This window comes from Streptopelia decaocto (genome assembly GCF_964273445.1).
Source record: "Streptopelia decaocto genome assembly, chromosome: 18".
NCBI classification, from domain to species: Eukaryota; Metazoa; Chordata; class Aves; order Columbiformes; family Columbidae; genus Streptopelia; species Streptopelia decaocto.
Genome location: NC_138673.1, coordinates 7,076,473 through 7,135,526, shown reverse-complemented (window position 1 = coordinate 7,135,526; position 59,054 = coordinate 7,076,473). Strand labels below are relative to the sequence as shown.

Genomic DNA, 59,054 nt, shown 5'->3' with positions numbered 1-59,054 from the left:
GTGAGTGCACGGCGTGAGAGTGTGTTTTCCAGTGTGTGTGTGTATGCTGAGTTGCAGGGTGATGCCCGGTGTGTGTGTGTTGCAGGGGTGTGTTGCTGTGTGCTTACCGGGGTGTGAGCACACCGTGTGTGTGTGTGTGTGTGTGTGTACACCAGCTGTTCTAAAGTGACTGTGCGTGTGTTCCTGTGTGTGTCGCGGGGTGTGTGTGTGCGTGCACACCCCACTTGCGTGCACACCCGAGACGGCGCGCTGCAGGGTGCACCCCAGCTGTGTGTGCCCCGGGGGTGTGTCACAGCCGGTGCACCGGTCCCGTGTGCGCACCCGCAGTGTGGATCTTGGGGGTGCGCTGCGGGCGGGGCCGCGGTGCGCACCGGGGCTGCTTATCGCAGAGCCCGAATGTTCCCGGCTGGGCCGGACGCCGCCGTTCCGTGCCGTTCCATTCCGTTCCGTTCCATACCGGGCCGATTAATGCCGTGCCAGCCCGCCCCGGGCCGTTCCGTGCCGAGCGGAGCCGCGCCCGGCGCGGCGGGCGGCGCGCGCAGAGCCGGCAGTTCCCGCCCCGGTGCGGAGCCGCCCCGCCCCGCGCCGCCGCCGGGGCCCGGCACCGCCAGCACCGGGCCCGCTCCGCCGCCGCTGGGTGAGTACCCGCCGCGCCGCCACCGGGACCGGCCCCGGGGCAGGGCCGCGGGCACGCAGCGCCCGGTGCGGGCCGGGCTGCGCCTGCATCGCCCCCCGGGGCGGGCCGGGCCGGGCCGTGTCCGTGCGTGTGCTCGTGCCCGCCCCGGCGTTGCACAACCGGTGCGTGTGTTTTCGCGTGTGCCCCCCCCGGTGCTGCTGCGGGCTGTGCGTGTGTGCGCAGGGCCCGCTGTTGTCTGGCAGCGCCTGTGCTTGTGCATCGCCCGGTGTCTTGCAGTGTCTGTGTGTGCGTGTGTATATGTGCATGTGTGTGTGCATGTGTGTGCCAGCCCCACTGTGTCACCTTCTGCTTGCCCCGTGTCGCGCTGTGGGGTCTGTTTGTGCGTGCCCCCCCCCCCCGCCCGTTGCATTGCAGCACCTGTGTGTTTACAACACACCGCGGGGTGCTGGAGGTGTCTGCACCCCCCAGGGGCAGCTGAGGGTTGTTGTGGGGGCAGCTGTGCCCACAGGGTGGGCATGCACCCTCCGTGGGGGACAGCCAGCCTGTCCCTGCAGGGTGCCCCATGTGGGGTGCCCCAGCACCCCCCGCAGTGCTCCTCAGGGCTGGTCCTGCTTCCAGGGAGAAACCACCGGCCTGAGCCTTTCCCGCACTGCTGGGGAATTGCATCTGAACCCATTAGCCCGGCTCACCGTTAACTGCATCGCCACCAGGGCTGGCAGCACTGGCACCTGGGTCCCTTTTTTGGGTGACACAATGGGGGTGGGTGGCCTTGCAGCAAGCTGGGCTGGGGGTGTCGGGGGCTCGTGGGGCCTGTGGCTGCCACGGCGCCTGCCTGCATGTTCATTTGCCCGGGGAGGAATATATAGAGCGTCGGGTGAGGGCTGGAACGCGCGTCCAGAAATAGTGTGGTTTCCAGCCGGCCTGTGAGATGCAAATCTTCTGGTCAACGAGTGCCGGAGCCAAACTTAGGGCAATTACAGAAAAGTCTGGGCCCACGGCGGCTGTACAAGGGTGTGCAACGGCCGGCATTGCTGTGCTCCAGGCTGGCCCTGGCACCCCGGCACTGAGGATCCCCCACCCAGCAGCGCCTACCCCCCGTTCTCTGTTGGGAGCCCAGCGTTCCTGCAGCGCCTGCGCCAGCCCTGAACTTTGCCCGCTGATGAGCCACAGCTCAAGCCGTCACCTTTGCTGTGGGCTGGGCCATGTGTGGCGTCAGGCTGCAAATTTGGGGCTAGAAACAGGCAGTGGGGGAGGGACATGTCCAATGGCGACAGGGCTGTGACCCACCTTTCCTCCCCATAAGCTGGTCACTAAATTGTCTCCCACTTTCGCTCCCACCCAGCAGAGCCTGGCAGCGGTTGCTGCCCTCCCACCTCTGTTTTGTAAGGAGACTCAGGCTGTTTTATTGTCTGGCTTTGGGGCGAGGTGGGTGCTTTCACCCCACGCATGCACCCTGTGCACTGTCCCAGCCTCCGTCGCCGGCTCGGGGTGACACTTTGAAGCCAGGCTGGATCCTTTGCTGCTTGACGTGGGGTTCCTGTGGCAGGAGGACTCAAAATCCTGCTTTGGAGGAAGCCCGGCGACATAGCCCGGCTGTGACTCGGGTAAACCCGGGGTTGTTTTTCTCCTGACGAAGCCCAGCGTTGTCCGTAAGGCCAGGCAGTGCAGAGGGGTTTGGAAAACCCCTACATTTCCTTGTTCTGCGGAAAACATGTGTCTGGCAAGGAGGCGAGGAGCCATCACGCAGGTCACCCCCTTCTGCCCTGTGTGAGAGCCGGGCTGGCTGCTGGGCATTGCTGCGGCGCTGCCCACTCCCTGGCATGGTCCGGGGACAGCCGGGGTGCCCCAACGCGGTGTGCACAAGGAGGCGGCAGCTGCCAGCTCCTGTGCCAGAGCGGTGAGTGAGCGCAGCCCTACCTCCGGCACCGCGGGGAGGGCAGACGACCGGGAAACTTGCGCTGCAGGTCCCTGCGCAGAAGCGTGTCGGACGAGATTGCGTCTCGGGGAGGGAAGGAGAGGCCCGGAGTTTCAGTGAACGCCTTCCTCCCTGCCTGGAGCTCCCGGCGCCCTGGCAGGGGGCACCAGGAGCGAGTTGCATCCCCCTCTCCCAGCTCCTGCTTGGGGGCTCCAGGAAGGCTTTGGGGTTTGGGTGCCTTGATTTGGGTCTTCCTTTCTGGCAACTGGCCCTTTCAAGGTGACATCTGTTGTCCCCTGCCAGCCCAGGTGTCACAGCAGTGTCCTTGCGTGTGTTGGCGGGCACAGCCGGTGCCTGCAGTCTCCTCTCCCTCCCCTGTCGTGGCTCATGCACGCCACTGCCCTGAACACGCCTGGCGCTGGGTAATCCCAGAGCGAGCCTGGGCTGAGTCCGGGAAGGCGCGTTGGGTCTGATTCAGGAGCAAGAGACGCTCAGCAGCCGCCTCCTGCTCGCGGCGTCGGGCTGCACCCATCCGGCATCCCCGGTGCGTGCCGTGGCGGGAGCCTCCTCAGGGAAAATGGAGGGAACCTGGGGATGCCGGTACAGGGGGGATGTTGGGGTGTTCACCCCAGCCCATGAGGCTCCTGTGCCCCTTGTTCTGCTCCTGCCAGCGGTAGCCTCGCGTGGGGCACATGTGGCCGGGCCGCTGGCTGCTGGCGCTGCCTGATTAACGATGCAGATGGTAATGCTTGTTCCCCCTTTTTGTTGAGCGTACAAAGGCTGGGAAGGAGCTTGTGTGCGGGGGAGAGAAACCACTGAGGACAAAGAGCGCGCCTGCTGCCCGCCTCCCAGCACCGCGGCTCTAACCGGCACCTGCCTGGTGAGCGGCTCTGCTCCCGAGGGTCCCCCCGACTCAGGAAGGGGTCCTGGCAGCCCCCTCCCTGCCTTGGGGTAAGCATGGGGTGCTCCGGGGGGTGCAGCCCTGTCTGCATCCCTCTGGCAGCACTGCTTCGGGGGTGCCCAGGCAGCTGGGGGTACCGGTGGCACATGTCATGGTGGGGGGATGGGATGGGTGTAGGTGGGTCCCTCCCTGCCGTTGTCTGTGCCGAGGCCCCAGCACCACCATGGAGTAGCCGGTGGAGAGCAGCCCCCACCGTGGAGCGGCCGTGGGGCCCTTTGCCAGCAGCACCTGCTGTAGGTCAGGGGGGGGAGGCTCAGGTCAGCAGGTCGCCTGCAGCCAGCATTTCTGGGAGAAAGGGGCTGGCTCGTTTTCATGCGTTTCGGGGTTCTAAAGCCCAGGTCCTGGCTGTGGGTCTGGGCAAAGCCCTGGGTGCTGCAGGGGAAGGCAGAACAGGCAGAGCCGCGGGGCTGAGCGGTGCGGGCAGAGCCTTGGCTGCCTCCCGGCCAAGGGCAGGAGGCTCAGAGCTGGTGAATGTGGCTGCCCGGCCATGCTGTGTGCCTGACCCTGTCCCTCGGACAGATTCCCTCGCTGCCTCGGCTGTGTCACACACCTGTGCCGTGGCTCGCAGAGCCCTGTCCTTGCCTGCTGTGCGCCTGGGTGTCTTCTGGGCACACGTGCTCCTGCCTTGGCCCTGAGGGCTGTCAGGGTTCGGGCAGTCCCTGCTGTCCCCTGAACCCCTGTGGCTTTGCCAAGGGGAGGTCGGGTTCCCCATGTCCCAGCGGGTGCACTCAGGGGCAGCGGGGACCACGTGCCTTTGCAGGGAGGTGGCTCAGGCAGCGGTGCTGCAGCACTGGTGCTGCGGTGGAGCCGAGGTGCAGCTTGGCACGGCACGGCATGGCATCCATGCACCCCAGGGTGCCTGCAGGGCCCGTGCTTCTAGCGTGGGCAGCTCTGCCCGTCCCTATGGGTGACCCAAACCTCATCCCCGCGCCCATCGGAGAGCTCTAAAGCAGATGCTTTGAACGCAGGGAGTTTTCCTGTTGTCCTTTGTGTCGAGGTTAAGTTCCTGCGCGGCTTCCTGCCCCGTTATATATAGCTGTCAGCCCGTCCCCGCGGTGCTGCCAGCCGCCTGCTCCGGTTTGGAATTGTTTATTGGCAGCCTGAGTGCTTGATGGAGGTCGGGGGGGCCTGGTGGGCAGTGGTTTCCCTGGGGGCAGACGAGTCCCATAGCAGCCCCATGTGGGCCGAGGCTGTGGGTGCCCCCGGGCGCTGGGTGCACGCAGGCTTTTCGGAGAGGCCAGGGTTTCTGCCAGGCCGCAGTTTTGCCACCGTCTCGGTGCTCCTCCCCCGGCACGGGATGCCCGAATGAAAGAACGACTGTTCCTGGAGGTTGCCGGCGGCATCACGAGTTTCTGTGTCGCCCTGGCTAAAAATAGACACTTATCAGTGTTTGGGAGGGATGTGATTTTACAGGTTCCTGTTTATTAGGACAGCCTTCGCTTAGGGACGTGTTTCCAGCTCCCTCCCCGGTGGGGACAGTGCCCGCGGCTGTCCCGCACAGCTTCGCGGCGGCTGGGGCTGGGACAAGCAGCAGAGAGGCCTCTGCGTCTTTGACAAGGGGTTTTTCAACCAGCTTGATGTCTCCCCCGGGACGGGCAGTTTTGCCTGGGGAGCATCCCTGCCAGCGGTAACCATGGCAAACACAGCCGGGATGCTGTCCTCCCCACCACCCCTGCTGCTCCGAAACAGCTCCTCAGCTCCCGGAGGTCCTGGGGGTGTTGCCTATCATCAGCCCTGGTGCTGGTGTGGGTTCTCAGGGGTGCCAGGCTGCTGGGTTTCTTTTGGGGCACCGCGGGGCCACCCTTGCTGTACCCCTGGGACTTGATGCCCAGCCAGGGCAATGACACGATGACCGGGGCAGCCCAGAGCCCTGCGGTGCTGCTGTCCCCAGGGAGCGTGGGGGCACGGGGACAGGGCTGGCGGTGAATGCGTTGGGTGGGGTGGGTGTTGGCAGTGCCGCTGTCTGATGGTGCTTTTGCCCGTGTGTCCTGCAGGCAGACGGCCGTGCCGTGACCAGCGCCCCAACCCAGCGCCCTGCTGCCGGGGCTAGCGGCCCTGAGCCCCCTCCACCATGTTCAACCTGATGAAGAAGGACAAAGAGAAGGATGGGGCCCGAAAGGAGAAGAAGGAAAAGAAGGAGAAGAAGGAGCGGATGTCGGCGGCTGAGCTCAAGAGCCTAGAGGAGATGAGCATGCGCCGTGGCTTCTTCAACCTCAACCGTGCCTCCAAACGGGACTCCAAGACCCGCCTGGAGATCTCCAACCCCATTCCCATCAAGGTGGCCAGCGGCTCTGACCTGCACCTCACGGACATCGACTCTGACAGCAACCGGGGCAGCGTCATCTTGGACTCGGGGCACCTGAGCACGGCCAGCTCCAGTGATGACCTCAAGGTGGATGATGCCAACTTCAAGGGCTCAGTACTGCAGCGGGCAGCCAAGTTTGGCTCGTTGGCCAAGCAGAACTCCCAGATGATCGTCAAACGCTTCTCCTTTTCCCAGAAGAGCCGGGATGAGAGCACTTCGGAGACCTCCACCCCTTCCGAGCACTCGGCGGCCCCCTCCCCACAGGTGGAGGTGCGCACGCTGGAGACACAGCTCACCAAGCAAGGGGCTCCCCCAGGACACCCGCACACACCTCTTGCCGCCTCCCCGCGTGCCAGGGTGCCGGAGCTCGTCGGCAAGAAGTTCCCTGCTGACCTGCGGCTGCCCACTGTGGTGCCCCCACAGCCCCCCCCTCCGCGGCAGCTGGAGCTGCAGAGGCGCAACACCGGCGATTTCGGTTTCTCCCTACGCCGCACCACCATGCTGGACCGGGCGCCCGACGGGCAGGTGTACCGGCGCGTCGTGCACTTCGCCGAACCCGGAGCCGGCACCAAAGACTTGGCGCTGGGGTTGGTGCCGGGTGACCGATTGGTGGAGATCAATGGGCGGAATGTGGAGAACAAATCCCGGGACGAGATCGTGGAGATGATCCGGCAGTCGGGGGAGACGGTGCAGCTGAAGGTGCAGCCCATCCTGGAGCTGAGCGAGCTGAGCCGCTGCTGGCTGCGGGGCGGCCACGGGACACGCCGCGCTGCCTGGGATGTGAGTAACACCGTCCTCGCCGTGGAGCCGGTGCCCTGGCTTTCTGCCGGCTGCCAGCATCCTCGCGGCGGGTGTTTGGGTTGGCAGCACCCCTGGGAACTGATGGGTGCCACGGCTACTCTAACCGGGAGCAATGAGCAGGGAGGAGCGGGAGGCTGCGGCTGGGATGCAGGGGTGATGCCTGCCCATGCCCAGAGCAGCAGAGTGGCTGCAAGGGTGGGTTTGCGAACTAGCATTGGTGGGTTTTGCCCCCAAAATGCTCAGTGTGCTGCTGGGTTTAGTCTTACTCCTGCCTGGGGGGCTCCGGGAGAGCCCAGCTCTGCGTCTCATCAGGAAGTCTGTCCCCATCCCTTTGCTGAGGGAGCACAGTCCAGCAGGGAAAGGAGCTTTGCTCCTCACTGCCGGGAAATCTCTGGTGCTGCTTTGCAGGAGCAGCACTGCCTGTCCCACTGCCTGCATCAGCCAACCCCGCTGGGATCCCTGCCCAGGGACCCAGGCGGGCAGCACGGTGTGCTGGGGGACGGGAGCTGCCGGCGGCGTGCGCGGCCCTGCGCAGCCCTGCCCGTGCGGCTGCTGCTGTATAAATAGAAACTTAATGGCTGGGTGACCCACATCTCCCGCCTGAGCCGCCAGCTCTGCTGACCCTGCCGCAGGCTCCCCAGTGTCCCCGTGGAGGATCCCAAATGCTGGCAGCCTGCAGGGCTGGACCCCCTCCGCGGTGGCAGGGGGTGCAGCAGCACGGTGTTGGTTTGGTTTGTAACTGGGCTTGTTTAGTGTATTTTTAAGACTTCTTTAGGGAGAGGACGGTGCCTGTGCCCGCCGAGCAGATCACCTGCACCAGGGAGGCTCCGTCCCTGTGGGGTGGTGGCCAGGATGGAGCGAGGGTGGCCGCGATGAGGCCGGGGTGGTGGCTCTGGGGTGCCATGTGCTTCCCAAGGAAGCACCGGTGCTGCGGTGTGGGATCTGTGCCGAGCGGGAGCGCCAGCTTTCTGGCAGCTCCTCCCCAGAGCGTGGCAGGCGTCACCGAGCAGTGCCGCTGTGCCGGTGGGATAACACCTGGGCAGAAAGCCCCGTGGGGCTGGGGGATGACTGTCACCCCTGCGCGCTGCCCTGGAGGCAGGTGTGTGTTCAGTGCCAGTGCGCGGGGGCTGTGCCCAGCGTGGTGCTGCGGCTGAGAGGGGACGAGGAGGCACCAGCGCCCTTGGGGCTGTGGGGGAGATGCTGCCATGTGTGGCCTCGCGCCGGGTCGTGGCGCATTTTGATGGCATCAGCCAGAGAGGTGGCAGTGACCGTGTTGTGGCATCTTGGGGTGTCACTGCAGCGCGGGCTCCTCCTGTTGCAGGGTGCCGTCCCCCTTCTGCGCGGTGCAGGGGTGCACCGGGGGACATGCCACGGCTTTGCCGGTGCTGGGGGGCTGAAGCTGCGGTGCAGGGTGTGGTTGGGGTCCCTCACCTGGCAGGACGGTGCAAGGTGCTGGCACACAGGGAGGCCCAGCTCTCCCCCAGGCCCCACTAAGCTCCCTGGAATGTTTCTGGTCCTAATTTAAATAAAAATGATCCTTTTTGAAACAGGAAATTATAGACATATTTTGGGCTGTTGTTCTGGAAGCTCCTTCCCGGCTGGAGCGGGGTTGTTGCCGGGCTCCCTCCATACCCCAGGGGGCTCAGCCCCCTCGGCGGGGGCAGCACCAAGCTGTCCCTGTCCCCACAGACCCACGCTGCAGCCGGGCAGGGGCAGCACCCACTGTGTCTGGGGGGGCTCTTGGCACCCCCCCTGGTGCCTTGGGGTGCACGGCAGGCTGGCCGGTGGCACGGCGTGCCTGGGCATTGGGGACCGGGTGACACCACCCCGCCGTGTCCCAGCCCTGCTCCCGGACGGGGCAGCCAGGCTGGCTCGACTCTGTGCTTGTATTTATTTATTTACTGGCGAAATTCCTCTGACAGGGCCCAGGCGTGCGCCGGCCGGGCAGAAATATTCCAGAAACGCCTCCGACTGCTCCAGCGCGTTGGTGGGACCACAGGCATCCGGCGGCCGCGCCGGCAGACCCCGTGTGCCATGCTCACCCGCCAGCCACGGGCGCCCTGGTGGTCGCTGTCCCCCGGGTGCAAGGCCACCGGGCCATGGTGTGGCTGAGTGCCAGATCTTTGCTGTGTCCCACTGGGATGTGGGGTGGTAGGGGGACATGGGGTGGGGTCCGTGGGACTCCCGTCGCGCCAGAGGCACTTTCTCCTTTTGTCCGTGTTTCATCCATGGGACGCTTGGTTTGGCTGTTCCTCTCTCAGTGTGGGGACAGCACTGCTTGTCCCTGGTGTGGGGGTCCCAAGGGACCCTGGGGACAAGTGGTTTTTGTCTCAGGGCACGTCTTCATCCCCAGGGTCAGGCAGAGACCTGCTCAGGCACCGCCTGCAGTGCCCATCGTGCCCAGGTGGTCACCGCGTCCCCTCCGTGCCGCCGGCGTCCCTGGCTCCCTGCCAGCGGCCTCCTCCCGGCAGGCCCCGCGCGGGGAGGCCCCCGGCCCCTCGCCCCGCTCCCGCTGTTTCCAGGGAGACCTCAGCCCTCCCCAGGCAGCTTTGCCACAAAAGCGGCGTTACCGTGGGGCTATCACGCTGTGCCGGGGGGCTGCCAGGCCAGCACACATCTGCGGTGCCAGCCCTCACCTTGGGGCAGGAGGCTGGCTGTCCCCAGGAGCATTTTGGGGAGGCTGTTGTGTTCATGGCAAAGCCAAGAGAGGAGCAAGCGGTGTCAGGGCGGCACCGTCCGATACGACACTGCGCACCCTGGGTGCAGGAGCCCGCAGCCCCATCCCTCGCAGCACAGCACCTCCTGGGCTCGCCCCATCTTTCCCCGCTCCCCGGGGGCAGCGGTGGGACGGAGGCCAGGCAGTTCCCCCCCGCGGGCCTGGGCTGCCGCCAGCCCACATCACTTCCTCCGGCAGCGGCCATGGCGGTGGCGGCGAGGCCCCGCTGCCCGCGTGTCCCCCCCGGCGCACCCGCGGCTGCTGCGCGCGCCGGTGGGGCCCTCGCATTCCTCGGCTATTTTTAGGGTGGCCCTATCAGCCCAGCTGTCCCTGCGCCGCTGGCTGCTGCCCCACCAGTGCCTCTCCCACCGCGCTGCGCCGGCAGAAGCCCCGCTCCCCGCTCGCCCCGACCCTGCGGTAAGGTGGGGACCCCCAGAGTGACCAGCATGGCGTGAGGGGGGCACGTGGGGGCCAGTCCCAACATCAAGGTTGGGGGCCACGAGGCTGCACCCGCCCCTGGGGTATTTTGGCAGCCAGGGGCAGTTTCTTGCAACCCCCTGGGGACCCTGCCCCTCTGCCCCGACACCGGTGCTCTGCAGGGACCTCTGGGGTGGTGCTGGGCTCTGAGGAGTTGGCAGCACCATAGGTTGAGGGTTTGGGGGCTCTGACCCATGGGCAAGTTCATCTCAGGACCCTTGTGCCCAGCCCATGCTCCAGGCACTGTCATTTCATGCTCGGGTGACAGGGAGGGGACAGGGGACCCCTCCATGATGGGGTGACGTGCCCCTGACAGGTGGGTTGGTTCAATGGCCAGGTGCTCCTCTGTGCTGTGCATGGCCTGGGACGGGTATTTCTCCCCAACAGCCCTGGGTGTGATCCCCTTTGGGTTTCAGAGCGTGGCACCAACCGGGACGGCAGGTCCCCACCGGGGCTGGCACAGGGTCAGGCTCAGAATAAACCGTGGCTGTCAGGGTGAGCAGGCTGCCCGGGGCAGAAAATATCCCTTTCCTCACCCTGGCATGTGCTTACCACAGCGGGCTGGCCTGGGGGGACAGTGGGGCACGGTCCTGCGGCCTGACTAACGGGGCTTTTTTTGCACAATGAGTTTTGTTGTGTCTCAGCCTGGCCGCCTGTCTGTCCCCAGAGCCCTTCCTGTAGGCGCTGCCTGTTCGAACGCTGAGCAAGGCCAGGTGGGACCCCATTCCCGAGGGCACTGTGCCCCCAGGGGCAGCAGGAAGGGCAAGTGTTCATACACTCTGCCGTGGTTTGGTGTCCTGCATGCCGGCCCCGGCCTGTCTCACCTCTCGGTCTCTCCCCAGCCAGGGCTGCGGCTCCATGAGACATCGCCATGGCGTTTTCATCCCGGTTTGCGTTCTGGGAGCAGAAGGGAAGTCTTTCGCGCGTTTGCCTGCACCCCACATTCGGGTCATGCTGCCCCACGCTGCTGACCAGCTCCCCCAGTTTGCCCAGTGCCAGCACCACGTTTGGAGCTGCGCTCCCATCCTCTCACCGCACCGGGAGCCACGCTGAGTAAACGGGGAGCTGCCCTGTGCCCCACCATGGCATGGCTATGGTCACCAACACAGCCGTGCATGCTGTTACTAACACCATCACTAATGAGGTTTGCGAGTGGCTGGTGCAGCCTCTAACATGGCATGAGCCACCTCGGCCGTGTGTGCCGGTGCCACCGGCCAGCCCCGAGCTGTGCAATGGCGAGTTGGGGTGCAATGACGAGTTGGGGTGCGCTGCCCGTGGGGTGCACCACATGATGCCGTGGCCAAGCCCTGGTGCTCACAGACGTGGCCCAGGGCACTGGAGGATTTGTCCACCCATCCCAAAGAGACCCCCAGTTTGGCAGGGAGATTGCATGTCCCACGGCACGGCTGCCGCGGAGATTAGCTGGTGACACTTAAAACGTGCTGTGACGCCTGACGGGGTGACGTGCAGAAGGGCAGAGCCCCCGCAGGGTGCAGCGGTGGGGCTCTGTACCAGCTCACCCGCTGCATGCAAGGAGAGGGCCTGGGCTGGGGGGCAGAGTGCTTTCCCCTCCCACCTTTGCAGTTTTTGGCTGCTGGGAAGCCTGGCGGGACATGTGTCCTTGTCCCTGGGGCTGCACTGGGGCCATGGGCTCACAACGGGCTGCAGATCGGGGCTGTTTCATGGAGCAGCCTCTTGCCCTCCTGGCATGTAGTGATAGTCCCGGTGGCTTTTCCTGGACCATGGGGCTTTTCCAGCAGCGAGGCCCCACGGTGGGGTGAAATGTGCTCCTCTTGTTTGTCTGACCCTCAGGTCAAGGACGAGGACAAGTCTTTAGCTGTGAAAAGACCCGGGAAGGAGGACGGGGCTGTAAGTGTTGCAGGGCACGGGCAGGGTGGAGCCGTGTTGGGGATGGGACACGTCCTCAGTGGGGACAGACCCTGTGCCAGGATTTGGGGACAGCACAGAGGGTCATGAGCTCAGCATCTCCCCCTGGTCCCTTAGGAGCACCAGTGGCTGCTCCAGGGCAGCACATGGAGGGTGGTGGGTGTTTTTGGGGGGATGCCGGGCTGTCAGTTCACAGATCACCCCCTAGTGCTTCTTCCTGTGTGTGGGGACAGGGACGTCACCATCACTCCCAGCTCTGGTGCCCAGTGGGATCTGTAGGGTGTCTGGGGAAGGGGACTGGGTGCTGCAACCCTTGGTGCCAGGGTCTGGCCGGGAGCACTGCTCTAGTGTCCCCTGGGCACCACTGTGTCCCAAGCAGTGTGTGCTTGCGGTGGCAGGCACCGCACCCCCGGACCCCCCCGCTCACACCATTGTCATTGTGGCTGCAGTCAGAGAGCTCGAAGGATGCGGCGTCTGCACCCCCAAATCCTGAGCCTCCAAATCCTGAGCCTCCAAATCCTGAGCTCCCGAAGAGCCCCGAGCTGCCCCCCGGGCGAGGGAAGAGCCCAGAGCCGGTGCTGAACGGGGCGGCCGTGAACGGGCTGGAGGCCCCGGCCACCGAGGCGCAAGGGGACGATGGCCAGGGGCTGTCACGCCGCAGGGTGGTCCGTGTGGTGCGCAAGGTGGTTCGCAAAGTCCTGCCGGGGGAGGACACTGGCAGCGCCAAGGAGCCGGGGCGAGACACCAAGTCTCCCGAGCCAGTGCCACCCCCCAGGAAGGAGGAATCCAGCCGTCCCGCCGTCCCGGCACCCCCTGCACCGCCTCCTCCCCCCACTGTGCCAGCAGCCCCCGCCAAGCCAGAGCCCAAGGATGAGATCTCAGCAGGGCTCAAAACCCTCATGGCAAAGGGCAAAACCAAAGAGCACCGGCCACGGCTCCGGCCGGGGGACAGGAGGGAGGAGAAGTCCCCCGAGCCGGCTGAAGGGGACGCGAAGCCGTCCCTGTCCCCGGGTGCTGAAGGCAAGCCGGAGCCACTGGTGCAGCCTTCGGGAGGGAAAACGGAGCCAGCAAAGGCTCCGAAACCCACCGCCCTGGAGAGGCACAAGGTACCGGTGTGTACACAGCGGGGGATACTCTAACACAGTGGCACGGTTGTGCCGCCCGGCGCGGCATGGTGTGAGCTCACCCGCATGGTTTGCAGTGGTTTTGGGGTGTGTGGTGCTGGGCGGGGGGACACTTTTTGGGTCAGTTGTGTGTGCTGTGACTGCTCCATCACGCTGCCCCTTGTCTCCCCCCTGGCTCACGTGGAGAAGAAGCTGCATGCCGGCGAGAAGCGTCCGACCCCTGTGAAAACTGCCCCGGCACCTCCGCAGCAGGTGTGTGGGAGTGGGGATCTGGATCCCTGGGCACTGTGGGTACCTGCTGGTACCCCGGCTGTGCCAGCATCAGTGGGTCTGCACCAGCCTTTGCGCCGGTACCCGCCCCAAGCACTAGCCAGGAAAGCCTTTGCGGTAGCCCCTCTGGCACCTGCGTGCCGCGAGTGCCAGGGCTGCGGGGGCTGCAGGGGCTGTGGGGCGGCCGGCCCGGGGCTGACAGTGCTGTGTCTCCAGGCTGCCCCCGGCCCCGCGTCCCGGCTGAGCCCGTCGGAGGAGGCGCAGCGCCGGCTGGAGAGGATCTTCAACACTTCTGTAATTCCAGGGGCGTTGGCGCTTCTGTGCCACCCACCTGGGGACAGGGAGGTGATCGTGCCCTTGTGCTTGGCTACCAGCCCTGTGGTCCCTCTCTCTGGATGGCACCGACAGCAGGGGATGGATGGATGACTGGGGCTGCTGGTGGTTTTGGGGATCACTGCCCAGACCAGTGTGCCCAGCCGTGGGGAGCTGCAATGTCCAGCTGTCCCCACTGGTGACATCCCTGTGGCAGCTGGGCACGGCTGCTGGTAGCTGGGATGATGCCCAGGTGGTGCTGTGGGGACTGTGGCCATGCCGGGGCCTCGCGGCGTGTCGCGGTGCTGCTGCTGCTTCTGCTCTCTGCCTCTCACCTCCTCTCTTCTCCTTTCTCTTCTTCCTCGCTGCCGTTAGCTGGACCCCACTGCCTCCGCCTCGGCCCCCAGCCAGGTACCGTACTCCCGTCCTCAGGAGCCCTCTGCCTCCACCAGCGACCCCCCGCCATCCTCTGTCTGCCGCTGGGCTGGCGTCTGCGCCCGCGCCTCGTGCTGGAGCGTAAGGCTTTCCCGCGGAGCCGCAGGGTGCCGGGGTGGCTGGGCCCCGGTGTCCCTCCCCAGCGAGGCCGTGCCAACAATCTGGGGGTCCCAAGAGAGTGCTCTTTGTGGCAGTAGCACAGCTGGGGCAGGATGGGGCACAGGGCAGGATGGGAAGGGGCAGAGCACCCGGCACAGGAAGGACAAGCGGCTCGTGCTGGAGCAGCCGCGGTGCACGGTGCTGGTGGAGCTCACAGCAGGTTGGCACAATGTCCCCCAGCCCTGGGGGCTGTAGCGGTGGGACGTCATGGCCGATGTCCTTCCTGGCTCTGTGCATCCCCAGTGCTGCGCTGGACCTGCTGCTCAGCTGGCCACAGCGGTGGCCCTCACAGGGAGTGCTCATGGGGTTTGGCACGATGGCACTTTGCCCCTGCTCGCTTCCCCCCTCGCCGCTTTCTGTGCCATCTGCGGGGCGGAGATCAACCCTTCTTGCCCTCACCCTGTCTCTTGGCCTCACCAGGGTCACGCAGACGATGCACTGGCAGTCCCCAGTGGCCCCGTCCTTGCTGCAGCTCAGGTTTGGCTTTGGGGTTCACCCTGCTCCTGGGTGACAGGGATGTCCCTGCTCTGCCGGCCGTACCAGCCCAGCGTTTCCCATGCCGCAGTACTGTGCCGTCACTGTGCCACGTCCTGCGTCCCTCCGTTATGTTCTTTTAGCGTGTCCTGTGTCCTTGCAGTGTGTCCCTGCAGCGTGTCCCCCAGCATGCCCGGTGTCCCTGCATCCCAGCACATGCCTGGCAGGGGTGCCTGCTCTCTGGGCTGCAGTTTGGGAGCTCAGCCCCTCCTGGCTTGCCCTCGGTGACTGTAGTGAACGCGCTTATGGGCTAACGTGGCTTTGCGTTTGCCCCGAGCTGTGACAGGGCCCTGGGGGGTCTCTGCAGCCCCGAGCACACGGGGGTCCTTGGGGACAGCAGACAAGGCGGGGACGTGTGCTGGGAGGGCTGGGGGTGAGATGAGGGTGTGCAGATGACCACGACCACCCCACATCCTGCCATCCCACAGGCCAAGACAGAGGAGCAGATCGCGGCTGAGGAGGCCTGGTATGAGACCGAGAAGGTGTGGCTGGTGCACAGGGATGGCTTCTCCTTGGGTGAGTCGGGAGTCAGCCCTCTGCTGCCCCGTCCTTCCTGCGGCACAGCGAGTCCCCCGGCCCGGCTGCGGTGTCCCCGGTCCCCACTGAGCACCCCGTGCCCCTCGCAGGTAACCAGCTGCGACTGGAGGAGGGCAGCCCCCTGCCCGAGGGCAAGGTGAAGGTGAAGCTAGACCACGATGGCACCGTCCTGGAGGTGGAGGAGGACGACGTGGAGAAGGTAGGGCCACAGGGCGGGGGATGGCAGGGTGGACCCCCATTCCCCGCCTGATGCCCCCACCACTTCGCTGCCAGGCGAACCCCCCGTCCTGTGACCGCGTGGAGGACCTCGCCAGCCTCCTCTACCTCAATGAGTCCAGCGTCCTGCACACGCTGCGGCAGCGCTACGGCAGCAACCTCCTGCACACCTACGCTGGCCCCACCATGGTCATCATCAACCCGCTGAGCTCCCCCTCCATGTACTCTGAGAAGGTGACCACACGGCCGGGGGGGACTGGAGGGGACAGGCATCTGGGAGCCATGCCACCGCACAGAGGGTTGGCCAGGGAGGTGGTGGATGCCCCATCCCTGGAGACATCCCAGGCCAGGCTGGACGGGGCTCTAAGCAACCTGAGCTGGTGAAGATGTCCCTGCTCATGGCAGGGGTGGCACTGGGGGAGATGGGAAGGTCCCTTCCAACCCAGACTGTTCTATGATTTACCTGCTTCTCCCTCTCCCCAGGTCATGCACATGTTCAAAGGCTGCCGTAGGGAGGACATGTCCCCACACATCTACGCGGTAGCCCAGGCTGCCTACCGTAGCATGCTGATGAGCCGCCAGGACCAGGCGGTCGTGCTGCTGGGTGCCAGCGGCAGCGGCAAGACCACCAACTGCCAGCACCTCGTCCAGTACCTCGCCACCATCGCCGGCAGCACCGGCAAAGTCTTCTCCGGTGAGTCCCTGGTGGGGAGTGCGGTCCCCGTGCTGCCTGCGCACAACCCTTGCTTTGCGGTCACAGCCCCCAGCGGTGGCCGGACACACGCCACGGCACACGGTGCGCTTTCACCGTCTCACGCCGCGCTCTTGAGGGCTGCCGCGGCACGGAGCATGGCACAGGAGCAGCAGCGTTTGCCCAACCGTTGGTGCCGGCTCTGGCCGCCCCCCACACAGCCCCTGCACCCCACCGCCCCACTTCTCTTCCTGCAGCGGAGAAGTGGCAGGCTCTCTACACCGTCCTGGAGGCTTTTGGCAATAGCAGCACTGGCATGAACGGCAATGCCACCCGCTTCTCCCAGATCATCTCTCTGGACTTCGACCAGGCTGGGCAGGTGGCATCCGCCTCTGTACAGGTGAGGGGGCCGGGGTGGCCCCCCTCGGCACGGGAGCTGGTCCATCCTCACCGGGGTGGCACCCTTGGCACAGGAGCTGGTCCATCCTCACCAGGGCGTTTCTCCCGCTGTGTGCCAGCCCCCGAGCTCTGCTGCAGACCCCCACCGTGCTTGCAGCGCTTAGCATCCCCTTCTCATCTTTGTTCATACCCAGACATGCGCAGATCAGATCAATTCAGTGCTTGAATTAGCCCCCATATCAGGGTGTCCATCTCTCTGTGGTAACAGCAGAGCCCTTAGAAGTCAACAGAGCTGCTTCATGTCCTGTAGTAGCAGACACCCCAGGAGAGGGGATGCTCATGGGTCACTTGGACAATGTTTACATTCGTAAAATGCCCTGCAGTGGGTGCAAGACCCCCACGTCTCTGTGGGGACCCTGGGTTGGCAATAGGGGTGAGGCTGGGGTGGGCCAGGGGGGGTCTCGGTGGGAGCACGGCCCTTGGGGACAGTTCCCAACCTTCCCACCTCTGCTAGACGCTGCTGCTGGAGAAGCTGCGTGTCGCCAGGCGTCCTGCCAACGAGTCCACCTTCAACGTCTTCTACTACCTGCTGGCCTGCTCTGACAGTGCCCTGCGGTGAGCTGGGCGGGCAGGACACGGCCCCCAGCCTGGGGGATCTCTGGGGTCTCCCTCATGGGGCTGATGTTGGTGTTTATCCTCACAGGACCGAGCTTCACTTCAACCACCTGGCAGAGAACAATGTCTTTGGCATTGTTCCCCTCTCTAAGGTGACTGTTACGGGGCTGGGGGCTGGGGGAGGGTGGTCCTTGCCCCATTGGAATGCAGGGGGAGGCAGAGCCAGGCTCCCACACCGATGGCTCCTGTCGCTCTCCACAGCCAGAGGAAAAGCAGAAGGCGATGCAGCAGTTCAACAAGCTCCAGGCTGCCATGAAGGTGATGGGCATCTCTGGCGAGGAGCAGAAAGCCTTCTGGCTCATCCTGGGGGCCATTTATCATCTGGGGGCTGCTGGGGCCACCAAAGGTAACGAGCTGCTCAGGGCTGGGAGCATTAATGAGCCGATGGCTGCATGGGGTCCCAGAGTGATCACCAGCACCTTGGAACCTTGTAAACAGACCCCCAGCTCGGCCAAGCTCTGGAGGGGTGTTTTGGGGCTGTGTTTTTGGACAGTGCCCTGTACCCCAGGTACTCTGGAGCACCTGGTTTTGCCCCCTCAGTTGGGATGGTCCCACCAGCCAGCGGGAATCGAGCAGCCCCAGACCCTGGGCTGGTGTCTGCCACACTGGGGGCCAGGGGCCTGGATGGGGCCGAGGGAGCTGGGGGGTTGTGTCCCCCCCATCCCTGGTGTAACACCTCTCCCCCTCCTCCTCCCCACAGAGCTGCTGGCAGACGGAGCCGGTAATCAGAGCCGGGGCGGGGGGGGGATCTGCTCCTGGTGGTGCCACGCGGTGCTGGTTTTGGGGTTGAAATGTGGGTTTGGGATGCTGCTGGAGTGCCAGGACACAGTGGGGTGCAGCGCTGGCCCTGGGGTGCTGCAGAGCACTAGAGGGCAGCAGGGACCCGCTGCAGCCACCGCGCCGGGATGCTCCGGAGGCTCCGAAGCCTTTTTGTGGGGGCCTGCTGAGGGAGGGAACCCCAAATCTTGGTCGGGGGAGCATCCCTGCATCCTGCTTGGAGTGAGCATCCCAGCCCCAGCTCTGTGCTGCTCCTGGAGCTCCCCACATCTCATGGGCACTGGGGATACTCAGAGCCTTCTGAGCTGCTCCAGTCCCCATTTCCTTGGCCCCTTGCTGCTCGTGCCGCTGGATCTGCCAGCGGCTCCCGTGTTCCAGGGCAGAGCTGAGCTGCTCCCCACCGGTGCCCACGGTGTGGCTGGGGATCCCAGGGGAAGGGCCCCCACACCGGGTCACTCTGTCTCACTGCGCCGTTACCTGGGGGGGGCCAGGCTCGACACGCGTGTGGCATGGCAGTGCCTGCGCCTGGCGTGTTTCGGCAGGACGGCATCCCTGTGCCGCGTGTCCGCACTGCCATGTCCTGTTGTTTCTAACCCCTGTCTCTGTTTGCATGTGCATGCTGCCCTTTTGCAATGCAGACGCCGACGAAGGTAAAGTCTTGTTCTCCGTGCGCCTATCTCTGTCCTTCCCATCCCACGTGCCTTCCCTTGTCCTGTCCCTGCATGTCACCATTAACCTGCTCCCACCTCCCCTGCCCTCCCCGTGTTGTTGTGTCTGGCAGCCACGGTCTGTCCTGCCACATCGCGGTGGGGCTGTTGGCTGCATGTGGCCGAGCAGGGATGTGTCCCCATGCTGGGGCAGCTCAGTGCCCCACACCATCACAGGGCTTGGGGGTCCCCAGGCAGCAGTGACCCCCTCTCCCTAACCCACGGCAAGGCTCTGGGCTCAGCCCTGCAGAGACACAAAGCCATTCACTCCCATCTCCTCTAATCAGACCCCAAAACACACAGTGCTTAAAAGGGACCTATAAGAAAGATGGGGACAGACTTTGGGCCTGTTGCTATAGGACAAGGGGACAGTTTCAAACTAAAGGAGGGGAGATTCAGGACAGACATGAGGAAGAATATTTTAAACTGAGGGTGGTGAGAGCTTGGCCCAAGTTGCACAGAGAGGTGGTGGATGAACCATCCCTGGAGACATCCCAGGCCAGGCTGGACGGGGCTCTGAGCAACCTGAGCTGGTGAAGATGTCCCTGCTCATGGCAGGGGGGGCACTGGGGGAGCTGGGAAGGTCCCTTCCAACACAAACTGTTCCATGATTCCTGGCTCACCGATGCTGGCCACATGCTCCTGCTCTGCACAGCATCCCCACCTGAGACTGTCCCAGCTCTGGCTGGAGACCCCCCTGATTTTGGGGGATGCCCTGGCTGGCACTGAGCCCCCTTACCCACCCTGCAGGTGGAAGGAAGCAGTTTGCCCGGCACGAGTGGGCTCAGAAAGCCGCGTACCTCCTGGGCTGCAGCCTGGAGGAACTTTCCTCTGCCACCTTCAAGCACCAGCCCAAGGGCACCCTGCAGCGATCCACCTCCTTCCGACAGGGCCCTGACGACCCCCCGCTGGGTGAGGGAGGCACAGGTAGGGTGAGGGATGGGGGGGACAGCGGGTGGTCCCAGGGGATATGGGGCTGGGGATGCTCAGGGTTGCCTCGGGCAGGTCCCAAGCTGACAGCGCTGGAGTGCCTGGAGGGCATGGCGGCCGGCTTGTACTCCGAGCTCTTCACCCTCCTCATCTCCCTTCTCAACAGGTATGTGCTTAAGGGGGGTGGGGGGAGAACTGGGAGGGGTCCCAGCAGCATCCGCTCACCCCACTGTGTCCCCTTGTCCCCCGCAGGGCGCTGAAGTCGAGCCAGCACTCTGTGTGCTCCGTGACAGTGGTGGACACCCCTGGGGCGCAAAACCCTGAGCTGGCGGGGCAGAGCCGGGGGGGCACCTTTGAGGAGCTCTGCCACAACTACGCCCAGGAGCGCCTGCAGCTCCTCTTCCACCAGCGCACCTTCGCCCACGAGCTGGAGCGATACAAAGAGGTATTGGGGACACCAGGGGCTGCCATCACCTCCTCCCCTCCCGCCCTCCTCTCCTCTCTCTGCACCAACATCTCCTACCAGCAGGGGAGGTTCAGGCTGGATATGAGGAAAAATTTCTTCCCAGAAAGAGTTGTTGGGCATTGGAACAGGCTGCCCAGGGCAGTGGTGGAGTCACCATCCCTGGAGGCATTGAGCAGACACGGAGATGAGGTTCTTAGGGATGCAGTTTAGCGACAGTGTTGGGTTAATGGTTGGACTTGGTGATCTTGAGGGTCTCTTCCAACCAAAATGATTCTGTGATTCCAGCCCCAGCTGGGCAGCTCTGCCTGAAAACGTGCCAGGGTGGGAGGTGGTGGGGTGGCTGCAGGTGCTGGTGGTGGGGAGAACTGACCAGTGCTAATCCCTGTCCCTGCTCCCCGGCTGCGCGGGCACTGACTGTCCCTCTGTCCCCCTCCCCAGGAGAACATAGAGCTCGCCCTGGCCGACGCCGAGCCCAGCTTCTCCGGCTCCGTAGCTGCTGTAGACCAGCCCTCACACCAGGCACTGGTAAGAACCTGCTGCGCTTCGCTGTGGCCATGTTACGGCAGTTTGTAGCATTGGGCAGCGGCCGGGCAGCTTTCCTGGCCTTTGGGACACAGAGGTGCTGTCCCAAATGCCGAGCAATGAGCGTGTGGATGCAGCCGCATCCCTGGTGCATCCCCCAGCCCTTTGCTGGGGTTCAGCCTGTGGGTGCCTGAGTCCCCCAGAGAGTGTCTCACTGCCCAGAGTAGGACATACGGACTCTTTCCCTGCGGGGTATCCATTAAGCAGAGCCTCTCGCGTGGTGCTGCTCTGCCTTGCTGCTGACAGTGGCCAAGATTACATGTTCTCTGGGTCGCCCGGATCCCCTGTTTCCCCGTGCCTGCCCCAGGGGACACTGGGGTGCCAGACCAGGTACGAGCGCAGTGTCACCCGCAGGTCCGGTCGCTGGCCCGCACGGACGAGGCACGGGGGCTGCTGTGGCTGCTGGAGGAGGAGGCGCTGCAGCCGGGTGGCAACGAAGACACCTTGCTGGAGCGGCTCTTCTCCTACTACGGCCCCCAGGAAGGGAGCAAGAAAGGTCAGAGAGGGACTGGAACCACAGGGCCATGCATCTGCAAAGCACCGGTCCTCAGCAATGCCGTGTCTCCCCACAGGGCACAACCCGCTGCTCCCCAGTGACAAGCCCCGGCACTTCCTCCTGGGCCACAGCTCAGGGACCAACTGGGTCGAGTACGATGCCACAGGCTGGCTCAACCACGTCAAGCACAACCCAGCCTCCCAAAACGCCTCCGTCCTGCTGCAGGAGTCGCAGAAGTATGTGGGATCCCAGGGTGGGAAGGGGGCATGGCGGGGGGGAAGAGGTGATTTTGGGGGGTGACGTCCCCTCCGTGCCCTGCAGGAAGGTGATCAGCAGCCTGTTTGCCGGCCGCGGCGGGTCGGCACTGGTGCTGTCAGGCTCAGTGGCGGGGCTGGAGGGGGGGTCGCAGCTGGCCCTGCGCCGGGCCACCAGCATGCGCAAGACCTTCACCACCGGTGTGGCCGCCGTCAAGAAGAAGTCCCTCTGCATCCAGATCAAGCTGCAAGTGGTGAGTAACGGGGTGCCAAGGAGGGGTTCCCTAGGTCTGGCTGGGGCACCGCTGCGTGTCACCGCTCACCCTACTCTCCTGTGCCCACAGGATGCCCTCATCGACAGCATCAAGAAGTCCAAGCTGCACTTTGTGCACTGCTTCCTACCCAAGGCGGCGGGGGGTGGCGGGGACCCCCGGGCTCTGCCGTGCCGGCGGGTGAGCGGCAGCGAGCTGGAGCTGCCGGCGGAGCACTGCGAGGCCGGGCTCATGCAGCTGGACGTGCCCCTCCTGCGCGCCCAGCTCCGCGGCTCCCGCCTGCTCGATGCCCTCCGCATGTACCGCCAAGGTGAGCCGCACTGCCAGCACCCGGCCAGGGGGACGCGGGGGCTGCAGTGCACATCCCGCTGCCGGGATGGATGCCGTGGGGGCCCCGGCTGTGCCTTCTCCCTGGGAAGCCAAACTCCCCCCCAGGAACCCATTTGGCACATGCCTTTACTCTGAGCCCCGTGGCTGCCAGCTGTGCCCCCCCAGTGATCCTGGCCCCATCCCCGTCTCCACGGAGCTGTTATCTACGCTGGGGACAGGCATGGCCTTAATTGGGTGTCTCCGCTGGTGCCGCTGGCTCCTGGCAGCTCTCTTGCTGGCAGCCGTCCCCTGTCCCACCAGGTCGTGCTCAGCTTTTATCGATAAGTGCAGCCCAGCCAAGGGTTTATTGCCTGGGGGCTGGGCCATTCCTGCCGCCATCGGGAACTGACGCTGCCCGCGCACCTCCCGGATCGATGGCCGCGGCCAGCTGGCTGTGGCGGGGTCAGCATCCCCATCAATACCCCTTTGTTAATTAAGATGTGGAGGCTCAGTGCTGCGAGCCTGATGCAGAAGTTGGCTGTGGCTCAGAGCGGAGCCGGAGGAGCCTGTTTGCTTGCACAGGCGACACGTGTCCCTGCGCTCCCCCCGAGGCAGGAGCTGGCTGCTGTTGCCCCAGATCCTGGCCAAAATTGCTGGAAGACACAGCCAAGGAAAACCTCCCGGGGAGGGTCAGGGCGCTCTGGCTGTGCCCAACCCCAAGGGAAACTTGCGCCCTGTGCTGTGACCCCATCCGCTCCCCCAAAACATGACAGTCAGGGCATGCAGGGCTGTGCCCAGCAATCCCCGGGTGTCCCGGCTGCCCCCGCAGCCCCTCTCTCCCTTGCTGCCCCCCAGGGTACCCCGACCACATGGTGTTTGCCGAGTTCAGGCGGCGCTTTGATGTCCTGGCCCCACACCTGACCAAGAAGCACGGGCGCAACTACATCGTGGTGGACGAGAAGCGGGTACGTGCCCTGCGCTGGGGTGGGTGCTGCGGTCTGGGGTCCCCTGCACCCTGGGGGTCCCTTGCACCTTTGGGGTGCTGCCAGCCCAGCCCTGACACCTCTCCATCCCCGCAGGCGGTAGAGGAGCTCCTGGAGTCACTGGACCTCGAGAAGAGCAGCTACCACATGGGCTTGAGCCGGGTATGGTGCCAGATGGTGTCTGCGGGTGCTGGTGGTGGCACAGGGCAGGGGTGGGTGGCACAGGGCAGGGATACATGGCATGGCTCAGCATGGTTCAGCGCAGCATGGCATGGTGCGCAGCGCAAGGGCAGCGCTGTTTGCTCCCACCTACAGCATTCCTGATGCCTGGGGAATAAAACCCCCACAATGGGACAGGACCAGTGGCTGCAGAGGGGACAGATGTGTCCCCGCCAGCCAGTGTGGCAGGAGGGTGGCACAGTGTGGCCAGAGGGATGCCGGCACCCATCGGCATCTCACCCCGCTCCCCTCCCGCAGGTGTTTTTCCGAGCCGGGTCTCTGGCCAGGCTGGAGGAGCAGCGGGACACACAGACCAGCAAGAACATCACCCTGTTCCAGGCGGCGTGCAGGGGCTTCCTGGCGCGGCAGCACTTCAAGAAGAGGAAGGTTCGTCCCAGCGACTCTCCCCTCCCCACTCTGCTGCACAATTTCGCCTAAAATGGGCAGTGCAGCTTTTCTGCCGCTGCCTGGGCCAGCACCTCCTCCTCCCGCCTCCAGCCGTGGGGAGCCGTGGGGGGCCGAGGCGGGGGCCGGGGGGCCAAGGGGAACCGGCGGGAAGGGCGCTGGGCATCGCCACGGTGGGATGAAGCAACGTTTTGCCTCCCACTTCTACTATTAAAGAAGATGTAAAATAGGCATCTCGGCAGCGCCTCGCTTGCCGCAAGATCAGCGTTTGGAGGGGCTGGAGGGAATCAAACAGCAGATAAGCTGGGTGCAATTAGCCCAAATGCTAATGAAGGGGAGCATGCCGGGGTGCCGGCAGGGGTGCTGAGCACCCACCCCCCTGCTTTGCCCCGCTGGCGGCACCCCGTGCTGACACCATCCCCTGCGCAGATCCAGGATTTGGCCATTCGGTGCGTGCAGAAGAACATCAAGAAGAACAAGGGGGTGAAGGACTGGCCGTGGTGGAAGCTCTTCACCACCGTGCGGCCCCTCATCGAGGTGCAGCTCACCGAGGAGCAGATCCGCGGCAAAGACGTGGGTATCTCTGTGCCGAGGTGGAAGGGCTGGATGGGGCGGGGGGGCTTGGGGGAGTCTTGGTCCTGGGCAGGGCCCTGAGGCAGTGTGGGGTGCAGGAGCTCTCGGTGGGATGCAGGAGCTCTCGGTGGGATGCAGGAGCTCTCGGTGGGATGCAGGAGCTCACGGGGGGATGCAGGAGCTCACGGGGGGATGCAGGACCGTGGCTGCCCTGTGCCCCGCCAGCGCCAGGCTCGAATTGCTCCCTAATTTGCGACTCAGCATGTCATTAGCATCCCGGGAGCCGGCTGGTGCGTGAGCCCAATTACGAGGCGCGGAGAATGGAAATGAAACCCTGTGCCGAGAGGCAGATGCGGGGGCTCTGCGCCGCGCTGGCAACCAGACACTCGTGCCCCAACCCGGCACAAAGCTGCTGCCTGGCTCAGCTTTCAGCTCAACCCGCCAAGGACAGGTGCCCAGAGTGGGGGCACCTGGGCCCCCTCCTACCCCCCCCAGCCTGTGCTGGCACCAGAGGAGGGGTCAGAAAGATGTGCTTGAAGCGTGCAGCCTGGCACACTGCCCCAGTGATCCCCGGGCATCCCGGTGGGTCCCCAGCCCTTTGGTGAGCCGCAGTGGGTGGGTTTGCTCCCACCCAGTCTGCCAGGGGGGTGTGAGGACCCCTCTGCGGCTTCACCAGAGCCGCCTGGCGTTCCAACGCCATTTATGGGGTTGGAGTCGACACAGCGGTGGAGCGGGTTGGGGAAAGTCCCTGCCCAGCCCTTGGCAGGGGAGACCGGCCCCTGCCTCCAGGAGCCCCCACCCAGTGCTGGGGGGGAACTGGGGAGTGCGGAGACCTGCCAGGCTCCTGCCTTCCAACCTCTCCCTCTTGCGCCTGCCCCCTCCCTCACCGCCCGCTCTGTTGCAGGAAGAGATCCAGCAGCTGAAGAGCAAACTCGAGAAGGTGGAGAAGGAGCGGAACGAGCTCCGGCTCAACAGCGACCGCCTGGAGAGCAGGGTAGGTCCTCGCTGGCTCCGGGAGGGGCTGCGGTGCCGTACCATCCCACCCCGGCGCCTGCCCCGGCCCACGGTCCCGCTCCCCCCGCTCCACCCCAGATCACAGAGCTGACGTCGGAGCTGACGGACGAGCGAAACACTGGCGAGTCGGCTTCCCAGCTGCTGGACGCCGAGACAGCCGAGAGGCTGCGGGCTGAGAAGGAGATGAAGGACCTGCAGGTATACGCGCTGCTCCCCAGCCTTGCAGTTTCTCTTGGCCCCCCCCGTGCTCACCATGGCTGTGTCCCCTCCCAGGCCAAGTATGATGCTCTGAAGAAGCAGATGGAGTCGATGGAGATGGAGGTGATGGAGGCTCGGCTCATCCGGGCAGCTGAGCTCAACGGGGAGCTTGACGATGACGATTCAGGTACTGTCCTGCCTCTGGTGCTCATTGCCAGCACACCCTGGGGTGCCCCATGGTCATGTCACCCCGCTCTCCATGGTGGCAACACCTACCCCTGGGGCCCCACACCACCCCTTGCAGCCCCTGGGTGACCCCATTTCCCCACGCAGGTGGCGAATGGCGGTTGAAATACGAGCGAGCGGTGCGGGAGATCGACTTCACCAAGAAGCGGCTGCAGCAGGAGCTGGAGGACAAGCTGGAGGTGGAGCAGCAGGGCAAGAGGCAGCTGGAGCGCAGGGTGAGTGGGGGGCTCCGGGGACCCCCGGGTGGGGTGGCCGGGGGGTGGGCAGTCGTTGCCTGCTTGGAGCTACACATAGGGAGCATGTGGCCACGGCGGTGGGGACGTAGTGGCTTCCCCGAGCCCTGACCGCCCTGCCCGCGCCTGCCCGCAGCTGACAGACCTGCAGGCAGACAGCGAGGAGAGCCAGCGGGCGCTGCAGCAGCTGAAGAAGAAGTGCCAGCGCTTGGCCGCCGAGCTGCAGGACACCAAACTGCACCTCGAGGGACAGCAAGGGCGCAACCACGACCTGGAGAAGAAGCAGCGGAGGTTGGGGACCGCGCACTGGTGGTGACATGCCGGGGGGGTGACATTCTCGCCGCACACTGAGCCTCTTGCAAAGCGGCATTACCATTTTAGCAGGGATTTGGGCACTTCACCAGCTCCTGCTTGGCCGAGGCATCTCTGGCGGGATGGGGCTGCCTGGATCAGATGTGTTCATTGTGGGGGGGACTCCAATGGCCTTTTGGGGGTTCCAGAGCCGAGTGATCCCCCTGTGTGGGACCATGTCCCACACTGGAGGCTGTTCATGCTCTGCTCAGTGCTTGGTCTTGTCCCATCCCCTTTCCCAGCCCCAAAGTTTAACGTTATTAAGCAGCAGGGACGCTTTCATCTCATTATGGTAATGATCACACACACAAATACAGCGAGAGAATCCAATCTAATTAATTTCAATTTCCGTGGATTGGAGTCTGTGCTAATGCAGCTGTTTATTACCCAGCGCGAGTAAAAATGGGGATTAGCTGCCAAGGTGTTTAACGCAGGTCACAAACTCAAGCGCGGGGTTGTTTTCCAAGCCCCAAAGGCAGCGATTTTGGAGCAAACCCAGCTGATCCTATCCCAGGGGCACTGGGAGAGGCTGTGGCACTGCTGCCCAGCTCCAGGCTGTGCTGAGCCCCCTCCTGCTGCGGCCTATGTCCCCTCCGGGGATGGGACCGGTGCCATCCCATGCGGGACCATTGCACCAGCCTGTGGCTGGGGGAGCTGAGCTGCTGCAAGAGCCTGTCTTTGCTGGAGACCCACCCTGGGCCTTGCAGCCCCTCCATGTCCTGTAGCCCCTCTGTGTCCTGCTTGGAGGGTGCAGTGTCCCCTGCTGCCACCACATAGCCAAACCCCCACGGTTAGTAGCCACAGCCCTGCTGGCATCTTTGAAGTCTGCACAGCAGGCACCATGTTCTCCATCAGCTGCTGAGCAAAGGTGTTGGGAGGAGTTTCTCCAAGTTGCTCCACACCACCGTGCCGCCAATTAAAGGCTTATCAGCAGCATGTTTCAAACGAGCACTCAGTGCCTGCTGCCGTGGGATGGGGACGTTCGGCGCGGTGCAGGTGGCACGGTGCTGGTGACCAGTTCCTGGTGCCGTGTCTTGGTGCTGAGCCCCGCTGTCCCCACACAGGTTTGACAGCGAGCTCTCGCAGGCACACGACGAGGCCCAGCGGGAGAGGCTGCAGCGGGAGAAGCTGAGCCGCGAGAAGGACGTGCTGGTGGCCGAGGTCTTTGGGCTCAAGCAGCTGCTGGAGGTGAGTGTCCCCCCATCCCCTCCCCAGCCCCATGGCCAGCAGACACCTCCAGCTCACGGTGACCCCCCCCTTATTGCCAGGACAAGGACTCAGAGATCACGGGGCTGACACAGAAGGCAGAGGCGCTGGAGGCGGAGCTGCAGGACATCTCCTCCCAGGAGTCGAAGGATGAGGCGTCTCTGGCCAAGGTGAAGAAGCAGCTGCGGGACCTGGAGGCGAAGGTCAAAGACCAGGAGGAGGAACTGGACGAGCAGGCTGGGACCATCCAGATGCTGGAGCAGGTACGGCGGGGAGGGGCGAGGTTTCTGGGTGGGGTAGTTTCGGGCAGGGCTGTTATTACCTGGGCCGGGCTTGCCTGGGAAGCGGAGGCGTTCGCCCTCAGCCCGGCGTTGGGCCAGGCACCGCTGCGGCTCACGGCCCTCCGTGCCATGGCCCGGCACATTGCCGTGGGGCGGGTGGCCCAGTCAGACTCGGACTGGGGTTTTTTCCGGGTGAGCGGCGCCCAGAGGGTGGTGTGTGGGGTCCCCATGTCCCCTTAGCTCTGACCATGTCCCCCCCGTTTTCAGGCCAAGCTGCGGCTGGAGATGGAGATGGAGCGGCTGCGGCAGACCCACGCCAAGGAGGTGGAGAGCCGCGATGAGGAGGTGGAGGAGATTCGGCAGTCGTGCCAGAAGAAGGTAGGGCTCGGCTGCAGCCCCTCTGTGTGAGGAGCGTCCAGGATGGGTCCCCGTGCCTCAGGCGGGTGCTGGGAGCTGCCAGCTGGGCACCGTCACGCAGCACCCGGCACTCAACGCTCCCACACGGCCACGGCCCAGCTCTGCTGGCCTGGCAGGTCCAACCGGTCCCTCTGCTGCCCGGGCCAGCGCACGCCGGGCTCTGCACCGCTGGTTGCACAAACACCCGGCCGGTGGGGTCATCCCATGTTCCCAATATGTGGGGACATGCAAAGGGGACGTCCTGGCCCCTTTTGGCCATCCTGACTGGGCCGTGCTCACTGTCCCCCAGCTGAAGCAGATGGAGGTGCAGCTGGAAGAGGAATATGAGGACAAGCAGAAGGTGCTGAGAGAGAAGCGGGAGCTGGAGAGCAAGTTATCTGCCTTCAGCGAGCAGGTAGGGTGCAGGGCAGCCAGGCAAGTGTTTCGCTTCGGGGACCCTGAGGTGGCCGTGGTGGGGTGGGTGCCCTGGCACAGTGTCCCCTCCACCACAGGCCAACCAGCGGGACTTTGAGACGGAGAAGCGCCTGCGCCGGGACCTGAAGAGGACAAAGGCGCTGCTGGCCGACGCACAGATCATGCTGGACCACCTGAAGAACAACGCGCCCAGCAAGAGGGAGATCACCCAGCTCAAGAACCAGGTGTGCATCTAGACCCCCCCAAAACTGCAGCCCTTGAGGGACTTGGGGTGTTCCCATCCCTTGTCTGGGTGCTGAGCTGTGTCCCTGCAGCTGGAGGAGTCGGAGTTCACCTGCGCGGCCGCTGTCAAGGCCCGCAAGTCCATGGAGGTGGAGATTGAGGACCTTCACCTGCAGATCGATGACCTCGCCAAGGCCAAGGCAGCAGTAAGTGGTTTTGGGGTGCCATGCACCGTGGTGGGGCCATGTCCCACCTGCACCCAATGGGAGACCCCCAGCAGCACGGCAGGGTGACCCTACGCCATTCGGGATGGTTTTGGGGGGTGGGTGCCCCTCTCCCCGGGGTGCAGCGGGAGACGCAGGTGTCTCCCTGCAGCTGGAGGAGCAGCTGAGCCGGCTGCAGCGGGAGAAGAACGAGGTGCAGAGTCGGCTGGAGGAGGACCAGGAGGACATGAACGAGCTGATGAAGAAGCACAAGGCGGCCGTGGCCCAGGTGAGGGGGGAACAGCAGCTGTGGCACCACCGCCCCCCCATAAACACCCTTCTGGGAGCTGGCACAGTGGGGTCCCCGCTGACACTCTGGTGTGTCCCACAGGCGTCCCGAGACCTGGCGCAGATGAACGACCTGCAGGCACAGCTGGAGGAGGTCAGCAAGGAGAAGCAGGAGCTGCAGGAGAAGGTGGGGAGCACCGATATCGGGCATGCACCCCAAGTGAAGGTGGCAGTGGCACCCAGAGACCCGCTGCCCACACTTTGGAGGGCCTCACACCCTGGGGGGCGCAGAGCTCCATGGGGAGCTCTCTGTTGGGTTGAGGACAGTGTGGCCAGCAGCTCTGCCCCAGGGCAACATGGCGAGAGACTTTGGGGGTGGTGGTCAATGCTGAGGCTGTGCCCCCCCTGCAGCTGCAAGGCCTGCAGAGCCAGCTGGAGTTCCTGGAGCAATCCATGGTGGACAAGTCACTGGTGAGCCGGCAAGAGGCCAAGATCCGGGAGCTGGAGACCAGGCTGGAGTTCGAGCGGACGCAAGTCAAGCGCCTGGAAGTGGGTCCTGGGACTGGGATGCAGCGGGATCATGATGCAAAGCTGCCCAGGGGCTCCCTGCGCGCATCCCCAATATCTCCTCCCCACAACCACCCACGCCGCTGCCCTCCCCTGCCAGCAGCCTGTCCTCGTCCCTGCAGGGAACGCTCCCGGCAAGCGCCGATAACAATAATCCACCGCCCAGCCCGGCAAAGTGCTGCTATTTCCCTGCATTGACTTAGGGAAATTATAGACTCTCCCAGCCCCGCTAAATGCTGCCTGCTTTATATTCTGCCTTTGCAGCTCTGCCGGGGGAGCGGAGCAGCTTAGCTCTCCTCTTAATGTTTTCCTGGCTGTTATTTCCCTTCCCCGCTCTCTCTGCCGGGGCCATAAATATGCAGCGGCTGGCTCAGCGGCTGAGAGAGAACGAGAGCTATTTTTTCCCTACGTTACACGCTGTAATTACTTCACACACAGTTAAATCTATTTTTCCAATTCGGCAAAGCACCCGCGGGTTGTTCTGCCCCTTCCCTGGCCCTGGGTGGGAGGATGTTTCTCCTCCATCTCCTTGTGAACATCCATAGGGTTGAGATCTGTCCTTGTGTGAGCCCTTGGGGGGATCCATGGGGGATCTGGGGTGACCCCATTGCTCTGCAGAGCCTGGCCACGCGGCTGAAGGAGAACATGGAGAAGCTGACGGAGGAGCGGGACCAGCGTGCGGCCGCCGAGAACCGGGAGAAGGAGCAGAACAAGCGGCTGCAGCGGCAGCTCCGCGATGTCAAGGAGGAGATGGGCGAGCTGGCCAAGAAGGAGGCAGAAGCCAGCCGCAAGAAGCACGAGCTGGTGAGGCACCCGTGACGAGGACAGGCATGGGGACGCAGGGGTTTCCTGGGGGTACCGGGCTCACCCCATTCCCTCCCTGCAGGAGATGGACCTGGAGAGCCTGGAAGCCGCCAACCAGAGCCTGCAGGCAGACCTGAAACTGGCCTTCAAGCGCATCGGGGACCTGCAGGCAGCCATCGAGGATGAGATGGAGAGTGACAGCAACGAGGACCTCATCAACAGGTGAGAGCACCTGGCTCCCACGCAGGGCACGTCACCGGGGCTCACCGCTTCTCCTTCCACTTCTGAAGTGCCACAGGGACCCCTGGGCTCTGCCTGGCCCTGGCAGGTCTGTCCATTTGTCTATCCATGCATTGTGCACACGTGCATCTGGCCGTGCACCCGTGCATCCCTCCATCCATGCATTGTGCACCCATGCACACGTGCATCAGTCCGTGCATCCGTGCGTCCGTCCCTCTCTCCACCTGCAGCCCCCGTGCAGCTTCACCCACTTGTAGAGGTGCCCAAAATACAGCCAGGGCTGTGCCAGCTGGAAACAGCCTGGGGACCCCCAGGAGCCAGAGCAGCACAGGCTGGCAGGAGCTCTGGGGTGCTGGGATCCAGCCTGGCCCCGGATACTGGGATCCAGCCCAGCTCGGGATGCTGGAATCCAGCCCAGCCCAGGATACTGGGATCCAGCCTGACCTGGGATAGTAGGATCCAGTCCAAGATGCTGGAATCCGGCCAAGTGCAGCCCCATGTCAGGGGTGCAGGGCAGCCACATTTCCCTTAGCCCTTCCCCACCATTTAATTTGTCCCTCCCCACCCCATTATTTCCTCACCCACTTGCTCTTTTTTTCTTTTTTTTTAATTTCCTTTCATTTGATTTCTTTCTGTTGTGTTTCTCCCCCCTCCCCCCGCCTCCCAACCCCTCCCAGTTTGCAGGACATGGTGGCAAAGTATCAGAAAAGAAAGAGTAAACTGTGAGGAGCTCCTCTTTCCTTCCCCCCCTCCCCTAACCCCCACCTCACCCCCGCGGGCCGGGGTCCCGCATGCTGCTGGCCCAGCTCCGCATGCCCTAACCACACCTGCGGCACGTAACCGCATCCACGGCACGTAACCGCATCCACGGCACGTAACCGCATCCACGGCACGTAACCGCATCCACAGCATGGAACCGCATCCACGGCATGGAACCGCATCCACACAGGGGACAGGGGACAAGGGACAAGCCCCTGGGCCAGGGCGGGGGGTGATGCTCCAGCATGATTAATGACAGCGTGTCGGCGTGGAGCTGTGACGGAGCCCCACTGCCGCCACAATTAATATTCCCTGTCATGGTCACTGCCCCGTGACCCACGTCTTGCTAAACTAACAGCACGCTCGCCCAGACTTAAATTGCATTTGATGTGGAGTTTAATTCCACCAGTTATGAAACCTCATATGCTCCCCGAGTTTGTTTACGGGGCATGTTGTTGTTTTTTGGTTTGTTGTCGTTCTGTGTTTTCTGTTGTTGATGGTTTTTTTTTGGTTTTTGGGGTATTTTTTCCAAGCTGAGCGTTGCCTGGATGTATTGCAAGGGATGGAGACGCACGTGATGGAGTGCGGCTTATTGCTTTGAATTTGTCAAGCATATTCAGGGTCTATCCCAGCCCGTCCCCCGTGCCGTCTGCCGCTGTCCCCAGGCAGGGAATAAGCCCAAAGCCAGGCAGATAAAACGGCCGTTTAAGATGATATGATATATTCCTGGCCCAGCAGCCGCTCGCTCGGAGCCCTCGCGTCATTCCAGCCGGCAGCGGCGTGGGGAGAGAGGGGGACGAGCCGCTTCGATTTCCTTATAGATCCCGCCGGCCCTGCCGTAACCCTAATGAAAGCAGTCAGCAGTTGGGTATTCAGGGAGATTTATACAGGGATGCTTTTAACGTGGAGGAATGGATTTTGCAATGCATACGGCACCTTCTTTCTAAAGGCAATCAATATGGTTACGAACGGCTGTTATAAATTAGATGGTTTAAGCCAGATAGGGCTTTTTTTTTATGCTGGCATGTAAATCAGGGGTTCTCCAGCATGGCAGGGCCGTAAATCTGTTCCCTGCGCTCCTGCGCCCGCCTTGCCGGAGTCGTTCCTGTTCTGCCTGCTAAACTCCTGTTTACCCAGGGCCATCAACATCGCTCTTCCTCGCTGTAATTTTGCACTCGATGGTGGGCTATAAAACGAACCCACTTATTTCCTTCCCAGCCCCGGAGCTGGAAATCTCCCAGATTTCTGGAGCCGTGCCCAGCCTGCTGCCCCAACACCGGCCCCGCTGTCTTATCTCTCCAGCCCCGCAGCCGTGCAGGGGGATGTTGAGCTGAGCGTGCAGGAGCCTCTTTGCTGGGCAGGGGGAGATTTGGGGGTACAGGGGCATGGCTGTGCCCCTAGCAGGCAGGTTGAACCGTATGCACACAGGTTGTGCGTTGGGAGATGGAGCAGGACCGCAGGATGGGGTGCTGGGGAGGTTTGGCACCTGTCAGCTGAATTTCACCTCCCCAGTGCCCAAACTCTCCCTGCCCCCCACTCACCTCTCGCTTTTCTCCCACCCCGACCTGCGCCTCCGGCAGCGACGGTGACTCGGACGTGGACTCGGAGCTGGAGGAGCGCGTGGACGGGGTGAAGTCCTGGCTCTCCAAGAACAAAGGCTCCTCCAAAACTCTCTCGGATGACGGCAGCCTGAAGGGCAGCAGGTGGGTGCAGGGCTGGGAAAGGATGGGATGGGCTGGGGGACAACCAGGGAGGGGTTAATGCCGGTGAGTGGCTCGGTCTCCATGGGGGACGCTTGTCCCCAATCTCAAGGTCCCCATCCCCAGCATCCCACCCACAGCACCGCAGCCACTGCAGCACAGGGACCCACCCCAGAGGTACACGGGCATCTGCAGCCCCAACCCCATCTGCCTCCCCCGGGGGGTGCGGTATCAGACTCCAGCCCTGGGCATCATCCCCCAGCTCTGGGGCTGCATCTCCCTGCATCCTCCTGTCCTCTGCGGCTCCACCACATCCGTCAGCAAACACTGGCTGCCCCCACAGCCCCCGGCAGATGTGGGGGACATGCCCAGGTGCCCCCCCTGCAGCGTGGGGCTGGGGCACGCAGCCCCGCTCGCCTGCGGAGCGCAGATTGCTTTTATCCAAACCCAATTTCCTAGCAGGGCTCCGGGAGTCCCAGGGGGCTCCCCCTTCTCTGCCGAGCAAGGGAGAAAGATCTGAGCCGGTTTTTCTTAATTGGTTTAATTTATTCAGTGGTGCAGATGTAAAACATTTTGTTACTGGAGATAATTCCACCTTTTCTGAAGTCGAGAATCAAACACAGTGGCTCCAGGTAGCCGACAATGAATTAAATTGAACGCAACACTTTAAAGAGGAATCAAAGTGCCGGGCTAGAACAATTCCCCCATTTACATGACATTTTTCCAACGATGCTATTTCCCGCTGACGCAAATTACCGAGGCTGCCTCGCCGCCTGTCCTGGCCGCTTATCTCCATGTCTCTCTTGTCTCCCCCGTGCGTGCTGGGGCCGCGGTGCTGCCGGTGCAGGTCGGTCCCGCCGGAGGGTCCCGAGGCCGAGGAGCGGCCGGTGTCGGTGTTGAGCTGCCTCAGCTATAGGAAGCGGCCGAGCCTCAAGGACTCCATAGGTGGCCGCGGGGATGAGCAGACGCTCTTCAGCGCGCTCAGCGAGCGACCGGCGTCCCCCGAGCGCGCTGCCCGCAGGGCGGCCCGGGCCGGCGAGCCCGAAGACCGGGCGGCCGTCATCGCCCGCGCCTTCGCCGACGCCAGCAGCCGCGCTCGGCAAGGGCTGGGCAAGCGTTGGTCCCTCTCGGCGGCTGACGGTGACAAAGCCTCTGTCGCCTCTGCCCCGGTGAGCCGGGCCTCCTCCGCCTCCTGGCGCGGGCTGGAGGATGGGGACGAGGGGGACGAGGGGGGCTCGGTGCTGAGCTTCGCCCTGTCCAGCCCCGGGAGCTTGCGGAGCCGGCGCGGGGGGCCGGAGGGTCGCCCCGAATCGCGGCTCTCCCTGGCCCGCAGCCGTCTGGAGGAGACAGACGAGGGGTCCCGCGGGCAGCCCCCCCTGGGGCGCAGCTTCTCTGTGCCCCCCCGGCCCCGCAGTGCTGCCTCCGAGGAGGGGGGTCCTGGGGACGCCCGCCCCGTGGGGCACCGCTCCTACCTCGACCCCGACCTGGAAGCCGCCATCCAGGAGGTGCTGAGCTACCGCCCGGCGCGGGCCGGGGGCTGCTCCAGCCCCGAGGCCGACTCGGGGGATGACAGACGGAGCGTGAGGAGCGTGCGGAGCGCGGCCCCCCTGGGCGCCGCCGACCGCCCCCCCGGCAGCCTCCGCCGCTCCGCATCCGCCCTCGACTTTTCCCGGCGCTCCGGCCGGCGCCGCAGCAGCTCGGGCTCCTCCGAGGAAGAGGAGGAGCGGAAGAAGAAGAGCGCCAAGAAGCACGCTAAGAAGTCCAAGAAGAAATCCAAGAAGAAGAAGAAGAAGCAGCAGTCATCATCCGACTCGGCTTCCTCCTCCGATTCCTCCTCCGATTCCTCCTCCGGCTCCACCGGCTCCTACCGCAGCACCTCCAGTGTCAAGAAGGGCCCCCGGGCAGCGGGGGGCGAGGAGCCGGGACGCCCCACCCGGGGCAAAAAGGAGGAGAAGCAGCGGAAGAAGCAGGTGGACAGCCTGATGATGAAGTACCTGTACCGGCCCGAGAGCGACTGAGGCAGGAGGTGGGAGCAGTGTGTGCCGTGCAGCATGAACCTCCCCGTGTGCCACTAACCGCTCCTTCTAACCCTCGCCCTGCTCCGGGCAAGGAGCCCACTCCGCCGGGCACCCCGGGATGGGGCACCCCACTGTGCCCACAGCCAGCCCGGCTTTTGGGGGCTGCAGGGCATCCCTGATGCGTCTCCAGCTGCGTGGAGCATCCCCGGTGTGGCCACGGCAGGACCGGCAGCTCCCCGTGCTGCCAGGACGTGCTGTGTTCGGGATTAGCGGCTGCGGGACAGCGGGAAGCACTAATCCCTTCCCGGCTCCCCAGCACCAGCCAGGATGCAGCTGAATTGATTCCTTCAGGAATTGCCAGGGTTTTCGGGGTGGTGTGGCATCCCCGCTCGCCCTGGGGGATTCGCTGCGCCCCAGGGATTGTGGCGGGTCCCGAAGGCGGCAGGAGGAGCGGGACGGGCACTAACACGCACCCGCTGCAGCGTGCGAGCGTGGGGTGGTTGGGGCTCAGGCGTGATTCTCGGTGCAGCCGCATCCCCCTGCCCTGTGCCGTGCGGGGTGTCTGTGACAGGGAATCGGGGTGCAGACCGCCTTGCTCTGTGGGGTTTGGGGACTCTGCACCCTGGTTGGTGGTGGAGAAGAGAGCGTGCGTGCAGCCTGGGGTGCACCTGGGCTCACCAGCAATGATTTTGAAGTGGGTTCAATCTTTTCTGATGGCTCCAATGGGAGAAGTGCTGGAGGAAGGGTAAAAAGCCTTTTGGAAACGTGTTTGCAGTCAGGCTGCCCGTCCTGGTGCCGGTGAAGTATCGTGGGATCTGGGGGGCGCAAAACACCACCAGCACCAGGCTCTGGTGTGACCGGGACCCTCGCACGGTGACTCCTGCAATCAGCAGCCACACAGCCACGAGCTGTTTTCTGAGCCCGCGGGGGTTGGCAGCCCCGGGCGGGTCGGGGTCAGTCGCAGTGGAGCGTGCTCCTGGTTTCTCAGAAATCATAAACAAGGTGGTGATGGAGGCTCTATCCAGCTGTCCGCCGTCGTGCCGGCTCCTCGCAGCTCCCGGTGCAACTTGGGGGGGATATGTCCCACAGCAGAGCCCTGCTGTGCCACTGCAGCCCCCCCCGACCCCGCTAACCCCGCTTTCTCCCACGCAGCCCCCCAGGTTCCCGGCACTCCTTCGCCTACGACCGCTGGGACGAGGAGCAGGACGCCGGGGAAGGGACACGCCGCTCCTCCCGCAGCTCCCCCAGCGAGGCAGAGAGCCGGGCCGCCGAGACCCCCGCCTAGCCCCCACAGCCCGGCCCGTCACCCCAGGAACACTCAGCTCCACGGGGCCGCCCCAGGCAGCCGGTATTTCTTCTGCACTGGGATGGGGGGAGACATGCAGCCACCCCCCTCAGTCCTGGGGGTGCAGCCTGGGGGCTCGCTGGCTGCAGCCCCCACCCTCCCACCCCCGTCTGTCCCAGGTGGCAGAGCCGGCAGCTCCGGCACCCGGGTTTATTCCTCAGTGCCTGCTGGCTCCTTATTTTATAACTTAAACTCCCCCACCTCGGGCACCCCTCTTCCCTGTTAAACCCTTTTTAGTTGAGCCAAAGACGTTTCTCGCTGGCCGGGCCCTGGGGAGCAGCCGCCCCACAGCCGGGATGGGGACGTGGGGACAGGGTCCTGTGCACCCCCAGCTTGTCATCACCCCCCACCCCGCCTGGTTGTTTTGCACTAGCCCAGCTGTGCGTCCCCTCCACCCCCTTTACTTTCAGTATGAAAATAAACGTCATTTCTGGCTGACTCTGGCTGCTGCCTGCTCCACGTGCCGGGGGTGTCACCCCATTTCGGAGGGGTATTTGCGTGGTGGCGGGGTCTGGCGGGACAGGTCCAGCTCTGGTGAACATCCAGGGCTGCATGGAGAGGCCAAGCCTGGCACCGTCCCCGAGCCTGCTGCACCCACGGGTGCTGGGGATGGGAGGGGGAGATGGCCCTCGTGGGTGCCGGCACTGAATCATTTATCAGTCTTCATAAATATGCAGATGAGCAGCAGCGATGGGAGCCCTCTGCCTGCTGGTGTTAATTATTTAACATGGAGGAGATGATGTGCATCGCCGGCCGCGGCTTGGCCTCGGCTCCAGCACCCACCGGCCTTGGCTGGGTGCTGCCCCCCTCCCGCCCCCAGGGACACCCTGGGGCTCCCCCCCACTCCTGGGACCCCAACAAACCAGGTCATTTGATCCCTTTCCACACCATCTCTTGGAAACAAATGGTCTGAGCTTGGCACTCGCTGCCATAAAGCCACACTGTGCTAATGCGCTTTCATTAAGTGGGAGCGATCTAATGATAATAAAATGGCACATTTAACATTAAAACATTTAACTTGACTCCTAAGCGAGTGTGTCTCTCTGCGCTGTTCCAGCTCCATCTTCATGAGGCTGACAAAGCGCCTTAATTTGTTTCCAGGGAGCGGGCACTTGGCAGAGATGGCTTGGCACTGTGCAGCATACGGGATGTTGGGATGCGGGGAGATGGGGATGCTGGGATGTGGAGAGGCAGGGTACCAGGATGCTGGGATACAGGGACGTGGAGAGGCAGGGTACCGGGATGCTGGAATACAGGGATGGAGAGATTCAGGGTACCGGGATGCTGGGATACAGGGATGTGGAGAGGCTGGGTACCTGGATGCTGGGATACAGGGATGTGGAGAGGCAGGGTACCGGGATGCTGGGATACAGGGATGGAAAGATTCAGGGTACCAGGATGCTGGGATACAGGGATGTGGAGAGGCAGGGTACCAGGATACTGGGATACAGGGATGGAGAGATTCAGGGTACCGGGATGCTGGGATACGGGGATGTGGAGAGGCAGGGTACCGGGATGCTGGGATACAGGGATGGAGAGATTCAGGGTACCAGGATGCTGGGATACAGGGATGTGGAGAGGCAGGGTACCAGGATACTGGGATACAGGGATGGAGAGATTCAGGGTACCGGGATGCTGGGATACAAGGATGAAGGGTTGCTGTGTTGTCAGGGTGCAGGGTATGGGGATGCAGGAGTGTTGGGATGTGGGGATGGAGTGGTGCTGGGGTGCACAGATGGCTGCTGGGTGCTGGTGCTGTGGTGGTGAGTACAGAGACATGAGGATGCAGGGTAGCGGGATGTGCAGTATATTGGGACACCAGGGCGCAGGGAGGTGGAGATACAGGGATGCAGGGGTGGGAGGTGCTGGCACACTGGGGTGTAAGGACATGGGATCACAGGGACACAGCTACCGGACAGTGTGATGCCACACAGGCATGGCCAAGGCCCCGCATCTACAGCTCAGGCTGGAGCACGCCGGGGAAGCGGGTGATGGTGAAGGCGGCCATGCTGTGCGACGGCTCCTCACCCAGGCTCAGCTCACACAGCAGCTTCCCCACCACAGGCGCCAGCTTGAACCCGTGGCCTGCGGAGGGACGGGGGTATGGGGACACAGGCACCCCCACAGTCCTGACCAGCTCTGGGGTGCTGGGGGGTGCTCTTGCCTACCCGAAAAGCCGGCCCCGATGATGATGTTGCTGAACTTGGGGTGCCGGTCCAGGATGAAATCTTCATCCGGGGTGTTCTGGGGGAGCCACAGTGTGAGGGTGTGGGGCCAGGGGTGCTCTCCTGGACTCAAGGTGGGGGGGGTGGGATAGCAAGGTCCACCTTGGGATGGGGAAGGGTTTGGGACCCCGGACGCCTGGCTCCCGCTCCTGGGGGGTTCTCACCGTGTAGAGGCAGGTCTCCACCACGGCCGGCTGGGGCTCCAGCCCAGGCAGGTACCTGCTGATGAAGCTGCTCAGGAGGCCAACATAAGGGCGGGGGGCATCTGGGGGGACCCGGTCCCGCTCCTCAGGGTCAACGGGGCTGCCGTGGTGGTAGCACACCTGGGGGACAGCCGGTCAGGAGGGGCTGGCCAGGGGATCCCCGCGCCACTGCCGTGCCCCACTCACCTTCACCAGCCCCGGGTACTCGAGAGCGGGCAGCCCGTAGATGCTGTGGGGGGCTTCGCTCAGCCCCAGCGCTATGAAACAGGGACTGGCTCTGTCTTTGCTGGGGGTCCCCGGCTCCTTCTCCCTCCAGTAGCAGACGTCGATGCGCAGGGGCTGGAGTCACAGCATTAGCCTTGACCGTGGCCGTGCCACCCCGTGGTGCCACCGCCCCTTACCTGCAGCGGCAGGCGGAGACCCAGGGGTGCCACCAGAGCACCGGTCCAGGCTCCGGCTGCGATGATGAGCCGGGGGGCTCGGTACACCCCGGCGGTGGTGGTGACGGTGAGCACATCCCCAGGTTCAATGCGCAGCACCTTCTCCCCATCCCGCAGGGTGCCCCCACGCTGGCGAAAGATGTCCTGGGGAGTGGATGGTGACAGGAGGCTGTTACAGGGACAAAGTTGGGGGACACCCACCCCATCCCCTTGGCAGCACCCACCTGCACCGCCCGCAGCGCCCGGTCGGCAAAGAGCACCCCGCCGGTGCCGTCCCACAGGGCCACCTGGCCAGGCTGGAGCTGGAGGCCGGGGAAGCGCTGGGCCAGCGCCGTGGTGTCGAGGATGTCACCGGCACCCAGGCTGCTCCGGCAGCTCTCCAGCTCCGGGTCACCCGCCGGGCCCAGCACCACCAGCCCCGTCTGCCTGCACCCCAGCAGCCACGTCAGCTCACCTGTCGCCCCCTCCCCATTCAGACCCCCCCTCACTTTACCACTGGGGGAAACCGAGGTCCAGTGGCACTGGTGATGCTCAGGATGCGCTGCACCCTGGTGCAAGGGCACCCTGTGGTGGGACACTGGGCAAGGGCACAGGGGGTGAAGCATGGGGGCGTCTGGATGCTGGCATCACACTCACCCCCCGATAATACAGCAAGCGCCATCAGCCCTGACCCCAGCAGCAGGGGATCGTTTAGATGCTCATTTCCTTAATGGCGCTTCCTTATGGAGCCCCATAAATTATCTGGAGCCGACAGCTGCCAGCCAGGGCGGCTCATCCTGCCCAGCGCTGCGGCCACAGCCCCCAGCCCCACGGGGAGGGGACGGTACCCGGTGGGGCTGCGTCCCCATCCCCGTCACCTGTAGAGGGTGGTGCCGGCCTCGTCCTCCAGCCGCCGCCAGAGCCCGAAGCTGTCGGGCATCATGCGTGCGTAGTGTGCCTGGGGGTAGGCGCTGCGGGTGATGCGGCTCTGCCCGTGCGAGCTGCCCCGCGAGTGGGGCAGGATGAACTGTGGGGCGGGGGAGACAGGGGGGTGACCATGGTCACCACCACCCCACAACCCCGCTGGCTCCGTGTGCACTGGTGCTGTGCCACAGCGGGGACCCAGGGACACAGTCCGGCCTGCCAGGCACGGCGCTGGGGAATGGCAGGACATGGGGGTCTTGGCAATGGTGACGTGGGGGTCCTGGCCCTGGGGATGTGGGGGTCCTGGCCCTGGGGATATGGGGGTCCTGGCACTGGGGACATGGGGGTCCTGGCACTGGGGATGTGGGGATCTTGGCAACGGGGACATGGGGGTCTTGGCACTGGTGACGTGGGGGTCCTGGCCGTGGGGATATGGGGGTCCTGGCACTGGGGACATGGGGGTCCTGGCACTGGGGATTTGGGAGTCTTGGCAACAGGGACATGGGGGTCTTGGCACTGGTGACATGGGGTTCCTGGCAACAGGGACATGGGAGTCTTGGCACTGGTGACGTGGGGTCCTGGCAGTGGGGACATGGGTGCTGGCAGCAGCTCTGGTCCGTGCCATGGCAGAGGGCAGCTGGGTCTGCAGGTGCCCACCCTGGCACGTTGGAGCTGGGGACACAGTGGGACAAGGGACACGGCAGAGCTGAGGACACAGTGGGACAAGGGACATGGCAGGGCTGGGGCTGCCGGTACCTGCTCCAGCAGGAGGGTGTCCCTGTGACGCTGGGCCAGGTGGTAGGCGGCGAAGGAGCCCTGGATGCCAGCCCCGATGATGATGGCGTCGTAGGTGGCCTTCTGGGGCTGGCTGCGGGCAGCCATGTCTGTCCCTGTCCCCGTCCCCGTCCCCGTCCCCGTCCCCGTCCCCGTCCCCGTCCCCGTCCCCGTCCCCGTCCCCGCAGGCAGCCGGGAGCCGAGCCAAGGGGAGGGACGGGGCAGAGTCCGGCCGAGCCAAGCGGGTGGTGGAGCTTTGGCTGCCCTCCAGTCCCCATGGAGACAGGGGAACACAGGACCCCCCATTGTCCTCCCCCCACTGCAGCAGGGACCCCCAGCCCCAAAGCGTCGCCAGAGGGACCAGTTCCAGCGGGTGGGATAAATCTGATGGCAAATTGTTTCCAATAAATCCCAGTTTCCCTCCCTGACTGCGGTGGGATGCTGGTTTCCATAACGCTCCCTTTTGTGTGCCAACGGGAAACCCCCCGCTTGCTGCAAGGAAAACGGGTTGTTTTTTTTCCTCTGGCACAATTTATTACAGCCATAAACTATTTTGTTGCCATCTTTGGTTGTTGTTGCTATTCTTTTTAATGGGAGATCGGCGTGATTTAGGGCCGGCTGGAGCAGAGCCCCGTGTCCCACCACTGCCATGGGTTTCACAAACCTGCACAATTTTGGGGGTGTGGGGACGCTCAGCGATGCATGAGGGGGGGCATAATGCAGGCGGGGGCCGCTGGCGTCACCTGCTACAGCCACTGCCCCACGCTGCCTGACAGCTAATTAGGGGAATTAATATACTCTCGCTTTTGTGGTGTAAAAGGCATTATTTACCGGTTAATTGTCGTTATTATGAAATGTTAAATATCATTATTTATTTTCCTGCTCGCCTCCAGTGATGGATGAAGCACCAGGGAGCGTGGGAGGCCTGTGCTGGGCTGGGGGGGGATTTCCAGCCCCCCCAGCCACGGTGTCCAGCTGGGTCACGGGGACACCCCGGCACTGTGCAAAGGCAGAACCGGCAGCACACGGCGATGGGGTGAGAGGAGGCGGATGGGGTGCAGGTGAGGGGGGGGCTCCCCACCAGGGCCCCTCATCTGCGCAGCTACCACGAATGCAATGAGTTCACACCAGCCTCAGCATCACCGCGATGCCCCAGGCTCTGCATCGTGCGGTGCCCCATTAAATCAGCACATCCTCCCTCGCCTTTGATGTTACAAATAATTCACCAATTTCCCTGGGTTTCAAGTTGCTTTTTTTTTTTTTTTTTGCTTTGAACAGCCTCTCTACCTGCTCTTCCTTTTTTTACTGGGAAAGATGAAGAATAATTAATTATCCGTGAAACGTTAAATGGCAAAAATGAACTCCTCTCCCGCTAACGGCGTGTTAATAGATCGGGCTGGAAAAGCCTTGCTTGTGCTGCTACGAAGCCAAGGAGGCCATCAGTGACATGCAGGGATGGTCACCAGCGCTGGAGGGGACAGCCGTGCCCCAGCAGGTGTCCCCAGGGCTTGGTAGGACCCCTCAAGCCATTGTTATCACTCCACAGGTGACCCCCAACCAGGGCTGACCCCAGGCATTGGGGACATTTGCACCCCCAGACTCCGCAAAGGGCTCATCTTGCCTCAGGATGAGGTTTTTGGGGCTACCCCAAGCGCTGTGCCTGGTGTCCTCCATCCCTGCCCTTGTCCTCTTGAGCTGGGTTTAGATGAACCAGAGGCAACGCTTGTGGCAGGAAGGAATCGGTTTCCTAAAGCAGGAGAGCTGTGCCGAGAGCACGGGACAAATGAAATATTCCCATGGACTGGGGCGATGGATGGGAACACTCGGGGCTGGCACTGGGGCTTGGGGAACAGCCCTTGTGGGAGCCCCCCCAGCCCAGATCCATGTGGGGCTGGAGAAACTGGGAATGAGGAGCTTTGGCCAAAGCCAGGCAGGGCTCAGCAGCGGCTTGCTGCCTGCTGGGCTCTGCACCCCCTGCACCCCCTGCACCCATTGCATCCCCTGCACCCCCTGCACCCATTGCATCCACTGCACCCATTGCATTCATTGCATCCACTGCACCCATTGCACCCATTGCACCCCCTGCACCCATTGCATCCCCTGCACCCCCTGCACCCATTGCATCCACTGCACCCATTGCATTCATTGCATCCACTGCACCCATTGCACCCATTGCACCCCCTGCACCCATTGCATCCACTGCACCCATTGCATCCCCTGTACCCCCTGCACCCATTGCATCCCCTGCACCCATTGCATCCCCTGCACCCCCTGCACCCGTTGCATCCATTGTACTCGCTGCACCCCCTGCACCCGCTGCACCTGCTGCACACTGAGATGGCAGCTGCAGTTCCCCCATCATCATCCCCACCAGTACTGTGGGCCGGGCTGTCCCATCCTCATCCTCCAGCAAGTGCAGCCAGCACTTAACAAATAATGAAGGAGCAGCGTTGCTCCCCAGGGAGCCGTGTGGCTGCGGGGAGGGTGAAGTTCTCCCCCAAAGCCGCCCTGTGCTGGCTTCAGCTGCGCTTGCCCCCATTTACCTCCCAGCTCTCACCATCCCCAACGCTTTGAAGGCATCTGCAAAGGGTTTGTTTGCTTTGTGTCAAAACCAACAGCCACCAAAGGCAGCCCCTCATTAGCAGTCCAGGTACATGCCTGGGGAAGCGTCAAGTGGATTAAAATTATTTGAATATCATAATATTAGAAACTCCAATTTGGCCTCAAAATGCCCATCTTCCAAGCCCTACCAGGGCTTTGGTGCTTTAAACATTGATGGAGCTACTGGCAGATCAAAGTTTTGGGTTTAACATTGGAAGTGCTTGGCGGGAGCACCAGCTGCCCCCCCCCCCGGCTCTGCAGGCCCCCCGGGATGAGAAGACCCACAGCATCGCTGCGTGCCCCACTCCCACCGCAGCCGTGGGGCTGGTGGTCACAGCCTGTGCCGCGGGGCTGGTCACTGCTCTTTCCTCTGTGCCGAACCATGCAGTGCATGGTTTGCCGTTCTCCATGGCAGAAGCGGTGCATGTCGGCAAAGCGGGGCCTGGGATTAAAAATACAAACCCACCCGGTGCCGGTTGCGTGGGCCGCGTTTGCAGCCGGGGCTGGCCGGGCTGCGGGGGAACGCTGCTGCGCACGGTGTCAGCGCGGAGAGGCGAAGCCATCTGGGCTTTCATGGAGACGGGGAGGGGGTTATTAAACAAAGAGCTGGTTTGTTTGGGGTTTTTTTATTATTTTTTATTTTTAACATACGCAAGAGCCGCCCGGCAGCCAGCGCAGAGCTGTACAGTGCTGGTGCCAACGCCATCTGCCTGCTGCAGGGCTGGCTGCCCCCCACCCATCCCAGGGGAGCGGCACCCTGAGCTGGGGGGCTGGAGGGGGAATTTCAGCCCCTCGACATACAGGCCCCCCGGCTTTGCACGGAGCCCAGCTGTAAGGGCTGCCCTGAGCCCAGGTTTCCCTGTTTGGGGGATGATGAGCCCAGCCCCAACTGAGGCTATTTAGGGATGGGGAGGAGCAGATGGGAGATTCCTGAGGCTGGGGGCTGCATGTGGTTTGGCATCCTGGAGGGTTCAGCACGGGTGACCGGCAATGGGGGGAAGCAGGATATGATGAGGTGAGCACCGAGGACTTTTCCCGAGGCTCACGGTGGCTTTCTCAGCCCGGGTGGGCGCCGGTATTTGGGGACGGAGTAGGTTCCCCCTCCCCCAGCCTTCACCTCCCAGCATTCGCAGGCGCCGCACTCGGAGAGTTACGGCGAAGAGCGCGAGGGGGGGCCGGCAGGGAGGAGCCCCCCCTTCCCAGCCTGCAGGATTGGCGGGCGCCGCTCTCAGAGCATTACGGTGGGGGGGTGGGGGTGGGGACGCACCCCCCCATGGCCCGGGATTGGCAGGCGCCGCACTCGGAGCATTACGGCACGGTGCGGGGGGGGAGGCGGTGAGCCCCCCCCGGCCCGGGATTGGCGGGCGCAGCGCTCGGAGCGTTACGGCGCGGCCGTGCCCGCAGCGGAGCTGTCCGCGGTGCTGACCGCCGCCGGCCATGGGCTCGCCGCCGCCCGCCCTGCTCCTGCCGCTCCTCGCCGCGCTGCTCCGTGCACCGGCCGACGGTAAGCACCGACCCCCCGGCAACCCCCCCGCGCCGTCCAGGTCACCCCCCTCCCCATTCACACCAACCTCCCCCGGTAACGGTGTCCCCAGCCCCGCTCTGTCGCCGCTAAACTTTGCCAACTTGCGCTCGCCCCCGGTGCGGCGGGGACGCTTCCCCCGGTGAAGCGAGAATTCCGCGCACCCCCGCCGCGTTATCCGTCCCCTGCACAGACCCCGGTGGCGCCGGGAGCCGGAGCCGCCGGGAGCGCGCAGAGCCGTTTGCAGCCGGGCTGGTGCAACGCCGCCCCCGGCGGGCTCCAGCGACAGCCCCTCTGTCGGTATTATTGGCGAGGGGGGGGCGGGCACCGCTGCACCGGGGGCTGGGCAGACACGGCACCGCCCGGCGAGACCCCCTCCCCCGGCTGCCGAGCCCTTTGAGCCACCCCGGCCGGCTGTGCCCAGCAGTGGGTTCTGAACCGGTCCCTCTTTGTGGTCCCCACTGGTGGGGCTTGGGGGTGTTGGGGACCAGGGCTTCTCCAATCCCCCACCTCAGTTGAGGTGACCCCTCTGGCTCTGGGGAAGGTGTAAGGGAGATGCAAGAATCACGGATGTTGGTCTTTCCCAAGGAGAGCAGACAACACCCAGCTCGGCTCCTTGGCTCTGCCACCCCTGGGGCACGGGCAGCCCCGCAGCCTCGACGCCTTGTGGCTCCACTGCCCTAAAAAATAGGATTGGGGACCCGCCGCAGCTTGGGGTGTCCTGGTCCAGTGTGGCCATGCTGGTGGTGGGCAGTGTGCACAGGGGGAGGAGTGGGTGGTGGTCTGGCCCTGCTGTCCCCAGCGGGGTGCAGGCAGGCAGCACGGCTCAGCTGAGCTGCAGGCAGCAGCCGTGCGGGGAGTTACATAAACTCCCCATCTGGCAGCCAAGCCCAGCCGGGGAAGGGCACCGTGGCCCTGCGCCTGCTGCTATTCCAGTCTCAGTCTGCCCCCCAGGGCTGTTGCCACAGCCCTCTTGCTTTGGAAGGTGTATGGGGGACCCTCTGCAGGGCAGCAAGTGGAGTAAATCCATGGCACTCCCATCTCCTGCCCCGCTGTGGGGCGGTGAAGATGGGGGGGGTGCTGTCTGTGTCCCTGTCTCTGCCCTGGGAACAGGGCCCTGGGCAGGGCAGGCTTCCCCTGAGGGAGGCTGGTGCTTACCGTGTCAGTTTAATGATTTCTAATGAGCAATTACCTCTAGTCAGTCCCCTAATTTCTGAATATCAATAAAGTTAATTAAACTCTGCATGTGTATTTCCCAGAGTGTTAGAGGTAGGGATGCCCTGGAAGGTGCTGAGCTCTTCTCAGGGCTGGGAGCTGTGGGGTCCTGTCCAGCCTGTGCCCCTCCATGTGCTCCCCCACCCTCTTACCACCTCACCATCACAGGTCTCCCAGCCCAGCACCCCGATTTCTGTGCAGCGTTGTCACTCTTGGTGTCACCATGGCCTTGACTTGGCATTGATGGGCTAGTGAGTGGTGGAGATTGGACATGGGGCTGAGGGACATGGGCTATCTCAGACCCCCAGGCCAGGGCGATTAGAGATGTCCCCCCGGGTGGTGGCAATGCAGTCTGATCCTGTCTCTCTCTGTCACCCTATGTGGTGACCTGCAGGCCTGTCCCAGTGTGAGGCAGCTCCATCCCCAGTGCCCATGGGGGCTTGCCCCAGCAGAAAGTGGGGTCTGGGCCCCCGGTGCTGGTGCAGCTGGGGGGCATGGTGTTGGGTGCAGTTCCATCCACCCTGGCCCACCATTCCTCCTTTCCCCCACTCTCCAAAGCTGTAGCAGGCCTGGCTTTTTGCAGGGTCATCTTCACCATGCTCAAGGGAGCTCCTTGTAATTTGGGGTCCTGGCAGCCTGGGGTAACGGGAAGCAGCGTACGTTGTGGTGGGGACACAGGGTCTGTCTGTGCCCCCATGAGTTGTGCTGTGTCGACAGGGATGATGCATCTGGGGGACATGATGTCCCTGGAGATGCGGGTGCTGGTCGGGGTCTTGGTGTGAGGAGGGGGACGGGGAAGGAAGCAGACGTCTGCTACAGTAATTAACAGCGTGTGTGCTCGTCCTCTGCGTGCCTCAGAGGAGTTCATCACCGCCACGCTGCTGTGCTGCCAGGCCAGGATTATCTGGATAATGCTCTTAAGCCGGAGGGCGGGAGGGCAGGACTGCCCCATGGGAACATAGGGTGTGGGCTGGGCCAGCTGCCTCCCGCGTCCCCTGGGACCCTCATCACTGCAGGGCTGGCTGCAGGTTAGTGCCAGTGTGGACAGATTTGGCACCCCAGGAAGGGCAAGGGGATCGTGGGGGGGACGGGGCGCAGAGGTGCCTGGGCAAGGGCACGGCAAGGGCACCCCCAGATCCAGTGTGGAGCAGTGGGGGACACCCCCTGTGCCACCGGTGGGACCCCCAGACTGGCACGAGCCTGGCCAGAGCTGTGTCACCTGGTTTGCAGCCCTGTGTCGGTGTGGGGACCGGGGCTGACCCCAGGCTGCCGAATCCCCCCCTGGGCCCAGGCAGCCCCTGGGGGAGCCTGATGAAGTTGTGTCTCCGCTGGCTCCGGCAGGAGAGGATAATTTCACCTCCAATCAATTCTTTAAATGCACACAATTGAAAGATTGCCTCTGAAAGCTGCCTATAACCAGGGAGGTAATGGATTCCTTCCAGTCGCAGGCAGCAGCTCCAGAGCAGCAGCATCCATCCCTTCCTCCGGCTGCAGGGGGACGGGGCCAGCTGGGCGACCGTCACCTCTCCCACCACGGGCATCCTTGAGCGGGTCAAGGGGCTGCCTGGACCCATTGGAGGCAGCTGGGGGTGTCTCCATCTGCCTGGTTCCCTGCTGTGTGCTTTGTGCTGAGACCTGGCACCGCTCACCGTGTCCTGCATCGGAGGGTCCCGTTGGCCAGGGTTGGGGACGTGCTCCATCCCTCGCCTGCGGGAGAGGCAGCAGGAGCCGGCCTGCATGCTCGCCATGCCAGCAGGGGTTATTACAGATATAATTTAAATGCAGTAACGAGCTGTGCTGAAGGGATCAAATATTAATCAGCTGCGAGAGCGCCACTGTGACCATGTGAAAAATGGAGAGAGGTGCTTGAAATGCCAGATCAGCCGGCGCGGAGCGATGCACAGGGGCTGTGCCCGGGCAGGGTGGGCTCCGGTGGGGGATGTGGCTGTAGCGTCAGCCTTTGCTGGCTTCCGGAACTGGATGGTTCATCCTACACGGAGAGCAGCGAGGAGGCAGGGTAGGGGGTCTGCTGCAGGGGGATGCTTGTGTTGAATTCCCAGGGGGCCCAAAAGAGGGCACTGGGGGCAGTTGTCTGTGGCAGGAGCAGCAGGTGATGCTCCACGCTTCCCGCCCGCTGTGAGGGAATAGCGTCTGTGGGGACGATAACATGGCTGAGCAGCCCAATGCAGAGCCGGGCGAGGTCTTGCTTGCCTCCCTCAACTGGATTTCAATTAATGTCGCCGGTGGTGGGCGGAGGGAAGAGGAGCCAGGAGGGCAGTGCAGCTCTGCTCTCCCCACCTGCATCCTGTGCCAAGCAGGCGCCCCCCAGCACCCAGGAATGCCCCATGGACTGAGTGTCTCCTCTGCTCCCCTGGTTATCCCAGGGCATAGAACAACACTGAGTCCTGGGGAGCTCTGAGTTGGCACAGAGCCCCGTGGGGGCTGGCACCTGTGCCATGGGTGGCACAGGGTGGCTGCTGCCTGGCGGTGGTGGCTCCATCACAGAGCCGGGGGAACTGATTCAATGCTGCTGGCATGGGGAGGGTGGACATGGCACTGCCTGGCTCTAGCGTTCAGATCCAAAATAACAGCAGACATGCCATTTCTCACCGCTGCCATTCAGAGAAATCGCTGTACAAACGTATTAGCTCCGCAGGGACAGCCGGGGAAGCAGGATGACACGGGCTGTGGATGGCAAGGAGGGGATGGGGGCACTGCCGGCCCCCACCAGCTGGGGAGGGAGGAGCTCCCTGCGGATGGGTACCCTCGTGTCCCCCGGGCTCTGCCCTGGCGCCCACCCAGTGCGGGTGACGCTGGGGGCTCGGTGTTCAGTATGGCAGCCGGCGCTCGGCCGCCACCGCCGCGATGCTCCAGGGAACCAGTTGCAGCGACATGTGACATGTGTCAGCGGGTAAATGACTGTTCAATTCAAGGAGAATCGCAAAACATACAAGGTCAAACGCTTCCCCGCCAGCGCCGCCATGAATATTAAAGTCGAGTTCCTCTGGCAGCCGCTGGAGCTGGTGGCCGTGATTGCCAGCAGTGGCACCGGGGCAGCCCCTTGGGTCCCGCCCTGTTTGGCTGTGGGTCTCTGGGCTCACTGGTCATGCTGGGGAGGAGGCCACAGGCTGGTAGGACATGGGCACCAGCATAGGTACCAGTTGGGTGCCTGCTGGTGCCAGTGGGGTGCCCAGCTTGCCATGCCAGGTGCTGTTGGTTTGGTTGCGTGGAGGCGGTGTTGGCTAGGCGGCACGGGGAGCAGGGCTGCACAGCCCTGCCTGCACCTGCCTGCGCCTGCCTGCACCCACCCGCCCCTGCCTGTGCCTGCCTGCGCCCACCCACCCCTGCCTGCACCCTCACACTGTCTGTGTGCACCTGCTCACCCACCCCTCCCTGCACCCTGGTGCTGCCTGTACTCTCACGCTGCCTACACCGGCCCACCCACCTTCATTCCCTGCCTGCTCCTGCCCACAGGGCACCCAGCCAGCGCGTGCCCCCCTCCCTGCCAGGGATCCCCCTCCCCAGGACGACAGGGCAGGGGATAGAGATGGGAATCTGGCATCAACCAGACACGTCCCCCTCCTGTGCCGGCTGGGGTGGCTTGAGGGGGTCTGGGGACAATGGGGGCCATGGGGGGGAGCGTGGCGCCGGCTGCCTGACAGCTCATTCATCACGGCTGCTGGACCCAGCCGCGGGGGCAAAGCCAGATTGGATTTTAAATTGGAAAATAAACCTGGAGCCCTGCGAGCCCAACCCCTGCCCTCCCCCTGCACTGGGCAAGAGACCAGGGACTCAGCTGCCCCCACCCCCTGCCTGCCCCCTTTTACAGATGGGGAAACCGAGGCACTGAGCACCATCACGCCATGGCGTTGTGACACTCCTGGGGCAGCCGAGGGCCATGCTCTGTCCCCTCCGTGGGGCCAGGTGCTGTGTTTTTGCTTTCTCGTCGGGCACCATCGATCCGTGTTCCCCGGGAGGCCACGTGTTGCCTTATTTATTTATTTGTGACAGCAGGCAGCATCGATTCCCGCTGGGGGGGCAGCCGCCCGCCACAGCCGGATTAGTCTCTGGCGTCTCCCCAGCTCCCAGCTGCTGTTAATAGACTCCCGCCCAGCAGAGCTGATGCAAGGGATTAGGGCCCAGGTCCGGCTGCAGCAGTGGGCACGTGCCACGCATGCAGAGGGTCCCCAGAGAGCATCTGGCTGGTGGGGACTTGGTGGTCCCTTTGTGCCTGCCCTGAGCCCTGGGGGGGTCCCTGCTGGGTGCCAGGGCCCAGAGGAGTGGGTGCTGGGTAGCAAGGTCCCATGTCACCAGCTCTTGGTCACCTTGGGGGCACGGGAGGGACACAGCTGTGGCACGGTCACTGGAGATAAACTGCTTAGAGACATCTGTGGAGGTGGAAGCTCTAATCATGTGGTGCTTGAGGGGTGTGGGTGGCAACATCTGGGCACCTGCTGCCTTCCCACGGTGCCCTGAGCATCCTGCATCCCCCAAGGGCCAAGAGCATTCCCAGGCCTGAGTATCCCCCAGTCCCAGGAGTATCCTGTGGTACCCAGAGCATCCCCTACAACCAGGAGCATCCTGTGGTACTCAGCCAGCCAAGGGTGCCACAGCACCTGGATGGCACCTGCTGTAGGAGCTTTACCATGGGATCCAGGCTCACCAGCAGCCCCAAAGGGGACCACTGTGCTCCCCAGCAGCCCAGGCAGCTCTGCCCCAGCCATTGCTACACAGGGTGGCCGTGGTGGCTTGTGAGCAGTGCAGGGCCCGGCTCCGAGCACTAATCTGCTATTTAAGCCTAAAAGAGATTTTGGCGCCCTTCAGTATAAACTCATTAACTTTTATGTTCTAATAAATGGATCCTATTAAAAAATAATTCTGGCCTTGCTGGGGGGCAAGTGAAGCTTTTGGAGCTGGAGTGGTTGGGTACTCATCGTGCCCAGGACATTGTCACTGTCCCGGGGCAGTGGGGACACAGAGTGGGTGGGGACACCTGCCAGCAACTAGTGGCTTCCCCGGTACTGCTCACCCAAGCTAATGTCTGTTAATAGTCCCTTAAAAGTGGCAGTCGCAGAGTAATTAATCTTCGCAGGGCCCTGCCCCGCTACAGATCAGTATAATTACCCGTTAATTGGCAGTATCGTGTCATCAGCGCCTGTGCACAGCAGCGAGATGTGCCCACGTGCTATCACAGCCCTGCAACGGGCCCATGGAGAGACATGGGTGCTGCCGTGGCATCCCCTGGCCGTGGCACGGTGGGGCTGGGGGGCTGCGTGCCCCCCGGGAGAGGGGATGGTGTGGGACTGATCCGGCAGGGATCAGCCCATGCTGCAGCATCAGTCCATGGTGCATCACTGGTCCAGAATGAAGCATTGGTCTCCAATGTAGCATCCTTCTATGATGCAGCATCAGTCCAAGGGTCCCCAGCACCCCATGTTATCTCCTCTCCCCAGGCTTCAACGGGGTGGCGAGGAAAGCCGGGGAGAGCGCTGAGGCCGAAGGGGAGCCCACGGCGCTGCCCACGCCGGCAGAGCGGGAAGCAGAGGCTCGTTTTGTCAGCACGGCGCCCACATTGAAGCTCCTCAACCACCACCCGCTGTTGGAGGACCTGCTGCACGAAGCCTTCCTGAAGAAGGACTACCTGGGCCAGGCACCGTTCCTGCCCGGCGACCCTGGTCCCCTCCTGCCTGCTGATGCTCTCCAGCCAGACCCTGGCCCCCCAGCCCCTGAGCCCCCCCCGCGCACCCCCGCCCTGCCCAGGGCCGCCTTCCCCACCGACCCGCTGACCACGCCAGCAGGACACCCAGGGCCATGGGGAGAGGCATGGGGGGTCGTGCCAGCTGCCAATCCCTCGTGGTCCCCCCTCGGGGTGCCAGAGTCGGTTCCTGTGTCCCCCAGCCAGGCACCTGCCACCCCTGGCACGTCCCTGGGATCCCACACTGGGGTCACTGTGGTCCCCGGGGATGAGGAGGGGACTACCACCACCTCCACCATTACCACCACCACTGTCACCACGCTGCAGGGACCAGGTGAGTGCCGGGGAGGGAGCTGGGGGGAGTTGGGATGAAGTGCGGCTGAGCTGGGGTCTCCTCTGTCACCAGCCCCCTGCAACCGGACACTGGCGGGTCCCGAGGGCTGGCTGGTGTCCCCAGAGCCGGCCGCTGTCCCCTATGATGTCAGCCTGGACTGCACCTACACCGTCTCTGTCTACCCTGGCTATGGCGTGGAGCTCAAGGTGAGTGGGGGGGCTGCGGGTGGGATGTGGTGACAAGTATCTGCAGGCAGGCATGGCCCGTCCCCTGCTCCATGCCGCAGCTGTGTGGCCATGCACAGTGCAGCAGACAGGCAGTGCTGTCCCTGTCCTTGTCCCTGTCCCTGTGTCCCTGAGGCAGGAGAGCCAGTTCAGGGCATGGACACGGGTGCATGAGCTGGTGGGAGCCCTGTGACCACTGGCGGCTGTGGCTGGCACCCGTCACCAAAGAAGCAATGCAGGATTTAATTACTGAAGCACTGATGGAGAATGTGTAATCAACACTGACAGGTGTAATGCCGTGGTGTGGAGCCAGGAAAACCCAGCACCCATCGACATTGGGGCGTTCAGCTTGGAGAAAAGGACACTGAGGGGAGACCTTCTTTCTCTCTGCAACTGCCTCAAAGGTGGTTGTAGCAAGTGGGGGTTGTTCTCTTCTCGCACATAACAAGCCATAGGATGGGAGGAAATGGCCTAAAGTTGTGCCGGGGAGGTTTAGTTTGGATATTGGGAAAAATTTCTTCATGGAAAGGGTTGTCGGGCATTGGAACAGGCTGCCCAGGGCAGTGGTGGAGTCACCATCACTGAAGGGGTTGAACAGACATGGAGATGAGGTTCTCAGGGACATGGATTAGTGTTGGACTTGGTGACCTCGAGGGTCTCTTCCAGCCACAACGATTCTGTGATGTGCCAGGAGCAGAGGCTGGCGGCAGCTCCCGCGGTGCCACGGCCACGTGCAGCTCCCATCGGTGACACGTGGCCGTGTGTCCCCGCCACTTGAGCTGCTGCGGGGCAGCACCGAGATTTGCTGAACACCGGTGGTGAGCCGGAGGCAGCAGCTCCGCCATCAGCCCCTGCTCCTCCTCCAGCTCACACAGCAGTGCTTGCTCATCACCGCACAGCACCGCTTAATTAACATCATTAATAGCGAATTGCTCCGGAGGGCTGGAGCACACGCCTGGCTGTCAGCACAGGCCGTGGTGCTCTGGTGGAGCTGCTCTTTGCACCGCAGGATGATTTATGGTGCTCTTACTGGTGTTCGAACGGCGCTGCCCTGCACAGACAAGCCCCAGCGCGCTGTCAAGCTGCCCGCGGAGCGGCTCGGAACCGGGTGCTGGGGTGATGCCAGGACAGTGACACCTGGCTGTCCCCGGCAGGTCCACAACATCAGCCTGGCCGAGGGGGAGACGCTGACGGTGGAGAGCATGGGGGGGCTGGAGCCCACCCTCCTGGCCAACGAGTCCTTCCTGCTGCGGGGCCAGGTCATCCGCAGCCCCGCCAACCTCCTCACCCTCCGCTTCCAGAGCCCCCGGCCCCCCAGCCCCGGCTCCTACTGCTTCCACTACCAAGGTATGGGGCAGCTCCACTGCCGGCACTGCCCTGCACCCCGCGAGGGGCTCCGGTGCTAATTCGTAGCCTGGCAATGCATGGTGGAGTTTATCTGTGCCGCTGGTGGGTTAAGCAGGCATCTACCGGGCAAAGAACGCAACGCTAATGGAGATCTAATTGGTGTGAGCAATTACGGGCTCATTTAGCATCATTACCGGCAGCCGTAGGCAGCGTGTCACCCAACCCTGCAGCACCCAGGCGCTCCAGGGGGCTGGGTGAGGGGTGGGCTGGTGTCCCCAAGGGGTCTGTCCCCCGCAAAACTAACAGCCGCCACCTGCCCCCAGCCTACCTGCTGAGCTGCCCCTTCCCGGCACGGCCGGCATTTGGGGAGGTGTCGGTCAGCAGCCTGCACCCCGGCGGGGACGCCCGGTTCCGCTGCGCCGCTGGCTACCAGCTGCAAGGTGCCCACCGGCTCGTCTGCCGCAACGCCACCCGTCCCTTCTGGAGCGCCCGCGAGCCCCTCTGCCTCGGTAAGTGCCGGCCCTGGGGGACGTGGTAAAGCCAGCAGAGCCGGCCGCTGATGGCCCCTCTCCCACAGCGATGTGTGGCGGGGTGGTCCGAAACGCCACGGTGGGACGCATCATCTCGCCCGGCTTCCCCGGGAACTACAGCAACAACCTGACGTGCCACTGGCTGCTGGAGGCGCCCGCTGGCCACCGCCTGCACCTCCACTTCGAGAAGGTCTCGTTGGCTGAGGACGACGACAGGTTTGATCGTGGGGCAGGGGGGATGCAGGGAGTGGGGGCAATGTTGGGGAGCCCTGCACCAAGCATAGGCCACGTTCAAGGGTGGGTGTCAGTGGCCATGCCCATGGATGGGTGCTGTTGGCCATGCTCAAGGATAGGTGCTGTTGGCCATGCTCAAGGAAGATACCATTGTCCAGGCCCAAGGATGGGTGCTGTTGGCCATGGCCAGGGCTGGGCACTACTGTCCATGCCCAGGGATTCTATTGGCCATGGCCGGCACGGCACTCTGCTCCTGCCCTGCCTGGCAGGCTCATCATCCGCAACGGCAACAACGTGGAGGCACCGCCGGTGTACGACTCCTACGAGGTGGAATACCTGCCCATCGAGGGGCTGCTCAGCACCGGGCGCCACTTCTTTGTGGAGCTCACCACTGACAGCAGCGGGGCCGCCGCGGGCATGGCACTGCGCTACGAGGGTACGGGGCCAGGGCATAGGGGGCACCTGAGCATCCCTGCACCCCCCTGGCCCCCACAGACCTTCACCCCTGTTCCCACAGCCTTCGAGCAGGGACATTGCTACGAGCCCTTCGTCAAGTATGGGAATTTCACGGCCAGCGACCCCCGGTACCCCGTGGGCACCACAGTGGAGTTCACGTGCGACCCCGGCTACACGCTGGAGCAGGGCTCCACCATCATTGAATGCGTCGACCCCAACGACCCGCAGTGGAATGAGACTGAGCCAGCATGCCGCGGTGGGCACCGGGGACAGGGAGACGGGGTGCTGGAGATGGAGGTTCACTGGGTGCTGGAGCTGGGGGTTGCTGTGGGTGCTGGAGCTGGGGATGGGCTGCAATGGATGCTGGAGCCACTGTGTCATGATGTGTGCTGGAGTCAGAGCCAACAGGGATGGTGGGTGCTGGAGCTGGGGGGCTGCAGTGGGTGCTGGACACGGGGTGGTGGGTGCCGGTGGGTGCCACGGCTGCTCTCCCCGCGGCGGTGCCGAGCCCGGTGTGTGCCCACAGCGGTGTGCAGCGGGGAGCTGACGGACACGGCCGGCGTCGTGCTGTCACCCAACTGGCCGGAGGCGTACGGCAAGGGCCAGGACTGCATCTGGGGGCTGCATGTGGACGAGGACAAGCGCGTCATGCTGGATGTCCGCGTGTGAGTGCGGGGACAACCGGGGATGGGTGGACAGGGGCTTCATGCACCCCCCGCCTCATGGCCCCCCCACCCCAGGCTGCGACTGGGCACGGGGGACGTGCTGACTTTCTACGATGGGGACGACCTGACGGCGCGTATCCTGGGCCAGTACACGGGTGCCCGTGGCCGGTTCAAGCTCTACGCCTCCAGTGCCGATGTCACCGTCCAGTTCCAGTCCGACCCCGGCGCCGGTGCCTTTGCCTATCGTCAAGGCTTTGTCATCCACTTCTCTGGTGAGCCCCATAGTGGGATGGTGTCCCTGCTGTCCCCAGTGTCCCCACCACCCCGCTCACCCCGCTGTCCCCACAGAGGTCCCCCGTAATGACACCTGCCCTGAGCTGCCAGACATCGCCAATGGCTGGAAGACGTCCTCACAGCCAGAGTTGCTCCATGGCACCGTGGTCACCTACCATTGCTACCCTGGTTTCCAGCTGTCTGGCACCGACCTCCTGATGTGCCACTGGGACCTGACATGGAGTGGTGACCTGCCCTCCTGCGAGAGGGGTGAGCGGCACCCACCAGTGTCCCCCGTGTCCTATGGCACATCTCCGGTGGCCACTGTTACCCCTGGTCCCTCCTGCCCGCAGTGACCTCCTGCCGGGACCCTGGAGATGCCGAGCACAGCCGCAGGGTGGTCTCCAGCCCTAAATTCCCAGTGGGATCCACTGTGCAGTACATCTGCGACAAGGGCTACATCCTGGCGGGCACCGGGACGCTCACCTGCCACGATCGCATCGCGGGGGGACCCAAGTGGAGCGACCGTCTCCCCAAGTGCATCCGTGAGTTGGGTACCCCCTCCCTGGGCATGTCCCTGGAACCAGCAACATGTGCTGATGCCACTGTGTCCCTGCACCACAGCGGAGACGTATGAGCCTTGCCACAACCCCGGTGTGCCGGCGGGCGGGCGGCAGAGCCCCGAGCGGCGGTTGTACCCAGCGGGAGCCACCTTACGCTTCTCCTGCACCGCCGGCCGGGCGCTGCTGGGCGAGGGCAGCCTGCACTGCCTGCCCGGGCATCCCTCGCGCTGGAGCGGGTCACCCCCCATCTGCAAGGCGGGTGAGTGGACCCCCCACCACCCCAGCAACCCCCTGGCACCCCGCCTCTTGCCACTGATGCCAGCTTCTTTTTTTCCCACCTCCTCCAGCCTCCTACGATGAGTTTTACAGCAACCGCAACCTGGATGGTAAGGGTGATGCTTTGTCAGGGCTGCCTGGGGTGTCAGGGTATGGATGGGCACCCCGGGGTGCAGCTGATGTGGGGTGCCCCCTCGGTGAACCCTTGCTTTCCCGGGCAGCCGTGGCCAAAGCCGTGCCCTCCGGGACGGCACTGGAGGGCACCAATGTCGCCATCGCCGTCTTCCTGCCCGTGCTGGTGGTGGCCCTGCTCATCGGGGGCATTTATCTCTACTTCTCCAAGTGAGTGGCCGGGTGGTCCCTGTCCCCCTACGGGGTCCCCCCAGCCCCCCAGCCACCCCAGCTGCCCTCTCCCTGCAGGCTCCAGGGGAAGCCAGCCCTGCAGCTGCCCCTCACTGGCTCCCACCCCTACGACCACATCACCGTGGAGTCGGCTTTTGACAACCCCACCTATGAGACAGGAGTAAGTAACTGGCCCCTGTGCTTCCCTGGATGGGGCCGGGGACCCCAGGGACCCTTCATCGTATGGGCCATGTGTGCCAGGGGATGTGTGTGGGGTGGGACAGGCATGGATGGGGACATGTGCTCCAGGAACCATGCATGGGATAGGACATCCATCCAGGGACCCTGCACCGGATGGGACATGATCCAGGGACCACACATGGGCTGGGACATCAATGCAGGGACCGTGCAGAGGATGGGACACCTACCCAGGGATCGGTTACATGATGGACATCAATCCAGGGACCACACGTGGGATGGGACATCCACACAGGGCTCATGCAAAGGATGTGACATCCATCCAGGGACCACTCGTGAGATGGGACAGTCATCCAGGGACCACGCACAGGGCAGGACATGCATGCTGGGGACCACACACCAGCTGGGACATCTATACCAGGGACCATGCATTAGACAGGACAACCATGCAGGGACCACACACAGGATGGGACATGCACCCCCAGGGCCATTCATGATCTAGCATGTCCCCTCAAAGCCCTGTGATGTGGGAGACGCTTCATCCCTGTCCCGGGCGCCCCGCTGCACCGCCGGGTGTCCAACCCCTCGCAGTCTGTTTTCTTTGCAGGAGACGAGGGAATATGAGGTGTCCATCTAGGCGCGGGCAGCGCGGAGCTGGGCGCTGCAACCACCCCTCCTGGGCCCCCCCGTGCCCACCGGCCCCCCGCATGGGCCGGGCGCACCTCTCCCGAGGAGACACAGGCCAAGCGCTCGGTGGGACAGACCAGGGCACTGGCCACCCCCCTGTCACCCCCAGCCCACCCAGATCCCCGCGGGGTCTGCCCGAGCCCCATTGTCACCCAATCCCCACCCCACGCTTCGGGATGCTGAGCCAGTGGGGCCCCCATCCAGCCCCCTGGCCCCCACAGGGGCACAGCAGCCCCCCAGCCCCCCCGTGATGGAGGAGGGACCTGGGCAGGGGGAGTGAGGCTGTGGGGACTCCCCAGGTAAGGACAGGGCTCCCCGGGGCTCCAACACGGAGGGGGCAGCAGGATGCCCTGCAGAACCCCGGGGAGGGACCAGGGGGCTGGGGTGGCCATGGGGGTGCACCCCCCCACCCCTCGCCCACCCCCCGCACAGGGCCTGGCCCCCCCTGCACCCCCGTCTCTCTCAGCACCGCCACGCAGGGTCGTGTCCCCCCACCGTGCCCCGAGCATGCTGCGTCCCCTCGGTCCCCACGCTTGCTTCACCCTCCCCGGGGCGTCCCCTCCGCCATGGGCGTGACCCCCCCCGCACGATCCCCCCAGCAGGGCCGGGTCCGGGCTGACAGCCCGGGGGGACGGGGGCACAGGGGGGCACCGGGCGTGGCTGTGCCCCCCGCCGCGTCCCGCCCGGGCTGGTGGCCTTGGCCCCGGCCCCAGCCGTGCCACCCCCGGTCTGGAGAGGGTGCCCCCCCCCATCTTTTGGTTGTTTCATTAATAAAACTGGTGTTTTAGAAGAAGCGGTGGCGTCTTCCTCAGCCGGG

General features: G+C 63.9%; 3 protein-coding genes across 23 annotated transcripts; 2 read left to right on the top strand and 1 right to left on the bottom strand.

Annotated features, from left to right (window-relative positions):
• Positions 1 to 553: 553 nt before the first annotated feature.
• MYO18A (myosin XVIIIA) lies at positions 554 to 36,968 on the top strand. Of its 21 annotated transcripts, none has more exons than XM_082068502.1 (49): positions 9,572 to 9,752; positions 10,655 to 10,723; positions 11,626 to 11,681; positions 12,149 to 12,805; positions 13,010 to 13,075; positions 13,310 to 13,387; positions 13,781 to 13,921; positions 14,420 to 14,476; positions 14,962 to 15,049; positions 15,160 to 15,269; positions 15,344 to 15,520; positions 15,770 to 15,980; positions 16,235 to 16,377; positions 16,891 to 16,991; positions 17,080 to 17,143; positions 17,253 to 17,397; positions 18,467 to 18,478; positions 19,286 to 19,462; positions 19,541 to 19,631; positions 19,718 to 19,910; positions 20,370 to 20,456; positions 20,868 to 21,009; positions 21,086 to 21,245; positions 21,331 to 21,517; positions 21,608 to 21,845; positions 22,700 to 22,809; positions 22,924 to 22,989; positions 23,305 to 23,433; positions 23,881 to 24,024; positions 24,929 to 25,018; positions 25,117 to 25,236; positions 25,312 to 25,423; positions 25,570 to 25,697; positions 25,852 to 26,006; positions 27,131 to 27,254; positions 27,335 to 27,535; positions 27,821 to 27,931; positions 28,260 to 28,364; positions 28,462 to 28,608; positions 28,699 to 28,812; positions 28,982 to 29,098; positions 29,201 to 29,284; positions 29,509 to 29,646; positions 30,283 to 30,468; positions 30,551 to 30,690; positions 31,386 to 31,430; positions 33,048 to 33,170; positions 34,015 to 35,193; positions 36,338 to 36,477. In XM_082068502.1, the coding sequence occupies exons 2-48, from the start codon at positions 10,684 to 10,686 to the stop codon at positions 35,183 to 35,185; spliced, it is 7,281 nt and encodes a 2,426-aa protein (XP_081924628.1). In that variant the 5' UTR covers positions 9,572 to 9,752; positions 10,655 to 10,683; the 3' UTR covers positions 35,186 to 35,193; positions 36,338 to 36,477. The 21 variants fall into 21 exon arrangements, with proteins under 21 accessions (XP_081924626.1, XP_081924641.1, XP_081924630.1 ...); XM_082068503.1 differs by lacking the exon at positions 9,572 to 9,752 and adding an exon at positions 10,507 to 10,525; XM_082068508.1 differs by lacking the exons at positions 9,572 to 9,752; positions 10,655 to 10,723 and having other exon boundaries at positions 10,797 to 11,681; positions 13,013 to 13,075.
• A 1,038-nt stretch (positions 36,969 to 38,006) lies between these two features.
• PIPOX (pipecolic acid and sarcosine oxidase) lies at positions 38,007 to 41,186 on the bottom strand. Its single transcript, XM_082068678.1, has 8 exons — positions 41,058 to 41,186; positions 40,256 to 40,404; positions 39,623 to 39,824; positions 39,360 to 39,542; positions 39,145 to 39,297; positions 38,920 to 39,078; positions 38,699 to 38,774; positions 38,007 to 38,615 (listed from the first exon to the last, which is right to left on the bottom strand). Exons 1-8 carry the CDS (start codon positions 41,181 to 41,183, stop codon positions 38,485 to 38,487), a joined length of 1,179 nt encoding a protein of 392 aa, XP_081924804.1. The 5' UTR covers positions 41,184 to 41,186; the 3' UTR covers positions 38,007 to 38,484.
• Positions 41,187 to 45,113: 3,927 nt separating this feature from the next.
• Positions 45,114 to 58,187, top strand: SEZ6 (seizure related 6 homolog; the record flags this gene model as incomplete). Its single annotated transcript, XM_082068631.1, has 17 exons — positions 45,114 to 45,180; positions 51,867 to 52,442; positions 52,515 to 52,648; positions 53,821 to 54,013; positions 54,337 to 54,522; positions 54,591 to 54,759; positions 55,047 to 55,213; positions 55,295 to 55,489; positions 55,760 to 55,898; positions 55,974 to 56,170; positions 56,247 to 56,441; positions 56,525 to 56,716; positions 56,796 to 56,993; positions 57,082 to 57,120; positions 57,232 to 57,352; positions 57,431 to 57,533; positions 58,158 to 58,187. 17 exons carry the CDS (start codon positions 45,114 to 45,116, stop codon positions 58,185 to 58,187), a joined length of 2,901 nt encoding a protein of 966 aa, XP_081924757.1.
• Between the last annotated feature and the right edge of the window lie 867 nt (positions 58,188 to 59,054).

Excerpts from the sequence above, each read along its gene's own strand:
- PIPOX (XM_082068678.1), bottom strand. The coding sequence starts at position 41,183 with ATGGCTGCCCGCAGCCAGCCCCAGAAGGCCACCTACGACGCCATCATC. Across the intron at positions 40,405-41,057 it reads ACACCCTCCTGCTGGAGCAG|TTCATCCTGCCCCACTCGCG; the intron begins GTACCGGCAGCC and ends CCCGCCCCACAG. Across the intron at positions 39,298-39,359 it reads GTCTCCGCCTGCCGCTGCAG|CCCCTGCGCATCGACGTCTG; the intron begins GTAAGGGGCGGT and ends CTGTGACTCCAG.
- MYO18A (XM_082068497.1), top strand. The coding sequence starts at position 11,340 with ATGCAAGGAGAGGGCCTGGGCTGGGGGGCAGAGTGCTTTCCCCTCCCA. Across the intron at positions 22,990-23,304 it reads ACCACATGGGCTTGAGCCGG|GTGTTTTTCCGAGCCGGGTC; the intron begins GTATGGTGCCAG and ends CCCCTCCCGCAG. Across the intron at positions 26,007-27,130 it reads CTGGAGAAGAAGCAGCGGAG|GTTTGACAGCGAGCTCTCGC; the intron begins GTTGGGGACCGC and ends GTCCCCACACAG.